A 72,089-nucleotide genomic window follows, 5' to 3' on the forward strand; every position below is an offset into this window, starting at 1 on the left:
TTTATAACCTTAAACAGTATTAGATTCAAAATCAGGGACAACACATTTAACACTTTTACAGAATTCTTAAATGTCATTTCTTCTCCTAACAAGCTGAATGAGAAATGAAAAGATGAGTTTTTTCAAAATGGCAACTGAGGGACACAGCACTTCTCAGTAGCTGAAGCAAATAAAGTTCAAATACTTAGAAAGCAGTGTCTTAATCAACAAAATAAATACATACCAGGAACCAAAACAGATCCAGGTACCTCGGCAGAACCCTGAACTTGAAGAAGAAGAAGAACATAGATCGGACACCGGACCTGCTGCAGATACAATCGGAACGCCCCGGCGTCAGGCTACTTGAGCGGCTGCCTGCGGAGCTGCATGCCTGAAATTACCGCAGCAAGATAAATTCGGGACTGAAAACTCACCTAGGACCTCATCTTAAGCAGCGAGCAGCACCCACATCAGAATTCTGTGTGCTCACCAGCGACTGGATCACAACAACACAGAGACTCCCACAGAAGCCTGAACTAAGGAAACCAGGTACCTGAGTGCATCTAGAGAAAGTGCGGGTCCTAGCATGTGCCCCCTCCCCAGCCCCAACCTCAGCACTGGCCCAAGCCTCAGAACACAGCACTCTCCTAGTGCACCTTATCTGCGCCCCGGTCCCCTGCTAGTCGTCAGTGCCTGCGCCACTGCCACCCCTAAATCGGAGCCTGCCTGTGTGTCAAACCCCCGCCATCTTGCCAGAGCCTGCCTTCCAGGCTGTGAAAGCCCTGTGTGCCCTGTAAATCTCCTTGGCTCCCCCCCCCCAGCTTCTACGTCCCGCGGGAGGCAGAGAGCATTGCTGGACACCACGCACTGGACCCTTGAGCACCTACCCTGTACCCCTGGCCCACCGCTGGGTGTTCCCACCCTCCTGGTAGCCAGGTGCTTAGTTCTAAGTGAGAACACAGATCAATACACCTTGGGAGAGCATACCAGCAGCAATAGACAGCTGCATCCACTCACACTTGGGTCCAGTATTAGCAGCACACCCAGCCTGCACTCTCGGAATAGGCAGAGCTCTGGCAGTAAGTGTGGGCATCCAGGAACCAGCATCCATTTGCCCAGGGTACATCTTGGGACCACACCAGCTAGCCCAGCTGGAATTTCCAGAGACACAGGAAAATCCATCGGGCCACAATATCTGCACAGGACCTCAGGGGGAGGTTCCAATTATACTTTGGTCATTCTCCACCCTTGCTGTAGGGAAGCACAGCCTGGAGTCTAGGGTGGTGAGTGCAGAGGTGCTGACCACAGGTTAGAATTTCACAGAACCTGTGAATTGTACAGAATCAAATAACAGTGAAACCAGACATCCGGACACATAAACCTAAAGCAGCTAAAGGAGAGAAAGGTGTCCAAACACCCAGAGTGACCTAAGAAGATAAAAATAGAGTACAAAGAAAACTAAGAGACATTGGATGGTATTCTGAAAGCTACCAAAGCAATCAGATACACACATATTATATGGACCTGACCCCATATGCGTAAATAAGGAGGACTGTTTGTTTTACTTTTAATGTGGATGTTTTGTTTTATTTTGCTTTTTCAGTGCTTTTGTTTTGGTATGGTTATTGCTGTTTTATTTTTTTTTCTTTTAACCCACACTTCTTTTACTTATATATATATATATATATATATATATATATATATATATATATATATATATATATATATATTGGATAGTTTGCCTTATTTTCTGATTTCACACAGCTGCTAGTTCCTTTTATTTTATTCTAGTTCTTTTATCCTCTTTCTTCCTCTTCCTTTTTTTTTCATTCTCTTCCTTGGATTGGTTTTTCCTTTCTTTTTCTGGGATTACACAATAGTCTTGGTATCTTGTGTGGATTTTTTTTTTGTCTGCTTCTTCCATCACCCCCATTTACAAACCTCCCCACACTAACCTACATACTTTTCTCCCCCAAAACTTTTTCCCATAATATACCTCCTGGTTTAATACTCAAAGTATTTCTTATATCCATAATTACTCTACTAACAACAAGAGTCCTACTAGTTAACTCTCTCTCATTCCTAGCAAGATATTACCTTATCATACTTAAAGTCTTTCTCAACCTAAACATATTCTCTACCTAATCCGACTCCTTTAACAATCACCCCAGCTTCTCCCACATCACCCACCCTCAACACTGGAAAGGCTCTGCTGACTTGCTGATACCCCTAAACTCCTAATATTAAGATTGGACTAAGCATAATACTCATGAACAATGGGTAGAAATCAGAAAAACAGGACAGAGAACGCTATAAATATGAGAACCAGGAATTATGAAGAGAGAGCAGAAATCACGAATACTGACCTACTAGAAATGCAAGAAGGGGAGTTCAGAATCTTGATGTTCAATATGATGAAAGGATTTAAAACAAGTATAGAGGAGGTTAAAGGTGAGTTAGAAACACTAAAAAGGAATCAGAAAGAGGACTGGAATGAAATGAAAGAGACAATAAGTGAAATGAAGACAGCAATAGAAAGAAATTCTGGAAGACTAGATGAAATGGAAAACAGAATATCAGTATTAGAAGACAGTACATTCCCAAACCGAAAACACAGTCAGCGATATACAGAAATCTTACAGCAACAAAACCTAAACATCCAGCAATTATGGGATAATATGAAGCATCCTAATTTATGGATAATAGGCATTGAGGAAGGGATAGAGGTACAGACCAAGGGCATCTGTGATATCTTCAAGGAAATAATCTCAGAGAATTTTCTAAATATAGATAGACTTGGACCTTCAAGTCCAGGAGGCATACAGAACTCCACTGAGGCAGGACCAAAGGAAAACCACTCCACACCACATAATAACCAAAATGACCAATATAGAGGCTAAAGAAGGAATCTTAAAAGCAGTGAGAACAAAAGGACGGGTGACATATAGAGGCAAAACAATAAGAATCACCCCAGACTATACAACCCAGGTCAGGAATGCTAGGAGAGACTGGTACGACGTGATTCAGACCCTGGAAGAAAATAACTTCCAGCCCAAACTAATCTATCCAGCAAAACTACTATTCAAGATCAATGGTGAAACTAAAGTCTTTCAGGATAAACAGAATATCAAAAAATTCATGAATTCAAAGCCAACACTAGAGAAAATTCTTAAAGAAATAAACCATAAGGAAGAAAAAAGAAGCAGACTTCAGGATCAGAGAAGAGAGGAAGTCAATAAGAGGGCCATTTAAGTAAAGAAGAAAGATCACACCACCCAAGATTAGAACACAAAATGGCAGAAAACAAAAATCATATTTCAATAATATCTCTTAATGTCAAAGGACTTAACTCACCAATCAAAAGACATAGACTAGCAATGTGGATTATGAAACATAATCCAAATATATGCTGTCTTCAAGAAACTCACCTCACAGCCAAAGACATTCACAGGCTGAAGGTGAAAGGATGGAAAAAGATATACCATGCCACCAGTGACCAAAAAAGAGCAGGGGTAGCAACCCTGATATCCAACAAAACAGACTTTAAACTAAAACACATCAAAAGAGACAAATCAGGGCACTTCCTTTTATTAAAAGGAACAATACACCATGAAGATATAATGATAGTAAATATTTATGCCCCAAATGTGGGTGCAACCACATTTGTAAAAAAAACTCTTCTGGACATAAGATCCCAAATAGACCCAAATACAATAATTCTGGGGGACTTTAATACGCCTCTCACACCACTGGATCAATCTTCAAGGCAAAAGATGAGTAAAGACGCTTTAGAACTAAAGGAAACCATAAACCAAATGGACCTAATAGACATTTTCAGATTATTTCAACCAGGAACTACAGAATACACTTTCTTCTCAGCAGCCCATGGAACTTTCTCCAAAATAGATCACATCCTAGGACACATAGAAAATACCAGCAAATTCAAAAAATGTAATATAATTCCTTGCATCTTTTCAGACCACAACGGAATAAAAGTAGAAATCAACAACAGGACACTCGAAAGAAAGTATTCAAATTCAAGGAGAATGAATGATACACTATTGAATGACGAATGGGTAAGAGCAGAAATTAGGGAAGAAATAAAGAAATTTATGGAAACAAACGAAAACAGAGACACAACCTACCAAAACCTATGGGACACCATGAAGGCAGTACTAAGAGGAAAGTTTATTGCATTGAGTGCCCACATAAAAAGGACAGAGAACCACCAAGTAAAGAACCTAATGACACAATTCAAGGATCTAGAAATTTTGCAACAGTCTATTCCCAAAGCCAGCAGAAGGCAAGAAATCATCAAAATTAGAGCAGAAATAAATGAAATAGAGAACAAAAAAACAATTCAAAGAATCAATAAAACAAAAAGTTGGCTCTTTGAAAAGATTAATAGAATTGATAAACCCCTGGCCAACCTAACCAAAAGAAAAAGAGAATCAACTCAAATTATCAAAATTAGAAATGAAAAAGGAGATATCACCACAGATAGTGAAGAAATTCAAAAGATTATCAGAAACTACTTTAAAAATTTATACCCCAATAGACTTGAAAACCTGGAAGAAATTGATAGATTTCTAAGCACAGTTAACCTTCCTACACTCAGCCAAGAGGACATAGCTAGCCTAAACCAACCAATAACAACCAAAGAAATAGAAACGGCAATAAAAATTTTGCCACCAAAGAATAGCCCAGGCCCAGATGGGTTCCCAGCTGAATTCTACAAAACTTTCAGTGAACAACTAATACCAATACTTCATAACATGTTCCGGGAAATTGAAAGAGGTGGAACTCTCCCAAATTCCTTCTATGAGGCCAGTATCACATTAATCCCCAAACCAAATAAAGACACCTCAAGAAAGGAAAACTACAGACCAATATCCTTAATGAACATAATTGCAAAAATTCTAAACAAAATACTAACTATACACATTCAAAACTATATCAAGAGAATAATACATCATGACCAAGTCGGTTTCATCCCAAAAAACAAGGCTAGTTCAACATACGCAAATCAATACATGTTATCCACCAAATAAATAGAACCAAGAACAAAAACCACATCATCATAGCAATAGATGCTGAAAAAGCATTCGACAAAATCCAACACCCATTTATGTTAAAAACACTGCAAAAAATTGGGATAGAAGGAAAGTACTTCAACATCATTAAGGCAATATACTGCAAACCCAAAGCCAACATTATATTGAATGGGGAAAAACTGCAAGAATTTCCACTACAGTCAGGAACAAGACAAGGATCGCCACTATCACCACTCCTTTTCAATATAGTCCTTGAGACTCTTGCTGCAACAATCAGAAAAGAGAAGGAAATCAAAGGAATTCACATAGGAAGAGAGGAATTAAAATTATCCTTATTCGCAGATGACATGATCCTTTATCTGGAAGACCCAAAGAACTCAACCAAAAGACTTCTGGAGCTGATTGACAAATTCAGCAAAGTCGCAGTTTACAAAATCAACCTAAAGAAATCAGTGGCTTTTCTTTATGCCAACAACGAATCCACAATGAAAGAAACAAAAACAACAATTCATTCACTATAACCTCAAAACCAATAAAATACCTAGGAATAAACCTAACCCAAGATGTAAAAGACCTCTACAACAAAAACCATAAAACATTAAAGAAAGAAATTGAAGAAGACCTCGGAAGATGGAAAGATTTCCCATGCTCATGGATAGGCAGAATAAATATCGTCAAAATGGCCATTCTGCCAAAACTGATCTATAGGTTTAATGCAATTCCCATTAAAATACCAGTGACATTCTTCAGAGACCTAGAAAAATCAATCATGAACTTCATATGGAGAAAGAAAAGACCTAGAATAGCCAAAGCAATTCTCAATAATAAGAAACATGCAGGAGGCATTACAATCCCAGACTTCAAACTATACTATAGAGCAATAGTAGTAAAAACAGCATGGTACTGGCACAAAAACAGATATACTGACCAGTGGATTAGAATAGAAGATACAGAAACAAACCCACACATCTTTAGTCAATTAATCTTTGACAAAGGGGCCAAACACATACGCTGGAGAAAAGACAGCCTTTTCAATAAGTGGTGCTGGGAGAACAGGCTAACCATTTGTAAAAAGATGAATCTAAACCCCTATATCTCACCAAACACAGGAATCAACTCAAGATGGATCAAAGACTTAGAAATTAGACCTGAGACTATGAAGTTAGTAGAGGAGAGCATAGGTTCAACACTACAACATATTGGCACAGGCAGTAACTTTCTCAACAAAACCTCCAAAGCTCAGGAAATTAAAGCAAGAATAAACAAGTGGGATAACATCAAACTAAAAAGTTTCTTCTCATCAAAGGAAACTATCAATAACCTAAAGAGGAAGCCTACAGAATGGGAAAGGATCTTTACCAGCCGCCATTCTGATAGGGGGCTAATATCCAGAGTATAAAAAGAGCTCAAAAGAATCTACACTAGCAAAACAAATAACCCAATCAAGAAATGGGAAAATGAACTAAATAGACACTTCACAAAAGAAGAGATACAAAGGGCCAATAGATACATGAAAAGATGTTCTTCATCACTGGCCATCAGGGAGATGCAAATCAAAACTACACTGAGATTCCATCTAACCCCAGTCAGAGTGGCAAGCATAAAGAAATCAAACAACAACAAATGCTGGCGAGGATGTGGGGAAAAAGGAACTCTTTTAAACTGTTGGTGGGAATGCAAACTAGTTCAACCACTATGGAGATCTGTATGGAGATTCCTAAGAAAGGTGGGAATAAATCCACCATATGATCCAGCTATACCACTCCTGGGTATCTTTCCAAAGGGGTTGAATTCAGAGAAATACAGCAACATATGCATACCTATGTTCATAGCAGCACAATTTGTAATAGCCAAAATATGGAACCAACCCAGATCACCATCAACAGATGAATGGATAGCAAAACTGTGGGAAATATACATAATGGAATTCTATTCAGCCATAGAGAAGAACAAAATTATATCATTTGCAAGAAGATGGAAAGCCCTGGAGAACATTATGTTAAGTGAGATCAGCCAAGCACAGAAGGAGAAGATACATATGTTTCCTCTAATATGCCCAAACTAGAAAACACAAAGGATACCCGTGGGACTCCAGATATTAGAGGGGAAATACTAGCTAAGTTTGAATGGAAAGATAGGAGAGGAGGAAGGCCGATCTTGATTAATGAGGGTCTACACCTGAACATGTGTAAAATTATGAATAAGACATGGTTAACCTGGACAACCATTGGTGGGAGGGGGGAAGGGAAAATGGGGGCGGAGGGGAGAGGGCACCAAATATAGTTTAAATGTATACTATTTATGTTCAATAAAAAAATTAGAAAAAAAGAAATGAAAAGATGAAAGAAAAAAATATTTCTTACTTGTGTATTACTTCCATGCAAAACAAGAAAATATATTCAATAGATTCCAAGCATTGGTAAGCACTCTATTACCCTGTTTAGCTAAGAATCAAATTAAAGGATCTATCTGTTCTTGATAGTTCCTCTTTCTTGTGTCCCAGCAAACTGTCCCTACTACTGGATGAATTATACAGTACCAAAAAGAATACTTCTGGCTTCAATCAGTTCCTTTCATAAAGGTCAGGTCCATATACTACTAAAAATAGTTGATTCAACCAAAAGGAAAAGAGTGTGACAGTTGATCTTCTGTTAATCAAAGTACTCAAGAAGCCTGTGTCAAATTGAATTTCCCAGGTAAATGAAGGGCAGGCATAGCATACTTGTATAAAACCTGCTTCATGAGACCCTGATATAGAATATAGAACCATGCTTCTCGCTGGGCGTGGTGGTGCACCTTGTAATCCCCGCGCTTGGGAGGCAGAGACAGGATGATGGCTCAGGTTCGAAGCCAGCTGAGCTGGTTTAAGAGACCCTGTTTCCAAAAATTAAAAAGTATAAAATAGGTCTGAGAGTGTAGCCCAGAGGTAGAAGGGCTTCCAGGAACCCCAGTACCACCAAAAATAAAAATAAAAAAACACACTTTTCAATGTTTTTGAACCTCTTTCAATAAAATTACAAATATCCTTCTATGCCCAGAGCTTCTGCTCTCTTGCATTAACACCGGAGGACTTGTTCTTCATTGATGTTCTTCATTGATGGAAGAGAGTTTCTCATTTTTCAAGATATTTTTATTTCTCATTATCCAAGATATTTCCTTAAGATTTCTGAGTTTTTACATTACAAAAATAATACCTCACTCTCACTATGTATATATGTCATTCATATAGATATACAGTGTTGTTCATATAGATATACAGAGAATATATAGAAATAACTTTATATAAAAAGTAATTTTAATTTTAAAATTTAAAACATTAAATATGTATTGTCCACATACCCCCTGGGAGAGTGTGATATATTTTTCTAAGAAGGCATGTCTCTACACCTTCCCCACCTACAAATGAAAACCACTGTTGTTAGATTAATGATTTCAATTTTCTGCATTAGTAAATAGGATGGAGAGAGCATAATTGAATTCCCATTTAGTGCTTAGGATTTAATCGTGCCTCAAGCTATGGGTGATAAACTCAAATCTTCAATATACAGCATTATTGCTACAGATTCACAAAATTTAAAAAACTTGACTGGAAGATATGCCACAAAATCTGAAAACGCTTCAAAGTACAACCTCTTCTCTATTTTTTGTGGTACTGGGGATGGAACCCAGGGGCATTCTGGCTCTGAGTGACACCCCCAGCCCTAATTTTTTTTATTCTTTATTTTCTAAATGGGTCTCAATGAGTTGCAAGGGGCCTCACTAAGTAGCTGAGGCTGTCGGCGAATCGCGATCCTCCTATCTCCAACTCCTGAATGCTGGGATTACAAGCATGAGCTACCATGCCCGGCCCTCCCCTACTCTTTTAAACAGGATCTCACCTGTCACGAGCAATGTTCAGAATTAAAGCTGCACTACAGCAGTAGAACTCATCTATGGCGATTTGTCCCCACAGTATCTTCTATCACTTAAGAAGAAAGAAGTCAATCTCTTATTACCATTGCTTTAGAGCCCTCCTATTTACAGAGATGTGACTATTTTCCCCATGTTATTTGTTCAGGCTCCAGATTTTAGCTGCCAGAAGTCTTTTTGCATGCTCCTGGCAATTAATCCCTCATGCAAAATGCATACTCTCATGCCCTTCTATAGCACGACCTCCACTTTCACATCTCCCCGGGTAGAGCCCTGTTAACACCTGAATTCTGCCTTCCAATTTTAAAAGATACTGAATTCAGGGAATGAAAAGAGAACAGGCTTGAAGTGCCTTATTTTCACATTGCCTTTTTGGGGTCACTTTGAGTTTCCCCTTGAAATTAATTGGGAGTACAGTGAATTGAAACGGTGCATTTCATTTAGGTGATAACCTGCCTCCATTTTCTGGTTGGCTCCTGATACGCCAGGAGTTAAGATAGATATCTAAGCAGTAACAAAAGAATTATAGTTTTGAATACCATCCTTTGGCCATACAGGGATCCATCCTCTTAATTTTTGCTTATAAATGTGTGAAACAAATATCATAGTACAATGTGCCAAAGTAGAAAATAGATTTAAGATGGTCATGAGATGAAGAAGTATAGTTAATTCTGGGTAGACAATAAAAAGAGGTTTTAGAAGGAGGCTAATTGTGGGTAATGCATGATCTTGCACTCTACCAAAAGGCTTGCTGTATAAAACAAGAGATGATGGTAAATAAAATCCCCATGTTTGTAGAGCAGTAAGAGAACTGTGATACTTCCACAGTTACACACAGAGGCAGCAATTGGATAAACCTGCATGGAAGGGCACATGGCAGGAAAACAGAGATATGAGACTATAAATATTCATTTCTCTCTTTGCTTCAGTATCATAAACTTCAGCTGTAACACCAACTTGGTGTTATCAGTTAAAATGCTATAAAAAATTTTAATAGACACAATAACGTCCAACAAGCTCATTCAAATCTGTTACTAGGGAAAGTACTGAAGTTTGCACGAAAGAAACATTAAAAGTAAAGAAGCCAACACCTGTAAACAAGGTGTGAATATGTACTACTGAAGACGCAGGGAGAATCTAGTACCAGTCAGATGGAGTGTGAACAATGTAGTTTCCTTGGAAGATTCCTTCACAGTCTTTTATTTTTTTAATTATTATTATTATTTTTTTGAGGCATTGGGGTTCCTGGAAGCCTTTCTACCCCTCCGGGCTACACTCACAGACCTATTTTTTATACTTTTTTATTTGGAAACAGGGTCTCTTAAGCCAGCATGGCTGGCTTCGAACCTGCGCGATCCACCTGTCTCCGCCTCCCAAGCATGGGGATTACAAGCGTGCGCCACCACACCCAGTCCTCCTTCACAGTCTTTTAAAGTCACATCATGCCTGTGTCGTATTCTCCAAGCAAAGGTGTGTGAGCCAGTTTGTGACTGGCTGTGGTTACTCTCCAACCCACACATTTACTGAGAGGCTACCAAGGCTCAGTACTGTGCTAGGCATGGGAAAAGGAGAACATAGACTCTTAATCGAGCAATGAACACATTCTATGTTGAGTGAAGCACCAGAATTTAACGGAAGGAAGAGTAATCTCTTTCTAGAAGAACCAGAGCAGAAACAGAGGTGGGGTGCCAGAACTGGGTTTTGAGCATACCATATAAGGTTCTTAGTTACAAAAAACAGAAACTACAGAATTTGGCTATTTTAAGCAGAAAATATATTTGCCTGAAGAAAGCTCATGGATTTCTCTAGGGGTCTATGTAGCCAGGAATAGCACCCCAAAACACATTGCAAACCTGTTCCAATGAAGGCACCATTGCTACCACCCTGAACTCCCACCAACCCACTAGCCATAGTAGTTGAATGGCGGTCACCTCCAGAAGCTGGACAAAGATGTCATTCCTCATCAGAGTGATTTCATACCCCAGACATGTTTTAAAAGCTCTGGCTTCTGATTCCAAGACTGGTGAGAGTGCATTTGACTGAAGGAGCCTTGGAAATGTGAAAGCCCATTTTCTGAATTTGGGTTTCAGGAAGTGGAGAATTTCTCAAGAAAAGAAAGATTATTTGACATTTCTGGGCATCTACAAAGAACCACAATCTACTTCAAAGGTCTAAAAAGTTGCAAGATGAAGCAAATAAGCCAGGTGAGATGGAATATGCCAATAATCCCAGTACTTGGGATACTGAGGCACAATAATAAAGATTCAAGGCCAGCCTCAACAACTTGGTGAGATAATCAGCAACTTACATGTACATGTATGTTTCTATTGCACTAAACCTCAGTATGATGTATGGTTACAAATGTGCTAACAAAAATATAAAAAATTAAAAATTAAAAAAGAGGATGTGAGGCCGGGCATGGTGGTGCACAATTGTAATCCTATCATTTGAGAGGCAGAGATCGAAGGATCACAGTTTATGGACAATCTCAGCTACTTAGTGAGGCCTTTTGCAACTCAGTGAGACTCTGTCTCAAAAAATAACGACTGAAAAATACAGCTGGGAGTGTAGCTCAAAGGTAGAATGCCCCTGGGTCCCATCCCTAATACCACAAAAAATGTTGGGGATGTGGGTGTAGCTCAGAGGTAGAATGTCCCTGGGTTCAATCTCCAGTACCAAAAGGCTTGAGGTATATAGCTCAGATATAGAACATCACTGGGCTCAATTTCAAGTACTAAAAAAGGAAGAAAGATGGAGGAGGAGGAGGAGGAGGAGGAGGAGGAGGAGGAGGAGGGAGAGGAAGAGGAAGGGGAGTGGTATGAGGGCAAGGAGGGAGAGGTAGAAGAAGAGGAGGAGGAGGAAAAAGAGAAGGAGGAGTAGGAGGAAGGGGAGAAGGAGAGGAAAAAAAGAATGGCAGTTGTGGAGGCCCCAGGAATGAAAAAGCATGACTGCAGAGCTGAGACATCATTTCTTTAAATTTTTAAATCTTATGGTAGGAGAGAAATTCAATAAGAAGCAGCTTATAATTACACAGTTAAGAGATGAGACTATTGTTATTATTGTTAGTACCATTATTCCCGAAGGAGACATGATGCTTGGTTGACACTGCAGCTATCACTAGCCGAAGGCTGGTGTTTGAGCTTTGGAAACTGAGCCCTTCTTCTGCCCATTTTGGAGCCTAATAATCAAAGTTATGACCTTTAGAAATTAATTAACAAACATCCTCAACTGAAGCTTGACTGGAAATATCTTATATTAGAATGTTTAAAATCAACTACACGTCATGGCATGCTACACAACCCCAAGTTCCATTGTCTAAGACAGCAGACATGTTATATAACCCCCCTTCTATATAACACAGGCACAATAGACAGTACAAATACTCTGTCAGAAGCCATGCATCCTCTCTAGTAGTTGCCAGAGCTGGTATAATTTATTGTCACACATCTGTCCCTCTCTCTGCCAGTCAGGAAATGAGCAAAGGAAGCAAAATAAGGGAGAAATATTTTTCAATTGTTTTGGCTTTCTCACTACAACTGCAAAGCTGACTTGAATAGATGGCCTCCCATACTTTTATGGCCAGTATCAACAACTTTACACCCTGTCTAACGTCCAAACATCTATGCACAGACATAGGCAACAACTTAGGGATGAGTATAGATCAGTAATTAATATTTTAGAGCTGGCTTATAGAATCAGCTCAAGTTATAAATCCTCCTTCATCAGTAAGTTCTTCCTCATCATTCTAGAATCACAACTAAATCCTCTTTGTAGCTTCCTGAAGTTTTCATATTTGTTACCCAATGCAATGGAAATGTCTCACTTTTACTGGTCCAGGGATTTCCATCCTATCCTATGACCATGGGCTTTCTTCTAAGGTAACTTTTTAGAGCTCCATTGTAAGTAGACTTCTCAAGCTCATAACTAAGAGCTACCTAACCTGTAGTTTGGTGCCTCTATCTTCTATTTCTATGGTTCTTTATTACCCACATTATCAACTTCTAATTAACCTCCTGGAGGTAGCTAGACATCTAAAAAAGGAAGTGCATTGTCCTCTTAGCTTGTCTAATGTTTGTTCTAGGAGGTTCTTTCAGTGTTTCCTGGTAGGTGTTGAAGGGGCAATAGCAGGTAGATTATCGTTTGTTTGTTTGTTCGCTCTTGTGCGAGTCTCAAACCCAGCACTTCTCACATTCTAGGCAAGCGCTGTACCACTGAGCTACAACTCCAGCCCAGGCAGATTTATTTTTAGTAGTTGACAAATTTGAATGAAATAAAGAAAGATGTAGGACTGCAGAAAGACAAATTATGCCACACCAAAATAGAAATGTGATGCAAATCAGACAATCAGTCTCCGAACATTTTACAAAGAATTCTGTTAAGACCATAGTGGACAGAACTTGAGGGAAATGTAGAATAATTTCAGAGAAAATGTTTAAAATGATCTATCATGTATTTACCAGTAGATATAATTTTATATTAAAAAAAATAGCCAGCCGGGCATGGTGGCGCACGCTTGTAATCCCCACACTTGGGAGGCCCAGACAGGAAGATTGCGCTAGTTCAGAGCCAGTCTTGCTGGCTTAAGAGACCCTGTTTCCAAATAAAATATAAAAATAGATCTGGGAGTGTAGCCCAGAGGTAGAAGGGTTTCCAGGAGTCCCAGTACCACTAATAATAATAATAATAATAATAATAATAATAATAACAACAACAATAACAATAATAATAATAATAATAATAGAAATAGCCAGATCCAGATGTGGTGACCCAGTCTTGTAATCCCCAGGACTTGAGAGGCTGAGACAGGAGCATCACAGATGTGAGATGAGATTTGACAACTTAGTGAGACCCTGTTTCAAAATAAAATAGGGGTGTAACTCAGGTAGAATGCCTCTGAGTCCAATCCCCAATACAAGGAAAAAAAGGAAGGAAGAAAGGAAATTAGCAATGAAATAGCCTTTCCTTTCCTTTGCTGTAGGACAATACTTACCTACTTGCAACTAGATATACCTTTATAGAACAATTTTGGTTTTGCAAGGAATGTTCAAGAAACTATCTCATATTGTTATAGAGTGATCACCAGAGAAGATCACTTAGACTTAATTTAAGCCAAATAGGGAAATTCCCTAATGCACATGATATACATTCACAAACATATCAAAGTCAATCACTAAGCCAAACAAGGGCTAAATGAGTGATGTGTCCATATATGCCTCTACCATCTTGTACTCTATTAAGATGCATGACTATAATGAATCAATAAAAATAACATTAAAAAATTAATAAATAAAAATAAAAAGTCTTTATTAGCCTGCTGGAGACTACACTACAAGGTGCTTAGTCCTGAGTGCAGCCCTGATGTGTTTTTCAGGGCTCCTTTTATACAACAAAATCACAAGCTCACGAGTGAAGAGTTTAGATTCCCACAGAATGTACAATCTCCAACAATTTATTCCAGCAGGTATGCATGTCAAGATAGTGAAAAGAAAATGGTCAAAGCAAACTAAAGACTAGAGGCCCATTAATTAGCTGTGTGATATGGGGGAAATAATGCTAAACTCAGCTCCCTAGTCATGTATTTAATATGGTGACTAGCTATAGAGAGTATAGAGAGGACGAGCAAGACAGGTAATCATTCCAGGTGTAATAAATATCTGCTTCAGGATAGGTGGGCCCACAGAGTCACAGGGCTGAGAGCAGCCCCTGGTGGTCCAGAGCTCTGAAATCCTTCTTTGTCACCACCTAGAGCCGCCTAGCTCCAAGGCACCATCTTGTAGCTCTTTCTTTGAATGACAGATTTAGGACTACCTTATCCCTGGTGAGAAATAATAGGCCCTTGTTTGTAACATGTTGCAAAGGAAACAGAAAAAAATATTCCTTTATAATACTTAGTTCCACTGATTCTTCTTCACATTTTAAAATGGACTCATTATATATGGAATAAATACATAATGAATTTGTACCTTGCCTCTTGCAACAAATGAACTTCACTGAGAATCATCTACAAAATGAGGATAGCACCTCCTCCATAGAGTTATTGTGAAAACAACACCCACTGATGACATGGGAGGGAATCTAGTGAGTGCCTGGCACAAAGAATTGCTTTGAACTGATGCTAGTGGATTTGGCTATGTTTGGCTGTTATCACATATTCTGGACATCTTTCCTTCTCCAGAATTTTCATAATTCTACTAGTGTCTTTGACATTAAGAAATTACTACTGTCTCCTAAAACAAAAGGAGAGAGATAAGAAAATCAGAAACTGGAGACTCTACAATAACTTTTAATAATGCAGTTTTTAAAAGCAATAAGTAGGAGTCTTAACTTCTATCAGCTGCCATTTAAAAAGTTGTAAAATGTTTTCTATTTCCCTTCAGAATTGTGCCGATCCCTAATACACACACACACACACACACACACACACACACACACACACACACATTAAAAATTCTATACCTACAATCATGCTGGAACAAATGGCTTAAATTTTTAATACTTCCCTCCTGATGCATCAGCTAAGTATTAGCACCAAGGGCAAAACTTGACTTCTCTCTGGGAGCCTATCTGCTCCCTGGGGCTTATTATAAACCATAATCTATTTAAGAGAGAGATGTTCCTATAACATTAAACTGAGATGTTGTAAACAGAGTTGGATGCCTCTAGTTATTCTGGATGAGAACTTAACAGCTGGGATAATTTTAATTCCAGGACTATGTGCTGGGAGTAGAGGGAAATGGAGTTCCATAGTGGAGATCAATCCCGGCAGTTCCAAGGTAGGAGGAACTGGTGGTCTAACACAGTGAATGTACAGAGGATCAGATGGATAGTAGAGTACACAGCAACCAATAGGCAAGTCAAGAATCAAGAGTCAGAAACTGGGAGGCAGGACAGAGGCTGGGAGCAGACAATAGCAGAGAGTGGCAGACAAGCTTTTGCTGGTGGAAGTTGCCACCACCATGACAAGAATGGCCTGAAGTTAGCATATGACACAGTCACTCAGGTGAAGGTTCAATTTTTCAGCCTCTAATCCTCCTGTTATCTGACAATGTTAACTAAAATACACAGAGCGCTGCCTAGCTTCTGTGATCCCAAGGTCTTCAGGCTGACTACTGGCCTTTCCTTAATGGCTCTTTTAGCTGTCAAAACACTAAATATTAGTGTTCTTCCTATTGCCTTAGCACAGTCTTGTCCTCTCTATGATTTATCTGCCACCTATTTAGAGATGCTCTGAATACCTCCCTAGATCTCACTCCTGGATGCCAATTCATTAGCAAAGTGTGGAAAGGACATCACATAGGCCTTTCATTCCTTCAACCCATACTTCCTGAGGATCAGACAGTCATGTTTTTCTCTTTTTCCCTTCCTCTCCCACTCTCAGTCCTCTTCTTTATCTCCTTTCTCCCCTCTTTTTCCCACACCAGACAACCCTCTTGCCTTTACCCTAAAGCACACACACACTTTCAAATGTCCACACAAGCAAAATCTCAATGTCATACATAGCAGTTCTTGTTAACTCTTAATGTGCATACAGATTACATCGGTATCTTGCTACAATTCAGATTTTTTGTGTATGATACTAGGGAATTAACTCAAGGTGTTTCTACCTCTAGCTACAGCCCTAGACCTTTTTATTTTGAAATAAGGTCTTGCTAAGTTGCTAAGGGCCTTGCTAAATTACTGAGGCTGTCCTCAACCTCTGATTCTATCTCAACCTTCCAAGTATTGGGATCACATGCATGCGCCATTGTGCCTGGCTATAATTCAGATTCTGATTCAGAAAGTCTGGAGTGGGGATCCCAAATTACTCACTTTTCTCTTCTCTCTTCTCTTCTCTTCTCTTCTCTTCTCTTCTCTTCTCTTCTCTTCTCTTCTCTTCTCTTCTCTTCCCTCCCCTCCCCTTCTCTCTCTCTCTCTCTCTCTCTCTCTCTCTCTCTCTCTCTCTCTCTCTCTCACACACACACACACACACACACACACATTTCCTTTGGAGCAACTGGCCCTAAGCCACACTCAGAGTAGCAAAGAACACTGAGAGACAGGTCACTTAAGTCAAATTCTGGCCTCCACTAGCTACTGCTGCACTTCAGACTCAGTTATTACACCCTCCCTGTCTGGGCTTCAGTGTCTCCATCTGTAAAATAAGGAGACCAGACCTAACAATTCCTGAAGGTTTTATGCATAGGCGAAAAACTGAAACCTATGAATGTAGCTACCAAGATGCAACCCATTTTGTGCCATGAACCCTGTGAAAAAGTAACCAGAATTTAGTAGCAATGCTAAGCTAAAGTAGGAGTCAGTAGTGATGCTAAACTGAACGGAACAATAACTGCAAAAGATATGGCTCCAGAAAGTACACATTTTTAAAAGCATTAGGCCGGGAGCAAAATTGGGCACAGTAAAACAGTGCTATTTTATGAAATAATAACAGTTTAAAATTACTTCTTTTCTCAATGGGTTTGTAAATCAAATTATAGCCATCAGGAAGACACTTAGAGAACCATCACTAAATAAATAGTACTGAAACAAAACTCAAAAATAAGATTATTCCAGGTCTAATGGTTATTTTTATGGCCTGGAACCAAAGTATTTAGAGCCATTCTGTATTTTTTCCTGATGAGTATATGACACACAGGTTCCATCCTGGTTTTTATTTTTTTATCATAGCAGTGGAGTGTGGAAGAAACATGGTAAGATTGAAATAGTATGATTTGACTTCAAATATTAATTCTTCCTCTTAATAACTGCATAATCTTGGGCAAAGTATGTGAGTCTCTGTGTCCTACTTGGTAAAATGCAGGTGATAATAATACATATACCCATATGTTGCTTTCTGGATTGACTAATGAGAAACAAAGCTTAACAAAAATTACAGAATGCTATAAAATGTAAGAAGACACAGGGGATTAAAAGAGAAGAGGGGAGGTAGGAAGATAATAGTAATTATTGTATAAACAACTTGTAAAATCATTCCCTTCAGAAAAAGCCTTTGATTGTTCCAATCTTCCTTTCTACAGAAAAGCCTGTTCATCGAAGACCACAATGATCTGCCCTCTGCCCACTTTTTCATACAGCATATTGGCCTCTCTGTGGAGTCTCTGTATTGAGTGAATGACTGAGTTACTAAATGGATTATAATTTAAGAGGAACCTAAAATTACCATTTAGAATCACCTCACATGTGCCAGACACAATATATTAGTTGTTGAATTTTTACAACCTCATTATGAGAGGTTGTGCTTGTACCTCATAGCTAATGAGCAGGGGAGCTGAGATTTCATCCTCTGTACTATTATATTTGATGGTCCCTTCTGGTTGCTTGGTTTTACCAGCTAAAAATGAAACAACAGAATCTGCTCCCTCACACTATAACTCCCTATTTTTGCACTGTGCCTCTTTTCTTTGTGTTAAGCATGGAATTTTTCAAACATTTCAAAGATTAGAAATGAAGACTATTTCCTTTTCATTACATATCAGTAAAAACGAAACTTCTGCCATGCTCCTCTGTCTACATCTTCTACATCTAAATCCCTACTCACTCTTGACACTACTCACTCTCTGAGCACATAAGTATCATGAAACACCTGCTGTGTGCCAGCCACAGCTCTTTACCACAAGCCATATATCCTCAGGGAGCCCTGGGCTTTCTGAGAGAATCCTTTTATGTAGATGAAAATTTAGTGCTTAGTTTTTACACATTCAAGATGTGTGGCCTCAGAATTCAGTTCCCATTTGGACCTGGAAATGTAGGAATATTTAAATACCACCATAAAGATGATAATAAATTTGATATTTCTGGGTGCTTTCTCATGTTTTAGGTAATCTCTATGGTCACTAATGAGCTGACTAATGTGCCAATGTGCTTAACAAGACAGTGTTGCTTTTATACCCTCCTTGTATATGTCAGGCATAAAGAGAAGAATTCATGGAGGGGCTGGAGGATGGCAACTCATGAAGACAGGAATTACAAGTTCTTTCACTTTTAACTCCAAGTCTTTACATAAGTTCTCATTAACCCCACTGATTTATAGATTAATAGGCTACAAAGGAGACCTGAAAAGTGGACCCCTAGTAAAAAGACATTTAAATAAGCCATTCTCACTGACAGACAGTGGGGCATTCAGCTAATGGTATGAACACAGAATCAGGGTTACTTCCTATTGCCAAACCTCAGTTCTGTCACCTACCAGTTGTGTAAACTTGGACACATTTTCTAACTTCCCTATGCCTTAGTGCCCCATCTGAAAAATGGGGACTATAATGGCATCTAGCTCATTGGTTCTCTATAAAGAGTAAGTGAAGTATTATGTATTAAGTAAAATGGTCACAGCCAGGCATGGTGGCGCACGCTTGTAATCCCAGCATTCTGGAGGCTGAGACCGGAGGATCGCGGTTCAAGGACAGTCCCAGCTACTTAGTGAGGCCCTCTGCAACTCAGTGAGACCCGGTTTCAAAATAAAGAATAAAAAATAGAGCAGGGGGTGTAGCTCGGAGGTCGAATGCCCCTGGATTCCATCCCCAGACCCACAAAAAAAATAATAATAATAAGATGGTAATTACTGTTCTCCAGTGCAAAAACATATAATAATTATTTACTTCTCAGTATCAATAGGCTAGATCCACTTGACATTTTGGGATCCTAAACCATATCTTCATTTTTATTCCCCACTGTCAATTCAATAGTAATTTCCTAATCTATCACTACTGAGCTCTAGCCACTTGGTTCAAAGCACTGCTTTAGGTCTAGAGTGTAGGAAACGTAAGACACAGGCTTCTTAGACTCATAAAACTCACAGACTCTAGTTAGCTTACCTCCCTGCTATTCCTTTATATGCCATGTTTATCTTGGTTTTTATTCAAAACACTTTCTATCTGGAAAGCTTGAGAAAGATAAGACTCTCCCTCTGTCAAATTAAATCTTATCTTTCCTTTAAAGTGTCCAATCATGATGCATTCTCTGACACTTCAAATCAAAGTACTCTTTCTCTCTCCCTCTCTTCTGTTCCCTATATAACTACTGTCATCTATCCTTAGGTAAATATTTACCATGCTATGAAAGAGAGAATGTATGGCTTTAGCTACCAGAAAAAATTTGGATAAAAATCCACCTCTGCCTCTTTCTAAGTATATAGCCTCAAATAAAATTTTGTAATCTCCTTGAGTCTCCACCACATCATCTGAAAATGAGAAGTAGAGTTTCCTCAAAGTGTTTTATAGTTTTCTTTGTAGATATCTTTTACCTCCTTGGTTAGGATAATTCCTAAAAAATTTTTGTGGGATAATGTGAGTGGAAGTGTTTTCTAAATTTCTTTTTCAGTGAATTTATGGTTGGCATACAGGAAAGCTTCTGATTTTTTAAGATTGAGTTTGTATTCACTTTGCTGAATTTGTTGATCAGTTCTATAAGCTTTTTGGTTGCATTTGTTTGGTCTTCTAAGTATAGCATCATGCCATTTGAAAATAGAGATAGTTTAAGTTCTTCTTTTCCTATTTGTACTCCTTATTCTTGCCTTATTTCTCTTGCTACAGTCTCAAGTACTATATTGAAAAGAAGTAGAGATTATGGACATCCTTGTCTTGTTTTTAGAGGTAACTCAAAGTGTTATTGTTGAAAATGAATAATGTGCACTGTTCCAACATGTAGAAGGAGCAATACAAACACTCATCTCCTCCTTCACTCACCTGTGCCCTGTTATCTAACAAGCACTTGGCAGACTATGATTGGTATATGTCTTATAGTTCAGATACCACATACTTAGAGTTGCACACATACTAAGAATGCAAATAATAGGGAGAAGAAAGAGAAATCAATCTTATTGGTTAGAACTGAAAGAGGACACCCAGGCTTTCCTGGATGATGTCATGCTCTTGTCTAATGGCATCTCCTATTAAGCACCTTCACATGATAAAATTTCACATCTAATATATTTTAACTTTAGTCAAATGCTATGATATAGGAACAGGGAAGGGAGGGAGAGAGAGAGATAGAGAGCTTTGAGGTGAAATGTAAGAGAATGCTTAATGAAAGCATACTTTAAAGGAAAGATAAAAATTTTATTTTGAAGATATATATGTGATATGTGATATCACACACACACATATGACCTCTTTCTATAACTGCTATAAACCTGTGAATGATATTGATACTATCATTTTACAGATAAGAAAATGAGTTTTGTGTATTAGTCAGCTTTTTGTTGCTATGACCAAAATACCTGACAAGGACAACCTAAAGGAGGAAAGATTTATTTTTGGTTCATGATTTCAGAAGATTCAGTCCATGGTTGATCAGTTTTAAGGCAGTAACATCATAGCAAAAAGTGTGGTAGAGAAAAGCAGCTCAGCATATGGCAGCCATTGAGCAGAGAGAGAGGAAGAAGCCAGGGATGAGAGTCCCCTACTTCTTCCAGCCACACCCTGGCTGTCTATGGTTCCCATCCAGAAGTCAATTCAAGTAATTAATCTATCAAATAGAAAAATCAGTGGATGGCTTATAGCCCTCACGATCCAATCATTTCCTAAAAATTCCTCTATTCCTCTGAACCTTGCTGCATTGGGAGCCACGCTTTCAAAATGAACTATTGGCGGACATTGCAAATCCAAACCGTAACACTCAGCAAAGTTAATTTATGTAAGGTGAAACCAACTGGAAAGAAACACGACACAATTTCAAGTGCAGAATCTGACTACAAAGCCATGATAATACAGAACATTTGTATTAAATTAAAAGACACTTTTTTCATATTTTTCCACCTCTCAAATCAGGATGAATCTTGTAGTTAATAGAGATTATTACAATGATTAGCAGTTTAGTTTAGTGAGTCATAATTTAGGATACATTTCTCAGTCAACAGTGTTTTTGATCCAATCAAATATGTCAGTAGCACTTTTATGCAGCAGACATCATTCCAAGCACTTTACATCTATTAATTCTTCTAATCCTCACTGGAATCCTATGAGGTAAACTATTATTGTCATTTCCATTCTACAGACAAGAACACTGAGTCATGAACCCATTAAAGTAACTTGGCTCCCTTCTCCAATTAAATAGCTAAAGTATACAGATGCTAGTATTTGAAGCCCAGGCCCTCCATTCTAAACTCTGTGGTCATAACTCAAAATCCTATTCTTTATGCTGGAACTCTTTACCAGTATGCTACATCAGCTCTACTCACATTACTTGCCTGTTCCAAGATGTCTATTAGTTTATTATATATTTTTAAAGTGATAATAGGTTTCTTCAGCTCTGCAGAATTCCAGAACCACTGTCTACCTCAGTGTCTTATTTACTGACTCATCAGCAGATTAGCAATACACATTTATTAAGCCTAACTAATTTTAACATCAAAATGAAAAATAAAAATTTAAGCATGAGCTTAATATAGCCTTTAAGCTCTCCTCGTATACTAGTTCTTAGTTCTTTCCTTTAATTCACCGGTTCTCAGTAGAGCAATTTTGCCTCCCAGGGGTATTTGTTGATGTCTTCCAAGGGACATTTGTGATCTTTGTCACACTGAGGATGGGGGTTTTACTGGCATCTAGTGGAGAGAGACCTGGGGTGATACTAACCATTTCAGAATGTACAGACAGGCCCTTTCCACAATGATTCAGTCCAAAACATCAATAGTGCTGAGACTGAGAAAACTTGAATTGATTTAATAAAGATGAAGACCTTCCTAGGCCTAATTCTGGTCTATAAATCTGGAACTTTACAGAATTTTTTTTAAAAAGTTACAGTTGAAAATACTCTTACTCAATGCATGAATTCCCTTTTCAGTAACCTCAGCAAATGGCCTTTAGCCTGAACTTCTTAAGTTAAAAATATATAGACTCTGAGGAAGCCCACTCATTTTTAAAACCATCAGTTACAGTTCATAATGGGCATGCAGAAATACGGCCATGGTTCTGCTTAATAGACTTCCAAAAAAATACCAGCCTCTACTATCATGGACCAATAAAAGTATTTTTTTCCCTAGAATTGCCTATGACATTTTCAGCTGACTTTTCTTTAAACCCTTTCTTAATTGTAATGCAATTTCCAAAACAGAATTTTCTTGGCTAATGCTTCTTAAAGAATCCTTAAAAATGTCAGCACTTCACTATTTCAAAATGTAGAGAAAAGCTAAATTCAAATAAAGAAATTTCAAACTTATAAAATAGCTATAAAATTGCCTCCTCACTACTTTCAAATGCTATTCTCACTCATCTACGTGGTAGACCCTTTTATATTTTCATGCTCATCTTCAGGGACAGAAAGATAAAAAGACAAAATCCTTGTCCATAAGGAGCCTACTGTCAATCAAAGGAGACAAATGTATTCATTATTGTAATGAAGGAAAATTCTGGATGAAGGAAGGAGTCACCAGGTATATGAAGGGAGCTTGAGCCAGGAGGTACAGATGTTTGAGGTGAGATTTGGAGGATTGCTGGCAGCTCCCAGGCAAAATACGGGAACAGAATCCACAAACACACTGAATTTGAGATGTAGCTAGCATTATGAGAATCGCACATGGCCCAGCATGGTGGGAACCAAAGTAAATGCTGAGCAGAGCCAAGGCAGGAGACACTGGGGATGCCCTTAAGGAGCTTGGGGTATATATATATATATATATTGGCCCAAGAGCTTCCCAAAGGAAAGACACAAGGTCAGGACTGACTTTTGGAAAGATTCTTGTTAAAGCAAGGAAACAGATTGGAGCAGGAAAGGGCTGTCCTGGGATTATGGCAATCATATCCAAAGGATCTACTGGGAAACAGGACTTCTTGCTACAGTATCAGGGTGTGTTGCCTGGCTTAATAAAGGTGAGTTTATTTTAAGTTGAGTGCATCAATTGTTATCATTGTATTATATTATAAAAGGCCATGAAGAACAACTTCTGTTTCCATGGAGAAATCAACCTCCCCCAGGGAGGGAAAGTGGTGTGTTTAAGTGACATCATTGTTAGGAACAGCCAGGGCGAGGACTCAGGGCTCTAAACAGCCATTCTTTACCACTATCTGCTGCTCTAAATTTACTCCTACTTGTTTGTAAAAGGCTGTTTTTATCATGAGAGCAATTAGATGCTTCTTTCTCCTTTCAGCCCCCCCCCCATCATTCACCTAACATTCTGTTTACCCAATTAATTTTCACTGTGTAGGAAGAAAGCCTTTTCAAAGCAAAGGTAAATTTCAGCCTAGGCACTGCCAGCCTGCTGGATGATTCCTAATTAACTGAGATGAAATGAATGGGATGGGTATTGTTATCAAGCTTTTCACAGTCCTTTGCTTAGATTGCACTACCAAGCACTTGGCAAGAGAACTGTGTGTTTCATCCTCCTGGGATCTGGAGTTGGCCATGGACAGATGATATACAGCAAGAGAGTCATCATTGGGCTACAGGACCTGGCCGGACAAGGTGCTTCCCAACTCCCTTCCTAAGACCTGTAGTGACATAGTGGGAATATTCCAGAAAATTATATTGTTAGAGCAGCGTCTGAGCACAGACCTTATACTGGTGACATCCTGTATGTATCTCTGCATTGAATAGCGTTGAGAACCTCAGCTTTAGGACAGGACAGGATTGCTTCTCCAGAGAGGAGGAAATCAATGGAGACTTTATTGTCATTGTAATTTTTGTTCACACAGCTGTGGGGCTGGCTATGATTCTGTGGAGGTGGAGAGTAATGAGGCCACCACAATCACATGAGCCTTGTTAACTGGTATTATCATAACAAAAGGATGAAAAAGAAGAAAGGAAGAGAAAGAAATGGACACTGAGAGGGAGCAAGAGCATGCATTAGATAAATGCAGCGATGGCTATGAGACAGCTTCAAATAAATGGGGTCTGGGAGCTTAGCTTGATGGCTCAGCACATGTTTAGCATATACATGCCCTGGGTTTGATCCTCTTTAGCACTGCATAAAAAACAGGTGGGGCACGCTTTGGGGAGTACTGGGGGCTTAACCAACGGGCATTATATTTTCAAGCTACATCCACAGCACCCCTTTTCTGGTAACAGGGTAAGTGGACTAAGAGCCTAGCTAAGTTCCTTTCATATTTGTTTTTTTAAGTATCAAAACCTTGGAATTTAAACAAATTTTTTTGTGTGTTTGTGTGTGGTGGTACTGGGCTTCCTGGAAGCCCTTCTACCTCTGGGCTACACTCCCAGACCTATTTTTTATATTTTTATTTGGAAACAGGGTCTCTTAAACTAGCAAGGCTGGCTTCAAACCTGTGCAATCCTCCTGTCTCCGCCTCCCAAGCGCGGGGATTACAAGCCTGGGCCACCACGCCCGGCCAGAAAATTTTTAAAATATTCTTAAACCTACAGCAGAAATCTCTAATAACTTCTTTATATTGGTGAATTGGGGCTTTTTCCTGTGTCTGTCTGGCATGAGAAGAATACTAACAGGACATGAGAGAAGGAAGTCCTTCATGTTTGAGAAACACAAAAAAAACCCCAAACTCAGAAAGTATCACCTACATGCTACAACTTTCTAATGGGCCCATATCTTCTTATCTGGAATGAGACATCCCTTCCCCATGAGCTTATCGCCAGCAGAGGCACTGAGGTGGAATGCTTCTGCTCCGTTTTAAGACACCACTTACAAATATCTGTGAGTTATGTTGGCAGGAGGGAGCTAAAGTTTCTCCTCTCATAAATACCCATTGCCTCTTTCAACACAAATTGCCACAGTAATATTTACTCTTTATGTTCAAAGTACATTTGCTTTAAAAGATTAAAATATACAAGCATAAAGAATATATCTTATGAGATGATAATTCATGTTAGGTTTTATCATTTGACATTATACTGTAAAAATTTTTATGAAATTAAATCTTCTTTGAAAATTTGATTGTATCAGCTGTGAACTTCAATTCAGCCACATTCGTGTGCCATAATTATTTTAATTACCGTTGTACAATATTTGCCATGTTTTTCTATTATAAATAAGACTATTCAATATCCAAATCTATAAATTATTGATTTACAGCATTGATTATTACTTTGGAATGAATAAGAATGGAATCAATGGGTTAAAAAGGTAAACATTTTAAAATTCATGATATGTCTTGCTAAGTTTCTTGCCAGCAAAAGTGCCTTAATCTTCATTCTTACTTAAAGAATCTACAAGATTGCTCCCCCTCTTTTTTGCTATCACTGGTATCATCTATGAACAAATATTTGTAAGAACTTAAACAACATTTTTAAAATAGAAATTTGAAGTGGCTTCACCTTTTACATACTGGTGATTTAATTTGTTCCATGACAATCAATTATCACAGTAACAGATGCCTATTTAATTTTATTTTTGTGGTTCTGAAGATTGAACTCAGGGGTGTTCTACCTCTGAGATTCACCCCCATTGCTCTATTTTATTTTTATTTTTTTGCTGTTTGATGTGCTTGTGTGTGTGTGTGTGTGTGTGTGTGTGTGTGTGTGTGTGTGTGTGTTACTGGGAATTGAATCCAGATGCATTCTATCTCTGAGATATACCCCCAGACTGACTATTTTTATTTCTTACTTGGAAACAAGGTCTCACTAGGTTGCTGAGAGCCTCACTAAATTGCTTAGGCTGTCTTCGAAACTACCATTCTCCAGTCTCAGCCTCCCAAGTACTAGGATTACAAGCACACGCTGCCACACCTAGCTTTTTTTTTTTTTTTGAAACAGGATCTCACTAAGTTTTTTGCGCACTGGCCTCAAACATATAACCTTCCAAGTACTATTGTACTCCCAAGTACTGATTATTGATGCTTATTTTTAAAGTGCAGTGCTATTTGTCAAGGATTTAAATGCCTACTAAAGAGTAGATAGTTTAACTGCAGTGCATTCATACCATGGCATAATGCATAATCAGTAAAAGGATTGAAAGATATTTTCATGTTCTAATGTGTAGAATATTGATGGGCTATTATTTTTCTATATTTGAGGATTCATGTTTGTTTGTTTATTTTATTTATTTATTTATTTATTTATTTTTCACTGGTGCATTGTAGTCATACATCTTAATGAGGTACAGGATGGTAGAGGCACACATGCACATATTTAGCCCTTCCTGAATTCTACTCAATTCCCTTCCCCTCCCCTCCTGCTTATGTGTGGCTTAGGGTTGACTTTGATATGTCTCCGAATGTACATCATCTACATTAGTAAATTTCCATCTTCCTCCCTCCCATTCTCCTCAGTTAGGTGGCCTTATTTGCTCACCTATTGTTTCTCCTTCATTTGGAGTTTCTCATGTGACACGTTTTCTCCCTAGCTTTGAAAAATTAAAGCTATAGGTAGAAAACATTATAGCATTACCTATGATACCTTTTAAAAACTATACATGTAAAAATTATTGGTGCAGCCGGGCGTGGTGGTGCACGCTTGTAATCCCCGCACTTGGGAGGCGGAGACAGGAGGATTGCACAGGTTCTAAGCCAGCCTCACTGGCTTACGAGACCCTGTTTCCAAATAAAAATATAAAAATAGGCCTGGGAGTGTAGCCTGGAGGTAGAAGGGTTTCCAGGAACCCCAGTACCACAAATAAATAAATAAATAAATAAATAATAAAAAAATAAACATTTTTGGTGCAAGCCGTGCGTGGTGGCGCACATTTGAAATCCCAGCTCTTGGTAGGCTAAGACAGGAGGATCACACAAGTTCGAAGCCAGCCTCACTACTGAGTGAGGCTCTTAGCAACTTAGTGAGACCCTGTTTCTAATAAAATAAAAAAATAGGTCTGGGAGTATAGCCTGGAGGTAGGAAGCCCTTGGATTCCATCCCTAGTTTAAAAAATATATATATTGGTGCATACTTACCTGGCAGGGGAGATACCATGATCACAAAGGTGGTTTTCCCAGGGCAGGGCTTATCCATTGTACTCCTGTGATTTCTCCAAATGTGGGAAACTCGACTGCATAATTTGTGGTAGTGGGGAACTACATTCGCCCTCTCCTCTGAAAACAAATATTGGTGCATTATAATTATACATAATATCGGGATGCATTGTGACACTTCATGTGTGCACGTGGCATAAATTGGTCAGTGTCTCCTTTCTCTCCCTCCCCTTCCTGAATCTCTGTGTCTCCTGTACTGGCCTCTCTTCTATTTTTATGATACATTCTTTCCTTTTTTTTTTCTAGCTTCCACATATGAAAAAAAGCTTAAAACCTCTGACTTTTTGGATCATCTCAGCATGCTGTTCTCCAGTTCTCTCCATTTTCCTATAAATTTCAAATCTATATACGTTTTTCACATGATACATGTATATGTGCATAAATATTTGAATGCTCATGGAGATGTAAAATTTTGAAGATATAAACATCAAACTACTTTTAACCTAGAAGAAGTGAATTCACTGATAGAAAGTGGAGGAATTCTTGAGATGGAAACTTCTATTTGTTTTTGTTTGTTTGTTTGTTTGTTTGTTTGTTTGTTTTGTAGTACTGGGGATGGAATCCAGGAACATTCTACCTCCAAGCTATACCCTCATCCCGTAATTTTTATTCTTTATTTTGAAACAGGGTCTCACTGAGCTGCAAAGGGCTTCACTAAGTAGCTGAGGCTGTCCTCGAACCACGATCCTCCTGTATCAGCCTCCCAAAGGCTGGGATTACACGCATGCGCCTCCACGCCTGGCTCATTTAGCTTATTTTACAATGGGTATATGCTACTTTTACAATGATGCTCTGGAAAAAGTAGATACAATACTCTCAGAATTAATAGATAATTACTATTTACTAAGGAAATTGGAGAAGTGGGAACTCTAAGACATTGTTGGTGGGATTGCAAATTAGTGCAACCACTTTGGAAAACAGTATGGAGAATCCTCAGAAGAATGGGAACACACCTACCATTTGATCCAGCAATACCACTGTTGGGTATCTACCCAAAAGAAAAGAAACCAAACTACCAAACTAATGCATGTGTATCTATGTTCATAGCTGCACAATTCACCATAGCCAAACTATGGAACCAGCCAAGATGTCCATCAACAGATGAATGGATTACAAAACTGTGGGATATGTACACAATGGAATTTTACTCAGCCATCAAAAAAAAACTCAATTATGTCATTTCCAGGGAAATGGATGGAACTGGAGGACATTATGCTAAGTGAGATTAGTCAGTCACAAAAAATAAGAAATCAGATGCTTTCCCTAATATGTGAGAGTTAGGGAGAAAAGAGGAGCAAACAAGATAACCTAAAGGAGGAGAAAGGAGGGGGAAGAGAAAAATCTCTAAAGCACACAATGTACTTAAACATATCGAAGTCAATCACTAAGCCAAGCAAGGAAGGGAGGGACAGGGAGGGAATGGGGTGGGATTTGGGTAGGGGTTAAATCAGCGATGAGTACATGTTTGTACACACAAGTTTTTTACCCCAATAAGTTGTATGAATATAATGCACCAATAAAAAAATTTAAAAAAAAAGAAATTGTATTTGACTGAGTTTAAAGTCATGAAAAAAACTGAGAGGGATAAAAAAGAATATTATTTTTTACAATCTATCTTTAAGATCCACCCAGCAAATTTAGTAATAAAATATATCATGAGAATAATTTTATTTGATCCTAATATAATACTACATAGTATTTTTTAATACCAAAGCAGAAAAAGTAAAAAAAAAAAAAGGCCAAGGGAAAAATTTTCTCTTTGGCATATACTCCATCAAAGGAAGGAGGTCAAGACTTCAAAAAATTAAAAGTTTGATGTGCTCCAATTTTCCCTTTTTTCCTACTAGTTTCCAAATATTTAATAACTGTACGACCTGAGGAGTAATGAAACAGAGTCAACGTGTGAGCTGGCAGAAGCCAGTACTCCTTGGAGAATGGGAAGCATCCCCAGGAAACAGACAAGCAGCATCCTCCCGCATCTACTTGATAACTTCCCCTGAGGGACAATGACTCTGAATCATTACTTCAAGACATCAGCTTCATCCTCAATGGAAATTTTGGAGTCACTACTAGATTATTTGCATGGTAACATGAAATAAATGTGAGTGGCGATTACTTCCCCAGGTCAACAGTAGAAATTATCCCCTAAATCTATACATATTAATTAACTCTATTGCATTCCACTGCCTTATCTTGTCCTCTGAGTTCAGGTACTTTTTTCCGTACTTTTTTGTTTTAATAAGTCCAGAAAAGAACTCTTTACCTCTTAAAACCCATTCTGCTGCCTATATCTTCAGGAGGCTTACAGTCCTTTTAATTATTCTGGGTACAAATATTGGCCTTATTTTCTATTCATTTTGGTTCAACAGTGGGTCAGGTACTCTGGAGAATCTGGGAAAGCCACATAAATCATGAATTCCAAACCTAACTTGTAACCCCTGTACTTGAGAGGCTGACCCAGGAGGATTGCAGCTTTGAGGCCAACCTCAGTAACTTAGGCCCTCAGCAACTTAGTGTGACTGTGTTTCAAAATAAAAAATAAATAAAAATAGAGCTGGGGTTATAACTCACAGGTAGAATGCCCCTCGGTTCAATCCCCAGTAAAACACCACACACACACACACACACACACACACACACACACACACACATACAACTATTCCCTTGCACAAGCTTAGAATGGTAAAAAAAAAATTGTAAATGAGTGTGTAAGAAGTAGAGATCGGTGAGCTATGATTTCACTGTCGTCAGTTACCATGTCTCCTATTTAATATATTCATGGTAATTATCACACTTACTTAATACATTCATAAAATTTTTTGTACACACTTAAAATATGTGTGACATTTGCTCATTTTCAGTCTCACAGTGGTCACAAAAGTTATTACAAATAGACAAGGTAGAAAAGGAAGCCGAGGCCAGAGTATGGACACCTATCTCAATAGTGTTAGTATCTGGTCAAGAACAGAGACTATAAGAATGAATCTTGACCTCTTCAAACATCTAATACCATACTTTACACACAATAAGTTTTTATGAGATTATATATTTATTGAATCAAGTCATTTCTTCTAAAAATAAATGTGACCAATAAAAGATGAATTGAATTCTGCCAAAGTTTTTTTTATAAAAAGCCAAGTGTCATCACAGGGTTGGTGTGTAGGGAAATAATTACACCTACACAATACTGGCTGTGAAAATTTGTTCATTGTCTGTGGAGAATTATTTGAGAAGAAAACTTTGATCAAAATTTTACGGCATAAATCTTGTGATCCACCAGTTCAACTTCTGAAATTTTACCTCACAGTTAAACATACATATATACAAAAAACAATAAACATAGAAAAATGTCTGCTGCATTGTGTTGTGTGTGTTGCTGTTTTGCTTTGTCTTTTTTGTGGTATTGGAAATTAAATGCAGAGACATTCTACCTTTGAGTTACATACTCAGCCCTTCTAATTCTGAAACAGGTCTCACTAAGTTACTGTCCACTGACCCTGAACCTGCAATCCTCCTCTCTCAGCCTCCCAAGTACTGGAATTACAGGTGTACACACCATCTCTAGTCATTATATTGTTTTCAAGCAAACATATAACCTATATATACATTAAAGGACTAAGTAAATAAGTAACATGACTTCTTATATCATTGATATAAGCCAAAATATGGTAAATGTATATAAACTAAGATAGAAAGCTCTTCAACATAATTTGGTACTTTTGAAGATTAAATTAATATATAGAACTGTACTGTCAATTCAGAATAATATCTAATTGTCTAAAAGTACACACACACACACACACACACACACACACACACACACACACCACAGATGGCATGAGTTTCCTGGAAGAATCCACAAAAAATAATTGATAGGTATTAACCAAGGATGTAGATGAGGAAGATTCACATTCTATTATTCACTGTTTAAAATTTTATTTGGTCTTGTTATTTTCTTTTTCATAATTAAAAAGTTAACAATAATAAAGAAAGAAAGTTATAGTATTATAAAGATGGGAGGGGATTTATCTTGTTAGCTCAGAGATGAGGAGAAACATGTTCCTTACACAAGGGCACACAACTATTTGATGCTAGCTAGCCCTGGAGCTAGGACCAGGTCCTCTGACTTCAACATCCTATCCAAGTTTCTTAAAGAATATGCATACTAGCTACCATTTATTGAGCTTCTACTACCTGCAAGACATTATACCAGGCGTTCCATAGGAAGTATCCCTGATTCTTTTAAAAACCCTTTAAAGTAAGGGTCCAAAGTGTGCTAATGACATTTCAGGACCTTTTTATATCATTAAATAAATTCTCTTTTTAAAGTAAGTAATTTGCCGGGCGTGGTGGTGCACGCTTGTAATCCCCGCGCTTGGGAGGCGGAGACAGGAGGATTGCGCAGGTTCAAAGCCAGCCGTGCTGGCGTAAGAGACCCTGTTTCCAAATAAAAATATTTTTAAAAAAATAGGTCTGGGAGTGTAGCCCGGAGGTAGAAGGGCTTCCAGGAACCCCAGTGCCACACAAAAAAAGTAAAAAATAAATTAAGTAATTTGCAGTATTAAGGACTTTATTAACATTCTCTTTATTATCACTATTTCTTTACGAAGTAGACATCATTTCTATTTCAAAAAAAAGAAAACAAAATACTGATAAAAATATCACAAGGGTAATGTGTTGAACCTGGGATTTCAGTTCAAAATTGCTCAACTCCCAAATTCCTCTTGATGCTTCTCCTTCCATCTTCTGCTCCTTAAGACCATGAGCATTCTGGAAAAACTTAAAGTTTTGCTTGTTTGCTACAATAACTTGTGACTTCACTATTACCAAAGACTCGGCAGTGTGTTTCTTCGTGTTCCATACACTTTCCTCTAATTTCTGATCCAAAATCTTGTTACCAGCACTGTCACCTGCAGATACACAAAGCCCTGGCTTCTTGCAGAACAATAAATCCAAAAACACTGCAGAGTATAAATTAAATTCTGTGTGTCCATAGCTATTTCTCTTCTTTTGGAAGGTATTGCCAAAATCACAAAATGAAAGTTTTAGTGCTGCAAACTAATTACTGTACATCTGCCACAATAATTACTATATTCAGCAATTTACAATTACAGTTCAATTCCTTTATAATTGGGCTTCACACAGCTCCCAGTGATAACTATTTTAGTTTCAGCACTTAAAATTCAACTCAAAAGTTTGTATATGGGATTAGGTAAGGGTCCAATTTTATTCTTTTCCATGTAATTATTATTTTTTTACAATATTTAGTTAAAAGATTATCATTTCCACCACCAAATGTTCGTGGAAACCTTGTCAAAAATAACTTGACAATATATGGAATAATTTATCTCTAGGCTTTTATTTAACTCCAATGGTTTATATATCTGCCTTTAGAATAGTACTATACTGTTTCAATTATTGTAGCTTTATATGGTTTGAAATCAGAAAATATATATCTTCTAGCTTTGTTCTTTTTCAAGATCGTTTTGGGTACCTAGACTCCATATTCCATATTAGGATAGATTTTTTTCTGAAAAATAAATACATAAATATATGATAGTTTCACCTAAAAAATAGAAAAAATAGATTCTCTGGTAAGAAAGAAAGCAAAAAGAAATATTGGAATGTTATCTTTAAGTCATCAAAAGCTTGGTATCAGACAAATGAAACTGTTATGTGAGATTATCATTTTTAATTTTAGATAAATTGCCATAATACTAGATGTCAACTACTAAGCCAAGCATGGGAGGGAGGGATAGGGAGAGAATGGGGTGGAGATTGGGTGGGGGCTGACTGGGAAAAGTGTGCATGTATGTCTACAAAAGTATGTATCCTACTATGATGTATGAATACAGTGCACCAATAAAAAATAAATAAATAAAAAAAATAAAAATAAAAGACAGAAAAAAAAAAAGAAAGTTTGGTTCGTCATTTATGTTATGAAAATGCATGGTTCCAAATACATATATTAACAAAATGCCAATAGAAATGCCCAGGTTTTAGCTTCTTCAACCTACATTTTCTGCTTTTCATATTTGGTCCTAGAATCATGCTATATAACTTAGTCTCATTTCCATATAAATATTCAAACAATAAAAATATTTCTAGACATAGATAAACTTGTTATGTCTAGAATATAACTTTTGTTATTTGGTAGGAGTGCGCATAATGAATTTTCATGAAAGTTACATAATATTATTAGTTTCTCTTCTTCAGGTCTTTATGCTGTTGTTATACATTTTGCTTTGTTATATATTTTAAACCTTATATTGTATTTTTTTGTTTTGTTTTGTTTTTGTTTTTGTTTTTGTTTTTGTTTTTGTTTTGGTGGTATTGGGGTTCCTGGAAGCCTTTCTACCGCCGGGCTACACTCCCAGGCCTATTTTTTATACTTTTTTATTTGGAAACAGGGTCTCTTAAGCCAGCGCGCGGCTGGCTTCGAACCTGCGCGATCCTCCTGTCTCCGCCTCCCAAGCGTGGGGATTACAAGCGTTCGCCACCACGCCCGGCCGATTGTATTGTTTTTATTTTAGGTTTAGACTTAATTACTCCTTAACAAAATTTAAATAAATCTTATAAAAATCTATATAGTTACCATACCTGATATTTTTAGTTTCTTTGAGTTTATCCATGTTTTCATGCAGACTGTTTACCTTTTACTTGAGGCATTTCATTTAATATTTCTTTTAGTGCAAGTCTGCTGATGGTGAGTTATTTTTGGATTTTATGTCTGAAGAAGCCATTATCTTGTTTCATGTGTGAGGGAGAATAATGGACATTGAACCCACCTTGGGGCATTCTATACTTCTGTGCTATACCCCCAAACCTATTTACTTATTTATTTAGTGATTTGGGGATTGAACCCAGAGACATTCTACCTTTGAATTACACCTCCAGTTTTTTTTTTAATGTTTTTTGGAAACAAGGCCTCACTGCATGGCTGAGAATGTCCTCCAACCCGCAATCCTCCTATCTCAGCCTCAGCCTCCCAAGCACTGGGATTCCAGGCATGTGCCACCACTATTAGGTTCCTTCTCTCTCTCTCTCTCTCTCTCTCTCTCTCTCTCTCTCTCTCTCTCTCTCTCTCTCTCTCTCTCTCTTTCTTTGGTGGTGGTACTCCCAGACACCTATATTTTATATTTTTATTTGGAAACAGAGTCTCTTAAGCCAGTGAGGTGGCTTCAAACCTGCACAATCCTCCTGTCTCCGCCTCCCAAGCGCGGGGATTACAAGTGTGTGCCAACACCCCCGGCAGGTTATCTCATTTTTAAAAGACATTTTTCAAGTTTAGAAATTTAGGCCGAGTTTTTTTCCCATTACTTTGAAAATGCCATTCCAATATCATTTCACATTCATTATTGCTGAAGAGAAGTCTGCGGTATGTCTTTTCTTTGTTTCCTCTGCATATTTTATTTATTTATTTATTTATTTATTTATTTATTTATTTAGTGGTACTAGAGATGGAACCCAGGGGCCTTCTACCTCTAGGATACACTCCCAGACCTATTTTTTTTATATATTTTTTATTTGGAAACAGGGTCTCTTAAGGCAGCTGAGGCTGGCTTCGAACCTGAGCGATCCTCCTGTCTCCGCCTCCCAAGCAAGGGGATTACAAATGTGCGCCACCACGCCCGGCAATTTCTCTGCATATTTATCTCTACCCAATTTTAAGATTTTTCTCTTTATCACTAGTTTTAATCAACTGAATCATGGATTGCCTTTATGCAGTTGTCTTTATGTTTTTCATGCTTGAAGTCCATTGAGCTTAGATTGATCGACTTTCATCAACTTTGGGGACTTTTCTTCAGTGTTGTTTGTGTGTGTGTGTTTGTTGTTGTTCTATCTCCTCTTGCTCTTTTCTTTCAAAGATTTTAATTACATATGAATTAGGCAACTTCAAATTGGTTCACAAATCACTGATACTCTGTTTAGTTTTCTACATTTTTTCTTGCTGTGTTTTATTTTGGATAGTTTCTGTTGTTGTGTCCAAGTTCATTTAAGAAAAGGCTGTCAGGCAAGGGGTGCAGCTTAATGATGGCACTCTGGCCTGGCATGCATGAAGCACTAGGTTTCATCCACAGCTCTACACACACACACACACACACACACACACACACACACACACACACGTGCACACACATACACATGTGCACACACACACACATAAACTTTAAGAGGCTATCAGCAGCAGGCTTGCTAGAGTATCCACATGTATGCTGTGGTGTAGCATAAGGGTTTAGGACTTAGGCTCTGAAACTTAAGGGCCTTGATTCAAATTTCAGTAATACCTCCACAACTCTGTAGAAGGTATGAAGGCTTGGGCAGGTATTTTATCTCCCAAGGCCTCTACTTTCATATCTCTAAAGCAGATATGATGAGACTACGTGCTTACAAGGTTACTGTGAGGGTAACATGACCCAATGCATACAGAGTACTTAGTGCCTATCACATAATAAATATGAATAGGATGCCTCTCACCCTTATTCACCATCACTTCCTCATGCAAAATGATCCACTATAAATCAAATATTTAATATGTTTTCTACTTTCTTTTCTCTCTCTCTCTCTCTCTCTCTCTCTCTCTCTCTCTCTCTCCCTCCCTCCCTCCCTCCCTCCCTCCCTCTCTCTCTCTCTCTCTCTCTCTCTCTCTCTCTCTCTCTTTTATTTTTTGGTGGTACTGGGGTTCCTGGAAGCCCTCCTACCTCCAGGCTACACTCCCAGACCTACTTTTTATATTTTTATTTGGAAACAGGGTCTCAAGCCAGAGTGACTGGCTTTGAACCTGCGCGATCCTCCTGTCTCCTCCTCCCAAGTGTGAGGATTACAAGCGTGCGCCACCACGCCCGGCTCTACTTTTTCTTAATCAAAGAGTTAATCACAAACATTATTCTCTAAGGCAATCACTCATACATGGTCCGTTACCTGCCCCATTTTGCTCTTCTCCCAGACCCATCATAAGTCATAAATAGATATTTGTCAACTGAATGAGCAGAATTTTAAGACAGAATGTTTTAAATATGCTTTTATTGATGCATCGTAATAATGAGGTTCAAAATTATACAAAGATCCATGCACACCGATTCCCTCCAAACATTTTTCTCCTCTACACCCTCTCCCTCCCCTACCACTATTCTATTGTTTCTCTCGTTTATCTAAAGTCCCTTTTGTTTCTTATTTTCCTTCTGGCTTTCACATATGAAGGAAGATGTATAACCCTTGACTTTCTGAGATTGGTTGATTGCACTTAGCATAATATTTTCTAATTTCATTTATTTTCCTGCAAATTACAAAATTTTGTCCTTCTTTATGGCTGACTAAAATTGTATTGTGTGTATATACCACATTTTCTTTATCCACTCATGTGTTAACAGGCACCAAAGTCGGTTTTATAATCTGGCTATTGTGAATTGGGCTGCTATAAACACAGACATGCATGTATCACATAGCATTTTGACCTCAGTTCTTTTGGAGCGATATGCAAGAGTGCTATAGATGATCATATGATCATAGGGTTGTTCCATTCTATCCTTTTGAGGAAACTGATCTCCATAGTGGTTGTAATAATTTTCAGTCCCACCAACAGTGTATAAGGGTTTCTATTTCCCCACATTCTCACCAGCATTAATTATTTTTTGTATTATTGATGATTAAATGGAATCTCAGTGTAGTTTTGATTGGGATTCACCTGATTACTAATGATGTTGAAATTTTTCATATATTTACTGGCAATTTGTATTTTATTTGTGAGAAATATCTATACAGTTCTATTGCCCATTTTTATTTAAAATGTTTTTAATTTATTTGTATATTCTAGATATTACTCCTTTAATATCAAAAATCTTTTCTCATTCTGTAGGCTTGCTCTTCAGACGCTTGTTTCCTTTGTTGTACAGAAGCTTTAAACTTGGTGCTGTCCCACTTATTCATTCTCAGTTTTATTTCTTAACCTTTGAACTTCTTATTGAGGTAGCTTTTCTAAGTACCTATATGTTGGATACTTGCTCCTTTATTTTCTTCTAATAATTACAAAGTTTCTAGTCTAATCTCCATGTCCCTGGGCCTCTTTAGAAGACCCTTGTAGAGGGTGAGTTATTGGGCTCTATTTCCATTCTCAACTGGTCCCAAGTGTGAGGATTTGTCTCCATATTTTTTATTGTATTTAACTGGTCTATGTGTTTGTTTTCATGCCAATGTCATGCTTTCTTTAAACTGTAGCTCTGTAGTATGATCTGAAATCAGGTATTACAGTACCTCCAGTACGAATCCTAGCCAAAATTACTTTGGCTATTCTGTAACTTTTGTTCTGACTAGGACTATTTCTTCTAGCTATGTGAAGAATGACATTGTTATTTTGATAGAGATTATAGTATTATAAAGTATATAGTATATATTTAGTAATATGACCATTTTGACAAGATTTATTCTGCTTATCTAAGAACATAAAAGACTTTTCATTTCTTTTTCTGTTTTGTTTGTTTGTTTTTGTTTTTGTTTTGCGGGTCTGGGGATGGAACCCAGAGCATTTGACCTCCAAGCTACAGCCCCTGCCCTATTTTTTATTATTTATTTTGAGACCGGGTCTCACTGAGTTGAAGATGGCCTCACTTAGTAGCTGAGGCTGTCCACGAACCGCGATCCTCCAGTCTCAGCCTCCTGACTGCTGGGATTACAAGCGTGTGCCACCACGTCCGGCTCAAGACTTTTCATTTCTAAGATCTTCCTCAATTTATTTTTTTATGTTCTATAATTTTTATCATAGAGGCCCTTTAACTCCTTGGTTAGATTATTCCTAGGTATTTTTGAAGCTATTATGAATCTGTTTTAAAAAAAACTAAAAATAGTTAAGAATGACTGTATCACAGAATGGGAGAGGAGAAATGGGCTGTTTAGTCCCCATAGGAGAAGCTTCTTAAGCAGAAAAAAATTCATATCTATATAAAAGAAATGGAACTTGCAAAAGAGGGCAAGATAAATGGGGAAGAATGAAGATGGGATGGGATGGGATGGGATGGGACGGGACTGGACGGGATGGAAGAACATAGGAAAGACTCCAATGACCTTGAATAAGTAGAATCAAATCAAATCCCATTCATCATGAGTGAGCAGGAATCTGACTATCCATACAAACTCGTAATTTCCCTCTTATGGCAAGAAAGGTCCAGAAGGCTGGCATCCAGGAGTGCCACACTTGTGGAACTCTTGGTCTGATGTGATCACCCCTGGGTCCACTGGACCCATTTAAAAAGTCCAGGATGGCCTTTCCGTGCCGAACGTCCCCCAAACTCGCCGGACATTCTGCAAGAAGTGTGGCAAACACCAGCCCCACTAAGTGACCCAGTACAAGAAGGGCAAGGCCTCTCGGTACGCGCAGGGAAAGCGGCAGTATAACGGAAGCAGAGTGGCTATGGCTGGCAGACGAAGCCGATTTTCTGGGAAAAGGCCAAAGCTATGAAAAAGATTGTGTTGAGGCTTGAGTGTGTTGAGCCCAACTGCAGATCAAAGAGAATGTTGGCTATTAAGAGGTGCAAGCATTTTGAACTGGGAGGAGACAAGAAGAGAAAGGGCCAAGTGATCCAGTTCTAAGCTTCACCTTTTGTTGAGAAGACAATAAAGTTATTGTTATGATCACATAAATAAATAAATAAATAAATAAATAAATAAATAAATAAAGTCTGGGATATCTACTACATGCCAGCTAATGTAGTTGAGAACACTGGAGATTAGGAAGAAGAAGCTGCTGAATAGATTCTATTGTGCACAGACTGACATAGGTGTCAAGTTTTCAACTGCTTTACCCCTGACCCCCCCAAATGTTGCTGAATAATTTCTGATGATAACTGTTCCATAGATGAATACATATCCTGTTACTTGAAGGAAACAGGCCAATTTCTACCTCTGTGTATTTTGAAGAAGGAGAATTACAAAATAAATAGGGTCCAAGATCGAGCCAGAACCTTATCCAGGTTCATCTTGAGTTCACACCAGGGGCATTACCATTGTCTGTACCTGTGCCAGCATCTTTATAAACACAAATCTGAGGCTGTGACTCATCGTTACCTCAGCAAGAACTTTGGGGCACACTGACATCAAAGCTCATAGCACCTTCTTGCTGCTGTTTTGAAGACTGAAGCAACTTTATGCAAGAGAATCATCTCTGTCAACGCAAAGTCTAGTGGTGGTCTGCCAGAGCACAGCATCTGAATCCAGGCTACTTCAAACACAGATTATTTTGCCTCCACTGAATTTCCTTGTGGCAGCTGTGTCTGAATATTTCAGAAAGTTTATAATTCAAAAAAAGTTCCTTCCTAGGAAAAAAATTGTGTGGCAGATTCAAGCTTTGCTGGTCAATCCTTTTTCAACCCTTACCCTGTGGGTCAGTTCCCCACCCCCAGCTTGATCTTTCTATCTTGCTTGTGAAGCATTCAATTTGCAACAAAGCCTCTACCTACTCTGTTCTCCCTGATTTGCCTAATTGCCAAGCCCTGGGAGAAGGAGAACACATGTTACTTTCCTTCCCTCCATCTTCTTCCGATGGTGGTGTAACATCAGATGCTAGGACAGCCTACAGTGGAGATGGAAGCTTTTGCTGATGGTTTGGCTTCAGCTTGGTGGCGTTCAGTGGGAGTTGGGTGGGGCAGCCGACTTTGGTATTGGACATTTAGTTAGTCACATCTCCATAGATCCACTTACGACTATCACATTCTCCCCTATTACTGTCAGTTCTGCTTGTGATCTTCCCTCTTATGGTCTGTCTGGGCAAAGGATTATACTTGTATGAGGCTAACACAGCCACCTTTATGATGTAGAATGCTATGTTAATTAAATATTCTTCTCAAGACTAGTCAACCATTTAGGGGATGGTTTTCAGCTCTTCTAAACAGTCACAGATAAACTATTTTGGGCATGGCTGGCATCCATCAGAACAAGCTGAGGAGACTTCATTTATATCTCTCTCGGGATTTCTCCCCTCAGATTCCCTAACACTTCTCAGATTATCTCTTTGATTTCTTTCCTGACATTTTAGGCTAATAGACTAAGAAGCAACACTATCTTGGAAGATAGAGGCCTTGTCAACATAAATCAGTTCAAGAAAACATGAAAAAGCAAAACAATTCTGAACATAATGGGAAAATATGACTGCCTTCCAACACCTCTGCCAGGTATCACCAACCCAATGTCTACCTTTGTTATGGTTTGAATCTGGAATGTCTCCCAAAAGGCTTGCCCCCCCCCCAGTATAGCAATGTTCAGAAATAAGGCTTTTAGAAACTGGTTTGATCATGGGTGCTCCAACCTCTTCAGTGGGTTAATCCATTTGATGAATTAATAACTTGAGTGAATTATTGAGAGGTGGCACTTAGTTGAAGGAAGTAAGTCACTTGGGGTACACCCAGAAGGGGTTAATCTTACCCTCAGCCTTTCTCTTCTCTCTCTCTCTCTCTCTCTCTCTCTCTCTATCTCTATCTCTATCTCTATCTCTCTATCTCTACCTCTCTCCCCTTGTATGTCATGAGTTGAGCAGCTTTTCTTTTCTCTTCTACACACTTGTTCCATGCTTCTCTCTTGAAACCAGCCAACCAAGGCCTGAATATCTGAAACTGAGACAAAATAAATCTCTCCTCCTCTAAGTTGTTCATGTCAGGTGTCCTGGTCACAGCAATGAAATGCTAACTAACATAGCATCCACACATTAAATTTTCTTTCAGATGATACAAGTACTTCATCTTACTTCTTCCTGTTTCTGTTGATCACTTTCACTGAGATTTATAGCTTCTATTCATACAAACTAGAGCTTGTGAGTTATAACTATTTTATACTAGTAGATGTTTTACTATTAAATACAATTTCTCCTGGACAACAATGAAGAAAGAAGGATATGCCAAATGACTACCATCTCCATAAAAATATGCCCCATAAGTATTATATCAAAAATGGCTACAGGGCTTTTGACAGTCTTCCTATGAGTGGTAGGAATATAATAAAGAAACCCAGGAGCATTCTACTTCTGAGCATACCCTCAGTCATTTTTATTTTTTAATTTCGAAACAGGGTCTCACTACATAACCACACACTGTCCTCAAATCTGAAATCTTCCTTTCTCAGCTTCCAAACTACTAGGATTACAGGTGTGTACCATCCCTGGCTTAACTATAAGACTTTTTTTTTTTTCAGAACAAGGGATTGAACCCAGAGGCATTCTATCTCTGAGCTACACCCCCAGACCTATTTTTTATTCTTTATTTTAAAACAGGGTCTCACTAAGTTGTCGAGGGCCTCATTAAGTGGCTGAAACCAGCCATAACCTGTGATCCTCCTGTCTCAGCCTCGCAAATACTGGGATTGCAAGCATGCACCACCATACCTGGATTAGCTCTAAGACTTTTAAGGCTCAGTGAGGAAGGCTATACAGCTTCCATGTTATCACTGGGATGCTCACTTTGGGGGCTGTGAGACAACATAAGAAATCCAGCTTCTAGGATGTCACCATACTGTTGGAAAGTCCAGGTGCTATGGAGAGGCCACACCAAGGTATTCTGGTGAACAGCACCTAAGGTTGATGCTGCCACACATGTAAGTGAAGGTTCCCTTTTATAAGTTCAGCCCCAGCCGTAAACTCACCCCTATCCATCAAGTGATGAGACAACACTTTCTCCCTGTGCTTTGTCTTGAATTCTAACCCAGAGAACTGGCATAATAAAATCATTGTTTTAAGCTTCCAATGCTGCATACATTTGTAAGCAGGAATTCTAAATAACATAAAGTGGTATTTAATGTTAGACCTGTAGTTACATTTTGGCTCTTCCTCTTACATGAAGTTAGCCAGCTACTTGACCTCTCCAAGTATATTTAAGATCTGTAAAATAATGGAACTTAGTTTTGACTAGAGTTTTTATATATGAAAACAATATTCTTCCCATAAGCATTTGTTCCTTTTCTCCCCAGCCACTCTTCCTTATTCTCAATTCTGATGAAGTAATTACTGTCAACAGTAGTAATAAAACAGATCTATTATCATTCATCTGAAAATCTATTCCATTCTCTAAATAAAGAGCAGCTTGAAACTAAAACAGGAGGATCACAGGTTCAAGGTCAGCACACAATAACTTAGCAAGACTGTTTCAAACCAAAAAAAAAAAAAAAAAAAATTAAAAAGAGGCTGGAGGTATAGCTCAGATGTAGAACATTCCTAGGTTTAATACTCAGTATTCCCTCCCAAAAAAATTTAAAATATCATATGAAAGAAATACCTTGCTCAAAAATGACCAAAGGAGCTGGGTCGGGGTGTTCCCTTCACCCTGGCCACCTGACAAATGGGAATTTTGCCATTTGCATCATTATTATAATGAGAATCCAACTTAAAGACATTTACCTAGGGCCTCTGCAAGATGTAGTACTTCTTAAATTCCAGTGTATGAGTGGATTTGTTGAAAATGCAGATTTTAATTCAGTGTGTCCCGGGTGAAGCCTGAGGTCCTTCATTTATAATAAGCTCCCGCACGAGGCCCACACTGATGGTTCACCAGCATCGCCTTGAGCAGCAAGTCCTAAAGGACTCTCTGAAAAGCTTGTACTAATTATTCAATGAATAATCTTGCCTCTCCACTCTTCAGTAACTCATCTCAACTTCCCTCGGTTAGCCAAGCATGACTGGCAGTTTCCAGACGCAGGCAAGGGCAGCTCACGGGGCTGCAGGCCGAGCAGTCATTCCCAGCTGCAGACTTCCTTTGTCAAGAGCACCACAATTGCCTGACCTGCCTTCTTCAATAATCTTCTCATGTGATCTTCACAACAACCTGTGAGCAGGGATGATTCTGCTCTTTGAAGGTTGAGAGGTTTTAAAGGGGAGGCCCAAGTGCAGCACTAGAATCCAGATCTTCTCACTTCAAAAGTTAGTGTTAGCCAGCCGTGGTGGCGCACGCTTGTCATCCCAGCATTCAGGAGGCTGAGACCAGAGGACGGTGGTTCGCGGACAGCCTCGGCTACTTAGTGAGCCCCTCTGCAACTCAGTGAGACCCGGTTTCAAAATAAAGAATAAAAAAATAGGGCAGGGGGCGTAGCTCAGAGTTCGAATGCCTCTGGGTTCTATCCCCAGACACCCCCCCGCCCAAAAAAAAATTACATAGTGTTACCATACCTCATTTGTTTTAAGTGTTAACAGGGCTCTTGGTTGGCAGTTCTTAGGGAAATAGACTCAAATTAGTTGTATAAGAAACTCACCTTTCCTCTTTTTTACTGCCTTAGATACCCATTATGATGGGGTGGGGGTGGCTGTTGGGAAGAAACATAGATTGAGCATTTGCTCTGTACTGAGTGTTCTGCTATGAACTTTTCCTTCACTGCACATCAGAAAACGCCTAAGACACAGCAGAACGTGGTGGCTCACACCTGTAACCCCAGTATTTAGGACATGGGAAGTTTCAACCAGAGGACTGCAAGTTCAAGGCCAGCTCAGCAATTTAGCAAGACCCTTAGCAACTTAGTGAGACCCTATTTCACATAATAAATAAAATACAGCAGGACATGTGGCTCAAAGGTTAAATTCCCCTGAGTTTCAGTCTCAGAACAAAAAGAAAAAAAAAAAAGAAAAGAAAAACTCCTAAGACATTCTAAGGTAGATGTTATTAACATCATCTTACAAATAAGGAAATTGAGGCCCAGGAGAGTTGCATAAATTTGCTCAAACTCAGAAAGGAAGACTGTTGGAGCAGGCCTCAGGGTGGATGCATCTGACTCTAAACCTGGAGTCTTCCCCCACCCACAGCACCTCCTGTTTCCAGACATAGTATTCTATTGATGTGCAATGTCAGTCAGTTAACTGCTGTAGATTTGACGGATTGGCTGATTTATTGACAAATGAGTTGACAGTGCTGGCAGCGATCAATGTATCTTTTGGCCAAGTCAGCCCACAGTTTCCCAGCTGACTATTATGGGCTCAATCTGGCCTATAATTGATGTGACTTCTGCTCTCAGGCCAGTTTGTGCAATGGTACTTGGAGCTTATATTTCACTAGATTCTGCTGCTCCATGCATTGTTAGGATGGTTTACTTTGGGGGCTTGGCTTGAGACAGGGAAAATCAGAAAACATATGGACATTGTAAACCTCTCGACATGCAAATGAATTTGAGTCTTACACTCTGAATTTGAGTCTCAGTATATTTCACTGAAAACCAAAAGTAGGTGTTAACAAATGAGCCATCAAAGGAAGAGAGAACAACCTTAGCCCAAAAATGAATAGAAAACAAATCAAGACATCCGAAAGTTAGATGCAAGATGACCAGTAACTGTAGGGTCTCTCAATGGCAAAGAGATAGGAGGCAGCAGATGACCCTGTATATATGGAGATTGTGCGTCATTCTTTCATTTGCTCACTGTCTTGGGTTTTGAGGAACAGAGTCAAGCTAGTTTATACAAGCAGGGTTGATTATAAGCAATAGGAGTACTTTATAGAATACAATAGCAGAAAATACTGCTGAGCCACATAAGGAGAAAATCTGTGAGCTCTTGGCCCCTTAATCCATCCAGCTATCTCTCCTTGAAATCTCTGCTAGGAAATGTACTGTAGTCTTTTTTTCCTCTCTCAACCCCACCCCCTAGACACACACATACTTTATGTGCAAGGCTGTTTCTTTCTGAAACCTCATAACATCAGTCTGCATGCGGCTTTGCATTGCCATGGTGCCCACTCTAATTGAAACGGGACCCCACATCTCCCTGCCTGCTCACATCTGACAACATCTGGATCTCTCAGTTCAAGTTGGTGGGGAGAATCTGATATTCAGTTCAAGATAAGTTGGGACTGAGCATTAAGTCACCTCATACAAACATTACCTTTTCTGGATATGAGATGCCATTGGGATTTGAGGTGGTGCTTACAAAGAAAAGAGCATGCCCGTACAGACTTCCAGAATATGTCTTCTGCATACCTGAGGGTGTGGTAGTAGAAACAACCAATATAAAATTTAAAGAAAGGTAAACAGAACAGAAAAGATAAACTCCCAAAGACCCCTTCAAGCAGTGATATTCTATAGTTTTTCTTTTACAGCATTTGGTCTTAAACCTGGGCTCCAGTGCCAGCTGTTTGGCCTCCAATGCTTTACCAGTAAAAGGAGGGCCAAGCCAGGTAGGGCATATGCCTACAATCTCAATACTTAGGAAATTAGAATAGGAGGATCCAAGTTCAAGGCCATCCTCAGCAGTATAGTGAGACACTGTCTCAATAAAAATAAAATAGGGCTGTAGGTATAGCTCAGTGGTAGCAGAATGCCCCTGGGTTCAATCTCCAGTACCACAAAAAAGGGAGGGTCAATATAATTGGTAAGATGACAGTTTTTCTCCTTGACTCCCTGGAATTGTGAGGGCCTGTTTTGTGCCAAGCTCTGTACTTGACCCTGCAGTTATGGACTGTAACAAAAAACAAACAAACAAAAAAAAGACCTAGTATAATTGCATGGGAAGTAGACAAAACCACAGAATTTTTCAAAATATGGTAAAATGTCTTCCCACCTCTTCTGATGGAGCAGAGGGACTCCAGTATGAGGCTACAGAAGGATCTTCTGGAGCAGGCGTGGTGATGTATGCCTGAAGTTGCAGATACTCAGGAGGCTGAGGCAGAAAGGCCATGAGCTTGAAACCAGCCTGGGAAACATAGTGAGACCCCATATTAAAAAAAAAAAAAATCTGGGTTCTGCTCAAAATGCAGATTCTTAGATCTCTGAGTCAGAAGCTCTGGGGCTAAGCCCAGCAAAGGTATTTTAGACAATCCCCAAGGTAATCCTATGAATGCCAGGTTTAGAAGCCTCTGAGAATTATCACAAATAAGACCATGCAAAAAAAGAGTGACTCCCTATATAGAAGAGGGTCAAAAGATTTCCCCAAAAAAAAGAGGGGCAGAAGATTTCCCCCAAAGGTGATATTTGAGTTGAGTGTTAAATGTGCTTTCTATGAAAAGAATGAAGATATAAGAATTCAGAAGGAAAAGTGAAGCCCAGAACCAAGAATCCATGGCAGGCTCTGAGGGTCAGAGAATAGGTCCACCTGACTGGACAAGAAGACTTAAGGAAAGGGGCAAAGGAGGAAGAGAGAAAAGCAGACCAGGAAGGCCCAGGTATGGAGAGCTAAAATGTCCAAGGGATGCTTTGAAACATTTTCTTCAGCCTGTATTTTTCTTTAATACCTTTTCTCTAAAATTCACATTTCCCACTTTTGTTCTAGTCCACAAAAGTCTTCCAAAATGTCAAAGGAACTGCTTATCCAACCAAATTGTTGAAACAAACAAAAACATAAAATGCCATTCCCAGGAAAGAGAAAGGAAAATATTGTAGATGTGCCTGCTCCTGCACTGTCAGAGAGCCACAGTGGGGCCAAAGGAACAGTCGTCCATTTCTGTACCATGTCTGCAAAGACAGGGCAGATGCAGCATTGCCTGAGCCAGAGGCGGTCATCACTCCCGCGCAGCCCTGAGGTCCAAAAGCTATTTTATTTCTCTGTTGGACAAAGGAGGCTGGAGGCCTCCGATATCCTCCATTCCCAAGTCAGGAGTCTCAACTGACCTTAAGTCAAACTTCTCTCTGCAAACATCTTTTCCAAAAGCTGGCATTTCCATTCCTAAAGTCTTCCAAGTAGCCAAGAACAAGAGTTAGGTTAAGGACAAAACCCACACCCAGAAATGTTCCTTTGTTCTTTCCCTTTTTTTTTTTTTTTTCTTTCTTTTAATGTCAACAGGGACATTTTGCCTTTAAAATCGTCACCTGAGGTGTGATTGATAGGAAATCACTACTTGTCATTTCCGGCTCTGCAGGAAATGTCATTCAGTCAAACTTAACTAAGCCTTTTATTTCCTATATTTGCTACTTCATGAATTGGAGCCCGGCAGCCTCCCATTTGAGGAACAGCGGAGAGCCTGTGTCCTGTGGCATTTTTCATAGAGTAATTCCTCCAGCCTAACAGATCAAATTTCCAGGTCTTTTTGTTCTCTCTCCATTAAAAGATACCCCTTCCAGGGCCGCATGTCCACCCCTGTTTAGGTACTATTTAGAACAAAGAGCAAGGGCTTAATTTCTTCTTTTCCCTCTGTGTGCCTTCTCCACCCACCGCCTCCACCCAGCAACACCGCAGGAAACCCAGGTTTCCTGATAGAAGCGAGCAATTTGCTGAGACTCTAACATTTTCTCTCTCATGCAGGATTTCAGGAGCTTGCTTTTAGGGCTGTAGACAAAGTTCCTAGCATACAGCCTGGAGATGGTCAAATTCAAGGTCAGGGTTATGCTCACGTAAAGGGTAGGGGCTTTGGCATCAAAATTACAATGATAGAAATTCTAACAGTCTCAAATGCTAGCTATTTCATCTTGATCAATTTACTTCCCTAATGAAACCTCTATTTTCTCGCCTGTAATACTGAAATGGTATTAACATCTGTCCAGTTATCGTGTGAGATGTAAACACAGTAATTGTAGTAGACAGTGCAGATTGGCTTTCCCAGTTTTATTATTCCTCAGCGCCTTGCCTCTGAGAGGCTGGAAAAACTTAATATTCACTTAGCTGGTCTCACTTCTAACAAAGAATGGCCAGATGACATAGTTCCAGGCAATGTTATATAAGCAAATGTCTGAGAAGGGTTCCCAGAAGTTTTTTTCTCCTGTACTAAAATCATGGGAAGGGTAGAAATGACTCTTCCTCCTACTCCTTCCTTCCTGCTTTGAAAGATGTGATATCTAAAGCTGAGGAACCATCTTGAGAGTCATTGGCCCTGACAGCAAGACACTGCGGAAATTACTAGAGCCACTGAATTCCAGAATTCTCATGATGTGGGGGAAAATAATGTTTCATCTGTTTATTTAAGCCACCATAAGGTGAGTTTTCTGCCTTTTTTTTTTTTATTGGGAATTGAACCCTGGGGTGTTCTACCTCTGAGCTATACCCCCAGCCCTATTTTACTTTTTATTTTAAAACAGGGTCTTGCTAAGTAGCTGAGCTTGATCATGAACCTGTAACCCTCCTGACAGCCTCTCAAGTGCTAGGGCCCCAGCCATGTACCACCAGACCCAACCTTAGTTTTTTTGGTACCAGCTGCATTGCTAACTGATTATGTACAAGTAATGTTCGCTGAGTGACTGCAACAGTCACGAGTACTTAATAAATATCAATTGTATTCCCAGCCTCCTTCTCCCCATGTGTGTTCTCAAAATATATCAAGTCCTATTCATAATACAAATACCATAATATCGAATTATGCATATTCAAAATGTGATTTGGACCCCAAATATAGAGATAGACTGGCTTTTGTGGCCTCTGAAATTTGTTCCTTCCTCCCCTGCCCACCTGCATACATCCTGGTTATACTTCCAGTCAATAAGAACCACGCTTTTGGTTATACCCTCCATCAACCAGGATTTTAAATTCCCAAACCTCTACTCTCCATTCTATGCCTCCTCATCTTCTCCCCCTCACTCCTTCAGACTGCTTCAATCCCGGTCCTTCAGTTTCCAGCTGCAGCCCGCCATCTCCCTGAGATGCCTTTCCCACTGTGGTTAGCTGCAGCCAGGTTGAGCGGGGAACATGCTGGCCCCATTTGGCAGTGGTGATGGACAGACAGAAAAGCATAGCTACTCTGGGGAGCCTTGAAAAGGAGAGATGCAGAGATTTTATAATCAATACTAGAAAGCCAAGCTCTGAAGGACAAATGCAGACAGAGCAGCAACTGAGACTTGACTTTGGCTCCCATTCTCTTGAGAAAAAAAAAAAAATAGCTGGAGAGCACACAGGTCATGGATGTGTCTAGAGGAGGAATCCAGGGTCACATGAAACAAAGACCAGAAAAGCAATGCAGAGGGTCGTTCCAGAAGCTCCACAGAGTCCCTGGCAAAGAGAAGAGGGATTAACTGGATCAAGCTTTGGAAGAATTTCTCCTCACCAGCCACCTGCCTCAGTATAGGTGGGGTGGGTTATTGGCTGGAGGTTGTCCAGACAAGCAATGGAGGAGAAGAGTCAGCCCTTCAAGTAGAAATCCTAGGAGTGTCAGCATCTGTGTCAGGCAGACTTATCCTGCTCTTCTTGGGTAATTGTGACCCCTGCTGGCTCAAAATGAGGCTTCACTCTGGTAGAAAGTTGCCTGATTCCCCAGGCATGGTGACTCACATTCGTGATCCCGGTATTTGGGAGGCTGGGATGGAAGAATCGCAACTTCAAGGCCAGCCACAGCAACTTAGTGAGCTCCTCATCAACTTAACAAGACCCTGTTTCAAAATAAAAATAAGTAAAAGGGCTGGGACTATAACCCAGAGGTAGAATTCCGATGGGTTCTACCCCTAGTACAACAAGAAAAGAGAAAAAGAAAAAAAGAAAAGAAAAAAAAATGCCTGGTATTATTATAGTGCAGATGGCTCCTGGATGGATGAAGTTATTTGCTAGTGAAAAGTCATACATATTTAAATTTCTCTGTCCACGCCAGATTCAGCTTCCCACGGCTGCAGGACAACAGAAGCACCAGAGGGTGAGCTGTTGCAGGAAGGTATCACAGAGCAGCCCACGCACAGAGATCTGACCTCAGGCTCTGCCTCTGCCTCTGTGGCCTGGGAACATTAAGCAAATCACGTTTCTTTTGTTGTTATTTTTGTTGGCTATGTTTTCAAAAGAATTTTTTATCTTTATTCTACCCACCCTATACTTTTATGTGTACAAAATCAGATGAGATCTGTTTGTTGAAGCAGCAAGTGGGCTTTGCAACAATTATTGGAGCATCTACCATGTGCTAATTATCATACTACCAGAGATACACAATACACACATATTTACACACACACATGGTAGTCTCCACTTTTCTATGAAGAATACTTTCTAAGGAATTCCTGAAGCTGTGGATAGTACCGAACCCTATGTATGCTGTTTTTTAATATATACATACACCTATGATAGTTTAATTTATAATTAGGTACAGAAGGAGATTAAAAACTAATAGTAAAATAAAACAATTATAATAAAATACTGTAACAAGTGTTATTGAAAACTTATAAATTGTTTATCTTTAGCCGGGTGTGGTGGCCCACGCTTGTAATCCCAGCATTTGGGAGGCTGAGACTGGAGGATCGTGGTTCAGGGACAGCCTCAGCTACTTTATGAGGCTCTCCACAACTCAGTGAGACCCTGTTTCAAAATAAAGACTAAAAACAGGGCAGGGAGTATAGCTCGAAGGTCAAATGCCCCTGGGTTCCATTCCCAGGCCCGCAAAAAAAAAAAAATTGTTTATCTCTAAAATTTTTATTTGATATTTTCCAACACAGTTGATCCCAGTAAATAGAATTTCAGAAATGCAGGAGACTACTGAACAAGCATAATACTGGTAATATTTTTAAATATGAGTAAGCCACAATTCCAGTTTTGGAGGAAACATACATGTAAATCAAAGAGTCCTGTCCTTTCTTCCTGAAACTCTCCTCGTCCTCAGATTGTCCTTGAAGTCTCAGGTTTCATGTCACCAGCTCTGCAAGCCTTCCTTCCACCCCCATCCCAATAAGCTGAGCCCCTGGTGATGTCCCCAAACCTAGCCCTGCTGTTTTTCACAAGCACAAGACTAGAGCTAGGTGATGAAGGGTTTAAATCCCAACACTCTTTTCACTGTGGGACCTTGAACAAGTTTCTAAGCATCACCAAACCATGGCAAGCTCTCTTGTAAAGTGGGAAATGGTAAGACTGAGTTCCTAGGACTTATGTAAAAATTAAACAAAATGGTATATGTAAGGCACTTAAAAGGGTGCTGTGTGCATGTAAGTCTCCACCATCTTTTATCCCATGAAGATGTATGACTACAATGAACCAATAAAAATTTGTAAAAAAAAAAAAAGGTGCTTAACAATAAACTTTCAAGAAACATTAGTTTTCACTATTATTTGTGAAATTGTTAATGTTCAACCTTTCCACTAGACTAATAACTACAAGAAAACAGAGATCTCATCATTTTGTTCATGTCATATCTCGTGTATCTAGCACAGTATCTTGAAACTTGAAGGTTTTTTTCTCTATCAAATTCAAACAATCATAGTAACTACTTCAAAATGTCTTAGTCTACTCTGTGCTACAATAACAAAATACCTGAGTCTGGGCCTCTTATAATGAGGAAAGGGGGTTTGTTTGGCTCATGATTTTGGTTACTGGAAAATCCGAAGAATATGGCTCTGGCATCCCGAGGGGGATGATCCTTCAAAGCATGAGGGAGAAGTAGAAAGGGAACCAGCCACATTCAGATGGGGCCAAGAACACATGGTGGCCTCACCTCATAATAACCCACTCTCACAAGAATTAATCCAGTCTGAAGTGCATTAATCCCTTACAAGGATGTTACCCCATGACTAATCACCTGCCACTAGGTCTTACCTCTTAAAAATCCATCACCTCTCAAAAGTCTTACATTGGGAATTAAGTATCAACACATGTTTTGCTGGGACACACTATGTTCTAACTATAGCAACATTTTGTATAGATTAAAGATGGCCATGTAAAGATTAAAAGTGACAATGTCTCCAGTTGGCTTAAAGCAATTAGTATACAGGCAAACTCATGGGTAACTATTTAATTGATAGTATAATAATAGTAATGGTAACTATTAATTATCAATAATTATCATAACCATAATAGTATTATTATTATTATGGTAAAGTGAACACAGAGTTCACAAGTAATATAAAAAAGATGGTAATTAAATTTACGTGGGAGCTGAGCCTGATGACATATACCTGTAATCTCAGTACTTGGGAGTCTGAGACAGGAGGATCACAGGTTCAAGACCAGCTTCAGCAATGTAGTAACACTCTCAGAAAGACTTTCAAAACAAAAAATCAAAAATTTTTTAAAATTTTAGAAACACACACACACACAAATTTAACCTTAGTAACACACACACACACACACACACACACACACACACACACACATTTACCTGGAAACAGACAATGTCTTTCCCAGTAGATAGATATATTAGCAGGGCCTTAAAGAATTAAAAGAGTTAACAAATCAGACTCATCAGCTGATAAGTGTTTGTTCTCACAAAGTGGAAAGTTCTCTGCTTAATTGTAGATATTTGTAGATCATCGTAGCTTAGTCCTTTACAAACCCTAGGAACTTAGACTTCCAAAAAGGAGAGCATCCTTTCCTACAGTTCAAGACCCTTTGGAGGCACAAAAAGGGAATGTTTCATATATAATTCCAAGCCAGAGGAAACTTCCAGGAGAAGCTAATGATGGGAAACGAGGAGAGGATGGTGAAGAGTTAGCTGTATGAAGGAGGGAGTGGGACAGCTGAGGAGCCACACAGTGCCCCCACTTAGTTGAGGCTTTGGGCAAATGGGCAAGACTGAAAAAAAATGTAGCTGGAGAAAGAAGTCAGGAACCAGATGATAAAGAGTCCTCAGATCATTCTAAAGGAATTTAGATTTATTCAACATTCTACAGACATAGTTGATGGATTTGAAAAGGCAGAGAGGGGTAATAGACATTTGTAGTTGAGATAAGTCATTCTGGGACAATCAGGCAGCAGCTGAGAAATTATCAAGAGGCTCTTGAAAGACCTCAGACCAGACATGGCCACATCCTGACTTCAAATGGTAGAAGTGATGAGAGAGGCCTGAGTGGAACCAAAATATAATTAGAAAATACAATCTGCAGGACTAAGGGGCTAATTCCACATGGGAAGCAAAAAGGAGCAAATGATTCATAACTGGAATTGAGTAATTGGGTTGACTGTAGAGCCACTCACTGATTCACAGATAAAAAGAGCAAGTTTGCAAAGAGAACAGAGCCTGCACAGTCTTGTATATTTTACGTAGAGTTTTTTACAAAACCCATATCAATTGTGTTTATTGATATTACATAGTACACAATTTCGTCATGCCCAGGCCACCTGCAGGATTATACTGTGACCTAAGATGCACATCCCTTCACTTCTGCTACTTCGCATATCGCTCCAGTGTGGCCAGTGGTTCTCTCCAGCTTCCCAAGGATTCTGTCTCACAGTCAAGCTTCCTACCTGTGCTAGCTTTTCCTTGTCCCGCCGACCCCTCCAGGAGGGTGACTCAGACACCAGGCACCCAGGGTTCCAGCCAGCAGTTTCGTGAATGGAGCTGGGTCCTCAGCCAGGGAAAAGCATGTTAGAGTAATAGGCATAGAGTTTGTATTAAGAGACAGCATTGAAAAGAGATAAATGTACTCAGCAATACAGAGGGATAAGAAGATTTGGACACAGATGGAAGCCAAAGGAGCAAGAACTGTTAACAAGAAGAGCAAGGCAGAGGAAGAAGAGTTAGAAAATGCAAATGGAGAGTGGCTAGACACTTAGGGAAAAGAGCAAGAGAGCCTGAAGAGAGAAGGAATTTTTTTTTTTTTTTTTGCATTAAGGATTGAACCCAAGGGCATTCTACCTCTCTGTCCCCACCCACACACATACTGCCTATTTAACTTTTTAATTTTGAAAAAAGGGTCTCACTAAGTTGCTGATGGCCTAAGTTAGCTGTCCTTGTACCTGCAATCCTCCTGTCTCAGCCTCCCAGGTACACCACCACACCCATCTGGGAGAAGGGAGCTGAACAAGCAGTGATCAGGGACAGCAGGGGCCACAGAATGTCAAGAAAAATGGGGACCAAAATCCAAATGTGTGGGTGTGCCTGGGCGATTTCAGTGGGTTTGTGGGAGAAGTCGAAGACCAAGTGAGAAAGTGAAGGTAATATTTTAAGAAAACTCAAAAATTTGTTTTGAGAAGGAGATAGGGAAGTAGTTAAAGAGGAAAAGTGTTTGAGGTTTTTCTCCCAAATGTTTATGCATGAAGTGAGAGGCATGTGGTAAACAGTACACTGTAGCACAGGAGCAAGTCCTAGAGACAGACTCTCAGCTCCATAGGGAAGCCGTGAAAACTTGGTATCTCCCCTGACTTCTCGAGGCTCTGTTTTGCTCATCATCTGCATGATGGGTATAATAAATAACCATACCAACTGCATAGAGATGTTGTGAATATCCAATAAGATACAAGGTGTCAAGTGTTTAGGAAGTGCCTGGCCACTGTACACACACACACAAAATATACTGGATATTCATCTCCATATTCTTATTTTATAAAAAGGAAAAAGTTACAAAAAGGAAGATACAGAAAAGATAAGCCATATCGATGGAGCAAAAGGAGATAGAAAAGAGCAGTGAGGTGAGCTCAGCCTTGCAAAGAGGGACCACCTTCCTCACTTCCCGTGGGAGAAAGTCAGGGGGAAATACCAATGGATCCATTCAGATGCATCAGACCCAAAGAAAGCAAGTACAGGAAGATGATAGGGGCTTTATCTTCCTGAGGTAGGAAACAAATTCACTTGCTGAGAATGAAAAAGGAAGTTGTGAGATGGGGTGAGTTAGCTCAGAAGGGTGGGGAAGATCTGACATCGCTACCATGAAGAGTGAAGACAGAGCGTGTTGGTCTGATGGGTGATTCTGAGGAGGGTCTGGGATCCCCAAACCACCGAAGCACAGAGCTCTCCACAACCAAGAGCCATGACTAAAGAGGAGCCATGACTATCTTTTGGGTTGCTCTGTGATTAAGACTTAGCTGTGAGGCTGTGAAAGAGAGGTAAGACACAAGGTCATGGGGAGCGGTGGAATGATGGACCAGGAAGTCCCAGCTGAAGGGAGGAATACAAAGCTGGGAAAGGAAGAAAGCAGAGACATCAAAGGATCCAAGGGCTCAGCCAAGAGGCACCCTGAAATAAGAGGATAACAGATGGGAGGGAAGGAGCTGTTAGCCAAAGAGTCAAAAATAGTGGATATATTGGTTTATTTTATATGTTGACTTGACGACCACCAAATGCTCAGTTAGTAACTTAAACATTACTCCTCTGTGTGTCTATGAAGGTCTTCTTAATAGGAATAGCGTTTGAAGTGGTAGACTCAGTAAAGATTTCCTCTCTGATGGAGGTGGTTGTTAGCCTATCCACTGGGGTTCTGCCTGAATAGGATAAAAGATGGAGGTAGGGAGGGATTTGGGAATCCATGCCCTTGAGATGGAATCACTCACCTCGTCTTCTCCTGCCAGCAGACTAGGGTTTACACCATCAGTCCCCCTCATTCTCAGACTTGCTGAAACATACTGAATAATAACACCAGCTTCCTTGAATCTCCAACCTGTATATCCATGGGACTTCTCAGCCTTCATAATGATGTGAGCCAATTCATTTCACTGAGTTATCTGTGTGTGAATGAATTATGTGTGTGTATATCTTACTGGTTCTGTTCCCTAGACACCACCAACTAATATAGTATAGTAGATTAAAGACAGACACAAAACAGGCATAATGGGGCATGTCTGCAATCCCAGTACTTGAGATCCTGAGACAGGAGGACCACAGGTTCAAGGCCAGTACACAGCCACTTAGTGAGACCCTCAGAAACTTAGTGAAACCCTGTTTCAAAACAAAAAAAAATAAGTAAAAAAGTACTAGAGGTGTAGTTCAGAGGTAAAACGCTCCTCGTATCTAGCTCCAGTACCACACACACAAAAAGGAAGGGCACAAATTCTTCACAATTTCCTCCACTGAGAAGTGAAGTCAGTTTCTCTCCACTTGAATCTGGACTATATGCAATGATTATTTTGACTAATAAACTGTGATATAAGTGATGATCTAGACCTAGATCAGAACATGAGAAAGAAGCCTTGGAGCCTTTGTTAGAGCTCTTGAAACTGCTTTTCAATCCCTGAGCAGCTGTTTTGAAGCCATCCCTGCTGGGGACACTATGTAGAGAAGCTCACGGAGAGTCCTGAAACCACAAGAAGAAGATGCCTGGCAGCGGGGCATGGTGGTGCATGTTTGTAATCCCTGCGCTTGGGAGGTGGAGACAGGAGGATCGTGCAGGTTTGAAGCCAGCCACGCCGGCTTAAGAGACCCTGTTTCCAAATTTTAAAAAATATATAAAATAGATCTGGGAGTGTAGCCCTGAGGTAGAAGGGTTTCCAGGAACCCCAGTACCAACAAAAAAGAAAAGAAAAAAAAAAGATACCTGGCCAGCACTCTGTCACTCCAAGCCAAGCTACTTGACTGATCCCAGTTCATAGAGCAGAAACAAATTATCCCAGCTGAGTCCTAACAAACTTGTGGATCCATAAACCAAATAAATGATTTTTGCCATTTGGAATACTTTACTATGTTTTTTGTACTTGTTTGTTTGTTTGTTTGTTCATTTGTTGTGATAATAGGGATTGAACATAGGAGCATCCTGCCTCCAAGATATACTTCTAGTCTCCCATTTTTTATTTTTTACTTTGAATCAAGGTCCCACTAGGTTACTGAGGGTCTTGCTAAATTACTAATGCTAATCTAGAACCTACAATCCCCTTGATTCAGCTTCCCAAATACTGGGATTACAGGCATACACCACTACATCTAGATAGTTTACTATGTTTTTAACTAGAACAACTGGAGGTATAGCTTCAGAGGTGACCTGCTCTAGGCTAAAGACCAGAACCACGGAACGGCCATGATGATACAGACAATTAGAGATGAAAGTGAAACTCAGGTGGTCCAAAGAGCTGCACAAGAAGGAGTAACCCTCACTCAGGACACAAAGGAAACCAGATCAGAGAGGTGAGACGGAGAGAAGCTTGACAGGATGAGCAAACCCCTAAAGAGAAGAGTTTTATTCTCACATACCTTAAAAACACCTATTCTTATTTGAACACACCTATTAAACATCTATTTGTGCAAGTGAACATACCTAGCCACTACTTAAATTTAGATTGCATGATGTTGCCCTCAGTGACTTGAAGTAATGAATTGCATTTCTCCAAAATGGTATTCTTAAATATAAATGCTATTACTCAACTAATTCTACCACGTCCCCCTCAACTCCCATGTATCATCACATATAGTCTTGCTTTTTCTATGGTAATGAAAAATATTCAGCAAGTTCATTGAATGAGGACATGCTAGATGCTAGGCTGAATGTTAGGTGCTGAGCTTAGATTTGTGTTACTCAAATTATGTTCAACTTTTCGTGAAGATTACAGGTTCAAGACCAGCCTTAGCAAGACTGAGCAACTTAGCAAGACCCTGTTTATAAACAAAAAATTAAAAAGGGTTTAGGTGTAGCTTAGAGGCAGAATACACCTGGGTTTCATCCATCCCCAATACTAGTGTGTGTGTGTGTGTGTGTGTGTGTGTGTGTGTGTGTCCATCTTTTTAAATTGATGGAGTTTTTAGCAAGTATTTAATATATTGATGGAATTCATTAGCAAGTACTTAATATAGACAAGGCTCCATACCATACACTTTGTATATCTTATTCTAAACAATAAATAGGTTTTATAGGGTTCAATAAGAGAAACATAACACTGCAAATAGAGAAGGGGATTTGTTACAGAGATCTGAGTTCACACAATTATGGACTCTGGTTGTCATATCTGCTTCTGGAATGTGAAGTCCTTGAAGGAGGCAGTTAGTAAGCGGGAAGCAAGACCAAGCTGGAACCATAAGAATGGGCCAAAACTCATGTCAGTTGTTTTGTTTGTTTTGTTTTGTTTTTCTGATCTTGGTGGTGTGAGGGTACTGCAGAAGTGAGAGCCCTTCCTTCTGGAGGCAAGCAGACACACCTGACCAGGAGTTGGAGAATGTTGAAGGAGGACCCAGGAAAGGAAATATTGGCCACCTAATATAATAATAAAATTTAAAAGCAAAACTAGCATGTAGCTGAGAATAGTGGCTCATGCCTATAATTCTAGGACATGGAAGGCTAAGACAGGAGAATGAAAGTTCAAGGCCAGCCTTAGCAACTTAGTGAGACCCTATTTCGAAATAAAAAATAAAATAGGACTGGAGATGCAGCTTAGAGGTAGAATGCCCCTGGGTTCAATCCCTAGTAATACACACACACACACACACACACACACACACACATACACATAGGTAAAAATGTGCAGCCTTGGCACGCTGCCCACTTCTCTGATGTGTCAGGAGCATTTAAACATATCACTGCAGGTGGCGAATGAGAATAGAAACCAGAAATGCACAGATTAAATTTAGCGGCAGACTTAAGCGCGCTCACCAAGATGTTTGCCTCCTGCCTGTTCCCTTCTTCCTCTCGGCTCAGGCTGCGGGACACCTGATCACAGAAGGCAGCCTTCTAGTGAATTCAATTAGCTGCAGAGTGCCTTGCGTGGGTTAATGGATAAAAGAAATAGAAACAGACATAGCTTATTCACAGAAATGGCCATGGACAGCGTGGGAAGGGTTCAGTGCTGAGCCCAGGTAACACCTGTCCTCATAAGGATGAGATATTCCTACAGGGTGGTGGCTCCACAGTCCAGCTCGAAGGAGACAGAGGAAAGGTTAGCTGTGATGCAGAACCAGACTCCTTGGGTTGGCTCCAGCCCTTGGAGAACTTCATCCCCGTAAAACAAACAAGCACTAGTGTTCTTATCTCTGGGAACATATGGCATTTTCCTGGATACTTGAAATATTCTCAAATGATAGTCATGGGCAACTGTCATGGATGGAGTATTTACTACAAGGACAGCACTGTGCTAAGCCAGGTTCTCTGCCTTTACAGTGCTTGCTCTCATGCACTATGATACGCTGACTCCTTGTGACCTGGGACTCCTTGTGACCCCACTATCACTAGCATTTAGTAGGTAGTCATTGCTTCCCCAACACAAGGGCACCCTACTCGAGTTTAAATTCATGCCTCAAAAGAAAATTTGTACCTCCTTACACACCTGCATTTTAAGGTGTAATGATAGATGCCTACTTGATCTGTCTCTGTCCTGCTCTATCGCCGTATATTAAATAACTTCTGTCACTTTCAAACTTGTTAATATACCATATTGAATTGAATTAAAATATATATTAAAAAGTAACATTGGTTAAGGGTATAGCCTTTGGGGCTATATGGCCTGTATTTGAATTCCTGCTTTATGATTTATGGTTTTGTGTGTAAGGTCTGTAGCAGTATGTAAAGTTCCTGTTATCCTCAGCTTTTTTCATTTTTTAAATGATTATAGTAATAGTTCCTACCTTATAGATGTTGTGAGGAACAACAAATTATATGTAAACGATTTGTATAATACATGGCACATAGTCCACACTTGAAATGTATTAGTAATTTTAATTTTAACTAGGTGCTAATAAATGTGGTATGAATGAAACATCATCACCACACTTCAGTGGCAGTTCAATAGAGGAAGCAGATACAAGAGTATGTAGCCAAAATATGATGGGATTCGTACTAGAATAGAAATCTAGGTAGACAGTGTTTACAATCATCTTTCTGCAATAAAACATGGGTCAATTTCTCCCTGTAATAGAGACCTGAGTTCTGCCAACCACAGTGGAGGACCCAGAAGACACTTAAGCCCCATATCCACTTTCCAATTAGTCCACATGGTGTAAGTGACTCTGGTGGCATAATACAGAGAATTATAGTCCATTGCTTTGTTCAAAAATATCTGTTAAACATATACATACAAGTTCCTGTTTTAGGCAATGCATAGCATTTGCAACCTGACCAGAGACACGATGAACAAAAAACTCTCAAGTGTGTTGAACACTGTAAAGAAGAGATAGATGTAGGTGATAAGAAGTTGAAAACTTCCTGAAGGACATGAGCCAAGGTTGAGTAGAAATTGGTGTAGAGAAAGACGTGAGGAGCCTTTGAAGTATTATCTCAAAATAAAGAGACCTTACTCAACATCTCAATCTAACTATCTCCAAAATTATGATGTATAAGCAGATTTTAATGCAGATGGAGGATAGAATTCTAGCTCATTCTTCATAGTTCTAAAATCTAACTTAGGAATAAAACCAGTGGGAAAAGAAGGCTGTTTTGATTTGTAGCCTTTAATTTAAATAAGTAAACCAGTAAATAGTTATAGTAGGTAAAGATACAGCTATAAACACAGTTGGGTGTAATTTGAATTGTTAATAAGAATATAAAACATACATGATACATGTGGGTAGATATGCACACTCTATCTTGTATCTCCCTTCTCTGTCTCTAGAATTTCTCTTTTAGTTGGCAATGAATATGCTTATGTTATGAATTATCAAATCAGGTAATTGCATATTAATTCTGTATGTAATAAATTGATAAACTAAGTTAATATTTCAGCTTGCTTTTTCTCCTAAACTGAACCCTTTTGTCCTAATAAAGACACTGAAATTTAAATTCCAGTCATGTCCTTCTTGCTTTCTTTACTGTCTCTTAAGAATTGCTGTCTGGGCAGTCACATCCTCCCTCACAGTCTGGGAGATTAATGGTCCCCTGGCAGGCTGGTCAGAGATAGCCTGGTGAGGAGGCTCGTCACGGTTCTTGAGTTACTGAGAAAGGGAGTGAGGAAAAGTTTAATATAAACACCCACAAATAATTTTGAATTAGTCAAAATGGGAGATGAATAAACCAAGGGCTCCCACCCTTGATTCCATGAGGACAGGGTGACAATGTGCTCAGGGAAAGAATAGTATCTCCCATTGCACAATGACATGTAGAAAGATGAAGGCCACAAACAGGTATCGGAGATACCTGAAACCCAGCTTTGCTACATAGCCTTGTATCCCAGATAGGCCATTATCCTCTCTGAGCTCTGGAGTTTCCAACTGAAAACAGGAGAGGAACAATAAGCAAATATATATATACATATATATATATGTATATATATGTATATATAATGTTATATATTAAATATATCATATATATTATAAATATATATGCACGTGCACCTGTGTGTAGTATATATATACTATATATATTATCTATATATAGTATATATATACTATATTATATTATCTCTATATATCTATATATTATCTATATATAGTATATATATACTATATTATCTATAGTATATATAATATATATACTATATATTATCTCTACTTTGATTTATATATATATTTATATATAGTTGGTGACAAAAAGTTGAAAACTTCCTGAATGATACACACACACACACACACACACACACACACACACACACCACACTTGCCACCACACACACACACACACACACACACACACACACACACACACACACACCACTAGTATGGGATCAAGGATCACAGAACATTCATTCAATTCAGTTAAGTCCTGAAGTTCAAAAAAATTAGAGATTACCTAAGGAAGAAGTTGAAGGGAGGAAGCAGTCTTAGGGACTCAATGTTAAGATTCTGTTTTCTGCTTTGCATTAGCCCCATCTGTCTCCTGCAGGTGGTTCTCCTCCATGCAGCAGGGAGAGGGAAGGAGAATGGCTGCAGGCTGAGAGATAGAGCAGAGAGGTAGAGCCTCTCTCACACAGCCTCTGCATCTAAGCTTCCAGAAAATGACTGATTAGTCCAGCTCTTCTGCTACTGTGGCCAGGGACATAGAATGCTTGCATGAGCTAAGACAAGCCTCAAGCATACTCTGAGATGAGGAGATGGAATTCCTGTATCCCAATCAGCACAATCCATGAAGTATTTTGACTTCTCGGTCTTTCCTCATTTAAAAAATGGAATTATCCTCATGCTGAGCTAAGAAGATATCTGCAAAACAGTATCTCCCATGATACTTCAAGCTACTTAATAAATGTGAAGACATTAATGTGAATGTCAGGTTTTACACTATCAAGTAATCAGTAGCTAGCAACCAAAGAGACCAGGTGGAGCCTTTTCTCTTGGGCCATCCTTTTATGCATGTTTATTCCTTTCACTTATTCATGTATCATGTACTGAGCATTTCTATCTGCCAGACGCTGTGCTAAATACTTCAACTGTGCCGTATCATTTAGTCTTCACAATAGCCTTATAAGACACTGTTAATAAATAACTTTGTTGCCCAGTAAGCAAACTGAGACTCAGAGAAATTAAGTTATTTGCCTAATATTTCACAAAAGTTGACTTACAAACAGGTCAAGTCAAATTCTGTTCTCTTAACCACTGGGCTACCACATGTAGAAAAGTGACTAGTTTTGTAAAGAAGAATCTTCACAGTGAAGGGGTGACACCCAAATTCAATCCTAAGAGATAAATCATAATTTGCCCAACATGAAATATGATGAGTAGTGTTTGAAGCAAAGGAATAGAATCACAAAGACACAGTCTGCAGTGAACTCTTTTGTCTGGTGTTCCACACCAATGTCCAATGAGTCCTCCCAGCCCGAACTACTGATGGAGCACTTCAAATTAGTGAAAAAGCTAGACTATGTTTATTTATAAGCAAAATTAAGTAAAATTTTACTATACTTATATGTTCACACACACGGTCAATTTATTAAAAAATTAAAATCTAAAAAATTGAAAAGAATCTAGACATCCACCTGTTTAGTTTTAATACAAACTTTGTGAATGTGGGGAGGGGGTGATACCAGGGATTGAACCCAGCATCATTCCATCTCTGGGATACACCCTTAGCCCTAGTTTATTTCTTATTTTGAAATAGGATTTTATTTGCCCAGGGCTTTGCTAAGTTGCTGGGGTTGGCCTCAAACCTTGTGACCTTCCTGTCTCAGCCTCACAAATGTTGGAGTTACAAGCATGCACCATAATGCCCAGTTAAGTGCTAACTACTTTATACTCCATGGACATCAGGAGGTAGACTTCAACTGTTTCTGAGCTATCTTAGGAGGCACTATAATACAGCCTTTCTGTCTCTGATCTCTCTTAACTGCTTTACTCAGCCTATTACTAGAAAGTTGCTACATCTATTAATCTGTCATACATTAGTAAAGTATTATCCATTTCAGGTAAAATAAATTAAATTTAAATAAATTTAAATAAATTAAATTTAAAATAAATTTTTAAAAAATTTAAATAAATTAAATTTTTATTATGTGGGGACAGTAGTCGTAATAAGACCACCATCTACCCAGTTGAACAAGCAGGAAACTGAGGTGCCATTATACCCTGCACTCCTCATTCTCTTCCCTCTCCCCCTCAGGCTCTCCCCAAACTCTGGGGCTTCTACCTCTTTCTTCTTTCTGACTTTACCTGTGTTCTCCACTTCACTTTTTCACTAAGCAACTCCAGGCTCATCGCCTCTCTCTTCAGTGCCTCTGGGCTGGCAGCCCCCATCCATCCTCTAAAGTGAGCTTTCAAATACCTAGTCTGCCAAGTATCTCACATCACTGACAAGAAGGATTGGCCCAAACAAGGCCAACCAGAGGCCCTTCCTAGAACTGTGACTCCAGTGCTGAGAAATTAAGCTCCTCTCACATTTCCTACCATGTGGGAAAGGCTGTCGGCAGTGAGAGAGGGAAATGCTGACATTCAACCAGAGGAGATAAGGAGAAGAGCAATGAAGAGTCCTGGCCATGTCAGATCTTTGGTGCTCATCCCAGAGCTGGCTCCTTCCTTTTACCTCTGTATCTTCATCAGCTACAGAAGACAGCCAATTACTTCCGTGCTTAAAAATGAGAACCAGAGTTGGCTGTTTCCATCTCTGGATCTTCACAGGCTCCTCATTATCCTAAGAGTGAAAGATGAGCTTGTAAGCTGGCAAACTCCGCCCTTGGCACCATGTCTTCTGTCTCCAATCTCAGTCTTACTTCACTATGCTACCCACCACATACAGACACACACACACACACACACACACACACACACACACACTCAAAATTCAAGACAGCATTCACACTGAGCTGTGTTCTGTTGTTGTCTATACTGCTGTTGTAGTTGTTAATGAAACACGGACTTCACCATACTCTTTGGTGCTAGACCTCTTTACTGCACATAATCAGGCTCTCAACTGCTTAACTAAATTAAATCAACCCCCACAAAAGCTCTTTGCAGATTAACCTCCCTTCTCTGTGCAACCCTACCTTGTAAAGACAGCTCAACTATAACAAAATAAATACATCATTTCATAAGTATATTCATTTTTTTTCTGCCTTATCTTTGCTCAATGAGAGCAGGGAAGAATTCTGCCTTCTCTAGAACTCACATGATGCCTGGAACACTCAGACATGTTTGCTGAATGAATAAACGATGCAAGGAAAATGCCGAGACACTTCAGTTTGGAAATCTTAGAAATTATATTCTACCACCTTGTTTCAAAAAAATCCTGCAATTTGTACAAAGCAGAAATTTTATCCTCCCCCATATCACTGAACATGTAATAAATACATATTCAACTCCTAGGCTAAATTTTCTTGAGATTGAGCTGATTCCCTTAAAGAGTTTAATATTAGTTTTTAATTGCATCCTGCCATCCAACCAGTACTTTAATAAATGCAAGGGAAGAAACCTCTCTGCATATCAACAGTTGTGAATTCAATTCAATAATTCTATTTAATTAAGCATTTTTATGCTCTAATAGTCAAATTTCTAGCGGAGATGTCATTTCCATAAGCTTGTCAACCAGCAAGTGCTGAACAGTCCTTTGGAGATCTTTTAAGGGCTTCCCATTTCAAGGGGGGTTTTCAAATGATTCCAAAGGCAAGATGGTTTTCTGACACCTTCCTAAAGGCTCCCTGCAGTCTTCATTCCTCTTTCCAAAGCAGTAGTCACGGTGAGCAGGAGCGTTTTTCATCTTACCTTCCCTCAGTCCCATGCACCACATCCTCACCTCCTCACCTCCTATTCAAATGGTGTCCTCCTTTCATGCTGGAAGTCACATCTTCCATAAAACCTTCCAGATTTAGCAGGTATTGATCTAAATTTATCAAACATCCTCAATGTGGCACCTTAAGGAACAATTTTCAGGATAAATTAACACAGCTTGTGACCTTAAAAATGAATTAACCCTTTTGATTCACTTCTCTGAACTACAGAAGAAAGATCCTGGTCTTAGAGTCAGAAAGACTTACATAAGAATGTTGGGTTTGCTGAATGCTATGCAAATTTTACAGCATCCTTTTGAGTTTTAGTTTCTGTTTTTGTAGAAGGGAGACAATTACTTACCTTATGGACAGCAGAGAGAATGAAATGGCATAGCATAAGTAAAAGTTCAATATGCAGTTCAAAATCATTGTGGTATGACATATGGGACTAAAAAGCCATCTGACAGTCACAATAAAGAGGATTCTGACAGATGCACTCAATTCTATGGGGCCATAAGCTTATCTCAATGACTCAACCAAGTTATGCAGGCAAATCAGTGAGTAAAGGGTTTTAAAAATACAAATTTCTGGATGCTGCTGGATCAGAACCTCCCAAGATAAGATCTGTCAAACATGGGCATGAATAAGCTGCTCTTTCCTTGATGCTGATAAATAGCTGATACTGAGAACTGTTATGGCTTGAATGGTGGGGGCTTCTTTATCTCATTCAACTAAGGTTGGTTGAATAGAAAAATTAAAACTAACAGGCAACTCAGCGCAGGTTTAACAAATCTTTATTACAAAATTAGTAGGAAATAGAGCAGTAGGAAATAGAGAAGGAAAAAGCAGCATGCTGACCCACATGCTGGAGAGCCCAAAAATGTAACTCCAGCCCCTTTTGGGGACCCCAACCTTTAGATAGATTTTTGTATTGGTATCTTTCTCATCAGCGTTACCAAGGCAATGGGCTGGTTACTTATTCCTTAGCCAGGTGTGGCCTCTTTGTCTCCAGACAGTGCACTTACTAAGTGCATGGGTCAAGAATCTACCTGGCCCTTGTCTATTGTATTGGGCATATTAGTTGCTCATCAACTAGGGTGCTTTGAAGCCACACACAAAGTTTGCCTTTTCTATGCCCAGGCCACACCGGTTGCCTCTATTGTAGTTTTAGAGCTAAAGGCTTCAGTTGACTCTAAGGCTTTTACTATAGGTTAATGATTAGAATGAAGGGCCAAGACAGAGAGGAACTCTGCATTGTAACAGCTGCAGCCCCCTCCCTGCCTGAATGCCTGCACAACACCTAGGTTCTGACTATATTTTATACTTTGGAAATTATCAAAGCAATTTTCCAATATCAGTGCATTAATACATTTTGATGCCTCTTCCCAATACTGGTACAAACAACTAAAACCAGAAACACTCGCTCAGTTAGACAACAAGACATAAAGAGCGTTCATAAATGCAAAACTTCAGCCCACAGGAATGCAGATGCAGTTAGGGAAGCAGTTGGCTAGAGAAGGGAACACTCCCCAGACTTCAGACAGCTGGTGAGTCACCCTGGCCAGGTTCATCCAAATCAAGAAGGAAAACTAGCCTTTCTGGTTGAAAGCAGTCACTGTATCCAGGGTATGATTGAAAAGAAAAGTATATTTGGTACACACACTCAAGGACTGGCTCTATTGCAACCTGCAGCGCCATACCTCATACCCTGAAAAGGTGGGCAGATGAGGTATGAGAAGCCTTGCTGGCTTCTGCCTGCAGAGCTCTGCTTTGCAATGCATGCTAATCCTTTTACACATACTACCTCCTTGATTTTTCACAATAGCATTATAAGATAAGAGTTAGGAAGCCTGTTTTGCCAAGGAGGAAACTGAGGCATGAGAGTTTGACTTTTTTGTACTGTGTAACCAGGCTGGACTTGAGAAGATTCTGCCCAACCCTGAGCTCCGTCTCAGAGTTTGGAGATGGCATGGCATAATTTCCATCCATGAGCATCTATTTCTTCATCTTTCAATAATGTAAATTTTACTACCATAAAGAGCAAGGAAACTGAGAGGGACACAGGACATCAAAATGTGGCATCGAGTATTATTGTTTAATAATACTCAATAAATAGTGGTAAATGGTTCCTCTGAAGCTGTATCATGAGGAATTATGATCTGAGGAATAGGATTTCAGAGAAGATTGGAAAGCCAAATTTAATTCCTTGAGAGAATGGGCTAGTTGAGATTTATTAGTTATCTTATTGACAACACGCTTTGTTGTTCTGATGTTTGTTTGTTTGGTTGGTGTTTGTTTGTTTGTTTGTTTGTTTTTATGATACTGGGGATTGAACCCAGGGCATTCTACCTCCAAGGTACACCCACAGCCCTTTTTTTTTTTAATTTTGTGACAGAATATTGCTAAATTGCTGAAGCTGGCCTCAAACCTGCCATCCTTCTGTCACAACCTCCCAAGAAGTGAGATTAGAGGCATGCGCCACCGTGCCTAGTTTGTTTTGTTGTTAATGACTCTTGCAAAATGATTTTAAAATGCGTTCTGATAGGAACATCACTATCACTGTGAACATTATCATATGAGAGTACAGTGCACCAACAGAAGTAAAAATAAATAATAAATAAATATGTTCTAAGTGAAGAAATCCTCAAACGAGAGAGGAATAAACTAAACTTGAAAAGATACGTAATGTGATATTATTAAGCTGCAAAAGAGCACAATCTCCCAACTGAAACGTTAAGGTGGACCTTGGCTTCCAGCGTCCTTCCTGTGGAATCTTCCTTTTTTTTGGGGGGGGGCATCTCTCTGTGTCTTCTCTAAGTGCATGGGCAGCTGGGTGCACCCTTGACTTCCTCCCCCTTTTGTTCTCCCTTTGCACACTCACAATGCAATGCTGTAGCAATTGCAGGGATTGAAGATCACAGTGCCCACCATAGGGCAGAGTCAAACTGCTACACCAGCCCCTCAAGAAAGGAAACCCATCAAGGGCATGTATGTTTGAGTCATTTCAAAGCTTACTATGATGTGTAATTACAATGTATTTGTAGAAATATTATTTAAAAATAGCAATTAAGTTGAGTGGCTTGCCTTCTCTCACACAATCTCCAACACGCCTGCTATTGTTTGAATATGGTTTGTCCCCTCTGAAACTCAAGTGGAATTTGGATGGCATGTGGCAGTGTTAGAAGATGGGAACTTTAAGAGGTGTTAGGTCTTTAAGAGGAATGAATGTCTTTCTCATCAGACTAGATTAGTCACCATGAGAGTACAGAGTTACAAGGTAAAACCTCTCTTGTTCTCTTTGGCACATACCTGTTTGTGTCCATTTTTCTGTCATGTTATAACACAACACAAGGCCCTCACCAGATGCTAGCTCTGGATTTCCCAGCCTGCAGAACAATGAGCTAAAATAAGTTTTCTCTATAAAGTAATCAGTCTCATGTATTCTGTCATAACACCAGGCACTGAGGAAACAATGTTGAACACCACATGATCCCTGTCCTGATACAGTTGAATGCTAGTGGAGGAGAAAGGCAGAGCAATTTACTAATTAATATTCAGAGTAATAACTGTGAAATCAAATTGCTGGCCAAGAAAATATGAAGTAGAGCATTTAGACTGCACTTTGGAAGACAGGCATGAGTTTGCCATGAGCAGAAGGCAGGAAGGACAGTCCATGTACAAGGTATGAAGAGAAATGGTGCACACGGGAAATTGCAGGTCAATCAGAGTGGCTCCACAGAGCGTGAATGTGGCCAGTGGTACCGTGGCCGTTATCTAAACCATGTGGATGCTCTAATGCATGAGAAACAGGGTAAGATTTGCTTTCAAGATAAGTGCCAAACCCTCCTAACACCCTGGATCATTCTGTTTCCTTCAACACATTCATTAAGACAGGCTTTCTTCCAACATAGATTTTGAGACTTCTGTTCCGCCTAGCCTCTCAGATGCTGAGGACTCTGTCTTGCCTAACTGAGTAGAGATTGATGTAGTTCTGCCCCATGGCTCCAATTACATGGAGAAATGTGATGAGGAAAGCTGAAAAAGGATTCTTTCTTTCTGAGAAAGGGAACTACCAAGACAATTGACACAACAAATGTTACCATTCTGTGTTACTATCAGAAGAAAAAGCCTGGGCTCCCACCCCCGAGTTCCTTTCCTCTGGCTTCAGTGAGTCAATCTGTTAGAAAGCAGAGCTGGAGAGATTGTGATCAATCAAGGGGTAGTGTTTGAATTCTGAATGGCCACTCTCCATCAATCTCCACTCCATGTAAATAAGAAAGACACTTTGCATAGCGGGATTACTTACTGGGAGAAAGACTTCAATATTCCTTTCTGTAAGAAAACAGCCAAAGACCACTTTGGACCTGTTCGAGGATCAAGATAACGTACTTCTTCAAAGCTCAACTTACATCTAAAAAGGTAGTTATCTGAGGGAAGAGTTCTTCTAAAAGCCCCTCAACTGCTTGCCTTCATTTATTAAATTCTACTGGCTTCCTTGCCCCTTTAGTTTGTTTTGTATTTTGCTAGCTCATGGGTATCATTATATCTATAGCCAACACTGAATTTATTAACTAGGATTTAATTTAATGGTGTTTAAATAATAATATCTTTTCATTAAATAACTCATTATATATAAAATATCTTCTCTTACATTACCTAATCCCCAAACTAAATGGCGTCTCAGGTCATGTATTCCTTGATCCCATCACTGCATTTGACAATCCCCGTATTATTCTCAGCATGAATGCCACTACACATGTTGTATTGGTTTACATATGACACAAAGTTTAGTCTAACATCAGTGGGATACAGAAGAATAAGCTTCTCACAGAAATGATAGCAATGTATGTACCAGTATTGGGAAGAGGTTTCAAAATGTATTAATATACCAGTATTGGGAGAGATTGCCAACTTTAAAATATATCTTTGGTAGTAAAGAAAGCCAGGAGCTTCAGGAAAAAGGGCCTTTTTACATTTCTAAAGAGAGGCAAACTTTCTCCAGGATGTGAGGAACTCCCAGATTCCAGATAACCTGCACTTTTTGTGTTTTGGGGGGAATATTCCCAGGGGTCTAACAAAGGTTCCTGGGGACAGTTCCCCCAGATGGTAACAGTCACAGTCCAAACCATAACACTCAACACCGTAAACCGCGTCCTCTCCCATATGTGTTCATCTCAGAAATTCACACATTTCTGTATCTTGCTCTTTTCCTTCCCTGTGGAATCTGGAAGTGATGAACTATAATAGAGTTAATTATCATTGATACTTTCAAAGATTCTCTAAAAGCTAATAATAACAAAAATAACTTATGTATTTTATTAACAGTGGATTTATTAACAATGGATTGCATTGGCAGGATAGAATTTTTCCAATTTTGGAGTAAGAAGGAATTATATGGGATTTTTAAAGAATTATCATGACTTGCCGGGCGTGGCAGCGCACGCTTGTAATCCTTGAGCTTGGGAGGTGGAGACAGGAGGATCACGCAGGTTCTAAGTCAGCCACGTTGGCTTAGGAGACCCTGTTTCCAAATAAAAAGTATAAAATAGGTCTGGGAGTATAGCCCGGAGGTAGAAGGGCTTCCAGGAACCCCAGTACCACCAAAAAAAAAAATTATCTTGACTTAATTTCATAAATTTGTAAAAGAAAAAGACAAACCTTGAGGCTCAAAAAATATATTTTCCAATGCTCACAAGGCTACAGAGTGATAAAGCAAAAATCACAAGTCATATGTTTTAAATTAAGGCCCTTTTCATCACACCAAAGCACCTAACCTACTACAAACAAATTTTAACAAGTACTTTGCCTTCATCTTTCACAATATGCTATAAAGAAGATGAGGAAATACAATCCAGATAATGGTACACTCCAGTGGAATTGCATCTTGTTTAAAGAACCTCCCCAAAGAGTGTTGCTTAGTGTATCTATCTTCATCTCATAAGAGATACCTAGGAGTATACTATAGAAATGTTTCTGGGTTTTATCTTATTTTGTCAGCATTTTTTATTAACTCTTCTGTCAAGAGCATAAAGATTATGGTCACCTGGCATGGTGGTGCACACTTGTAATCTCCACGCTTGAGAGGCGGAGACAAGAGGATCGCGTGGGTTCGAAGCCAGTCTCACTGGCTTAGGAAACCCTATTTCCAAATAAAAATATATACATATATCTAATAGGTCTGGGAGTGTAACCCAGAGGTTAAAATGGTTTCCAGGAACACCAGTACCACAAATAAATAAATAAATAAATAAATAAATAAATATTTTTAAAAAGATCATGGTCACTGGTAGTATTCATGAAGAATCTCTGAGCTCATGATAGATTTTCAGTTTTTTATTTTGTATACATTTATTGGTGCATTATGATTTCTCATCATAATTAATTCATGGTGATAGTGACATACATGCACATAGCACTTGGTGAGCTTTCCCCCAGCTCCCTCCCTAGAATTTCAGTTTCTGGCTTCCACATGATTGGTAAGGCCACAAAATTAATTCCAACTATTGAGCGAAGTGATGTGTATTACTTCCAGGCTGGAGTATCTAATTGTTGGTGTGAAAACTTTCAGAGTCGTCTTCCTTCTCCATGTTGATCAGCAACACTGGAGCTGGAAGTTTCACTCAGCTTGTCTCTAAGTGTCAGGAAACAAGGAGCAGAGTCCTAGCTAATCCATGATAGACATGTAACATAAACAACAAACCATCTTCTGGATTCTATTAGCTCTGAGATTTAGAACTTGTTTATCTTTCAATATAACTGACCCCATCC

At 39.3% G+C, this 72,089-nt stretch overlaps 1 pseudogene across 1 annotated transcript; it reads left to right on the forward strand.

Annotated features, from left to right (window-relative positions):
• The first annotated feature begins 10,862 nt into the window (after nucleotides 1–10,862).
• Nucleotides 10,863–39,385, forward strand: LOC308258537 (large ribosomal subunit protein eL42-like; annotated as a pseudogene). The gene is made up of 2 exons: nucleotides 10,863–10,965; nucleotides 39,049–39,385. The product of its transcript is annotated as a large ribosomal subunit protein eL42-like (transcript).
• Nucleotides 39,386–72,089: the final 32,704 nt, after the last annotated feature.

This window comes from Muscardinus avellanarius (assembly GCF_963383645.1).
Source record: "Muscardinus avellanarius genome assembly, chromosome: 1".
Classification (NCBI taxonomy): domain Eukaryota; kingdom Metazoa; phylum Chordata; class Mammalia; order Rodentia; family Gliridae; genus Muscardinus; species Muscardinus avellanarius.